The 72,089-nt window shown below is 48.2% G+C and overlaps 1 protein-coding gene and 1 pseudogene across 1 annotated transcript; both read left to right on the forward strand.

Annotated features, from left to right (window-relative positions):
• Nucleotides 1-15,304: 15,304 nt before the first annotated feature.
• Nucleotides 15,305-40,875, forward strand: KDM4A (lysine demethylase 4A). Its single transcript, XM_083157568.1, has 22 exons — nt 15,305-15,537; nt 17,864-18,042; nt 18,438-18,613; nt 21,867-21,981; nt 22,248-22,441; nt 22,528-22,577; nt 25,386-25,489; nt 25,654-25,791; nt 26,206-26,384; nt 26,678-26,850; nt 27,461-27,756; nt 30,366-30,486; nt 30,603-30,784; nt 30,914-31,109; nt 33,009-33,085; nt 33,167-33,222; nt 33,650-33,758; nt 33,845-34,030; nt 34,127-34,294; nt 38,376-38,495; nt 39,122-39,214; nt 39,407-40,875. Exons 2-22 carry the CDS (start codon nt 17,905-17,907, stop codon nt 39,545-39,547), a joined length of 3,012 nt encoding a protein of 1,003 aa, XP_083013694.1. The 5' UTR covers nt 15,305-15,537; nt 17,864-17,904; the 3' UTR covers nt 39,548-40,875.
• Nucleotides 40,876-71,294: 30,419 nt separating this feature from the next.
• LOC146029980 (U2 spliceosomal RNA) lies at nt 71,295-71,384 on the forward strand (annotated as a pseudogene).
• Nucleotides 71,385-72,089: the final 705 nt, after the last annotated feature.

Below are 72,089 nucleotides of genomic sequence, written 5' to 3' on the forward strand. Positions count from 1 at the left end.
TATGCCTCTCTCAACTGCACAACACTTTTGTTGGTAAGCTGCTCAATCAGAGGTCTGTCATTCAGGTGCCAACAGGGAGGGGTAAATCTGGTTAGGAAAACAACATTTTGTATCCCAATTGCACACTGAGTGAGAGATATCTACATAATAATCAGATAACACAGAGATTTTATCTATAGCTACAGATATACGCAACCAAAATCTCTGTGTTATCTGATTATTATGTAGATATCTCTCACTCAGTGTGCAATCGGGATACAAAATGTTGTTTTCCTAACCAGAATTGCCCCTCCCTTCTGGCACCTGAGTGACAGACCTCTGATTGAGCAGCTTACCAACAAAAGTGTTGTGCGTGTTTATTTAACTATTTCTTTTACTGTGGAACTACAAGTGTCAGCGGGCCCTTTAATGCCCTGCAGGCTGGGACTTGTGGTTCTCCAAGTCCCAGCATGCGGGGGAGGCTTGCAGGGAATCATAGTTCCACGGTATAAGAGAATAGTTTTTCATCTATATTTTTACACAGAATCAGCTCGATGCCCACCGCCCAGGGGCATCGAGGACAGCCCCGAGCTTCAGCATGGGCAGGTAAGTTCTGGAGGGGGGGACCCCTTTTTTGGGGGGTTCCCCACTTCCCCAGGACCCCTTCCCATGCTGACCGGTCAGGAGGATGAATGCTTTGGCCAGGGGGACAGAGGCAGAACTCTGGGAGGCAATGGAGTCATCTGCCGCCGGGCTCCTGCTCCCAAGGGGGCACCTCTCCTCCCCTGTAAATTTGAATCAGTTAATTGAATGCCGTCAATATCACTTCTGTGGCTGACACCCCCTCCTAACATCATTTTTGCAAGTGTCACCCTGTATTAGAACCCATTATCTGTCTTACTGGAGACAGACACCTTACTGATTGAACTATTGGGGGGGGACCAATATTTATCTTGCCTCCGGGCAACTGGGACGAACTTACGCCACTGCGGGGGGACTTGTATAAAAAGTCTCCCCCCGGCTGTGGCATTACCCTGCTGGCTGGTTGGGCCCGGTGCTGGTTCTTGAAATGCGGGGGACCCCTAGTCATTTTGTCCCCCGTATTTTGGGAACCAGGACCGGCCCTTGAGCCTGGTGCTGGTTTTGTAAAATCCAGGGGACCTCTATTTGTTCTGCCCCGTGATTTTATTAAACCAGGACCGGCTCTTTGAGCCCGGGGCTGGTTATGCTCTGGAGGGGGGACCCCATGCAGTTTTTTTTTCTCTTTTCTTTTTTTGTTTTATCTCTTTTTTTACACCAGAACCATGGACAGATCTCAATGATCTGTTCATGTTTCTGACAAATTCGCCAGTCAGAACCTGGTCTATTTATTTTGCGATTTTTAATAGCCTTTACTAAAAATCGCATTCCTATTAAATAGCCGATTTGTATACTTTTTAATGGGAAAACATCTGGATGCGATTTTTAGTTTAACTAAAAATTGCACCTTTAAAATGTGCAAAAATCGCAGCATATAAAATATGCGATTTTCGGAAAACGGCCGAAAACTGACATTTTTGTGAAAAAAAATCGCAAAAAAAAAAATCACCCCTATTAAATTTTGCCCAGAATATCAAAGACTAAGCTGACCTCTTCCCACCCTCCTGCATAAAACCCGACCATCTCTCATCCAAACCTTCTGCTAAGCTCACTTCTCCCCCTTCTGTGTTACCCCTGTCTGTCTAACCCTCCCTTTAGAATGTAAGCTCTCACGAGCAGGGCCCTCTCTCCTCATGTGCCTTTCTTAGAATATATAAACCTCTACCACCCTGATGATTGCTTTAGTGTCCTGTCCCCTGATGTAACTATCCATATTTACCATGTACTTATCCTAAACTGTCTTGTGCTTTCATTCGTTGTGTGTTTTTGCTCATAATTATTCTCTGTAAAGCGCTGCGGAATATGTGTTCGCTATATAAGAACCTGTTAATAAATAAATAATAAATAAATATAATATATACACAGTATCTGTGTATAGGGTGAGGGTTATGTATATTATATATACAATATCTGTGCATAGGGGTGAGCATAGTGTATAATATATAATATTATATACAGTATCTGTGTTTAGGGAGAGGGTTATCTCTTATATATTTGGCTACATCTGTCACTCAAAGTGTGTGAGTGTGTCTGTAACGCTGGGTGGAGCCTCTGACTTACATGACTGACTCACATGACAGAGAACCAGCCCAGTGAGCCCACAGTGCCAGACACCCTCTGCCTCCCCATGTTGCCCAGGAACCTACTCCACAGCCACCAGGTGAGCGCCCCCCCGCAATTCACATCCCCCCCACCCACCACCCCTGCGATCCCCCCTCCCGTGATTTGCCGCAAAACACAAACCCCCCCGCGATTTGCGGTACCCCGCACCCCCGCGACCCCCCTACCGCGATTCGTGACACCCCCTCCAACGTGTGTTGACCTTTTGTGGCGATTTTTTCTTGTGGGGATTCGCGACCCCCCTCCAGCGATTCGCGGCACCCCCCCCCCGTAACCTCCCACGATTCGCAGCAACCCCGCCCCCCCTACTGCGATTCGCTGCAACGCACGGCGCCCCCCCTCCTCCCGCGATTCCCGGCACCCCCACCCCACCCCTGTTTTCCTGTGTCGTGACCTCCGCCAGTGGGGAGCCGCTGACTCAAAACACCAAAACAACACGCACACATAGCCCCCCCCCCCCCCCCCACACCCACAAATGTCACTGTACCATCCACACTATCAATGTACATCTTACTCTGGAACCGCTTTTTAATTAAACAAAACAATACACACCCCCTTCCACATCATATGCTCTCTATTTAAGACATTTCACCTATAACTCAAGTTGCAATATAATCTCTTATATAATAGCCCAGAACTCTCAATCTGTGAATGTGTGTATAACGCTGGGTCAGCAAGTGAACTCCGTCCTCAGCCCAGAGTTATATACACAAGGAATACACACACTAACAGATTGACACAGACACCCACAGCACAATGGCGGAAAGCAGGACACTGGCATGCACTCACTGCCATCTCTCTCCCCCATCTCTCCCACCCGGACCAGCAGCCACAGCCAACGGAGTCATACACTGACAGATCAGGACCCTGCCTACAGCACCATACTAACACGTTGACGCCGCAAACTAATCCCGCCTCCCTCCGTCTGTAACCAAGCCTGGCACACACCGAGTGGCTGCCCTTCCTCAGCCCGCCCCAGCCAGGTGAGGTTGTAGCAGATCACGGGAGCTGCTGTTGTGCACAGGCACTCCCTAATGCTGTGAGCACCCTAATGAACCCCTCCCTGTCGCTAGCAATACCAGAAATACCTTTTACCAAAGAATTTTGCTTTTTAGAACTATATTATATTAAAAGAAGCCTCCATCAATCAATTATGTCATATCACTACATACCTGCGTCATCCATATATGTTTTTTTACTTTATTTGCATGCAATGTTACCAGGGGCGGATTGGGGACTAAAAGTGGCCCTGGAATATTTCTGAAAGTGGCCTCATGTGGGCGGCAACAAATCAATAATGGGTGGAGCCAACATAACAGTAGGCGGGATTACCACTATACTTAGATACATTGGGGGGTATTCAATGCTGTGGGCGAGTGGTGACAGCGAGCAGAGCTTCCTGCTTGCTGTCACCACTCACCCTGTCAGTATTCAACGCAGCCAACCTCATACGCCAATTCCCCCTCGCTCCACTTTTTGAGTGAGGGGGAATTGGCGTATGCGGCTCCTGAACCAGCGAGACTCGCGGCTAAATACAGCGGGTTTTCTGCATTAGCCGTGGGTCTCGCTGTTTTGGGGAATTCTCGCCTTCCTGTGACGGCGAGGATTTCCCCAGAACGTTGAATAGAGCGAGCGGCCGGTGCGGGGGTTAAACAGCGAGGATCACTGGTTTTCTGCAATCCTCGCTGTTTAACCCCCTCGCCGGCCGCATTGAATACCTGCCATTGGGCCTTATTTTGGTTCATTCTTTCTGACAAAATCCTTCTTAGATGGGCAAAACCATGTGCACTGCAGGTGGGGCAGGTGTTACTTGTGCAGAGAGAATTAGATTTGGGTGGGGTTTTACTTCAAAGTGAGATCTATATTGCAGTGTAAAAATAAAGCAGTCAGTATTTTCCCTGCACAGAAACAAAATTACTCACCCAAATGTAATTCTCTCTGCACATGTTACATCTGCCCCCCCTGCAGTGCACATGGTTTTGTCCATCTAAGAAGGATTTTGTCAGAAAGAATGAACCAAAATAAGGCCCATTGTTGACAGGTAAAACTAAAGTCTAAAAAGTGTCTGAATATCAGATTCATCAATATTAACTTGTGTCTGTTGGTGAGACTGTAAAATGTGAATGGACCCATGGTTGTCTGGCACTAACCTGACTTTACACAATCTCAACGTCAGGCTGTTGATACTGGACATTGCCTTTCTCTGGAAAGAGCCAAAAAACACTACAGTATATACACAAACCAGGATCACATCACCGTAATGCCCAGTACACAATACAACACACGCCATTATGCCCAGTACACATTACAGCACACACCGTTATGCCCAGTACACATTACAGCACACACCGTTATGCCCAGTACACATTATAGCACACACCTTTATGCCCAGTACACAATACAGCACACACCGTTATGCCCAACACACATTATAGCACACACCGTTATGCCCAGTACACATTATAGCACACACCGTAATGCCCAGTACACAATACAACACACACCATTATGCCGAGTACACATTACAGCACACACCGTTATGCCCAGTACACATTACAGCACACACCGTTATGCCCAACACATTACAGCACACACCGTTATGCCCAACACACATTACAGCACACACCGTTATGCCCAGTACACATTACAGCACACACCGTTATGCCCAGTACACATTACAGCACACACCGTTATGCCCAACACATTACAGCACACACCGTTATGCCCAACACACATTACAGCACACACCGTTATGCCCAGTACACATTACAGCACATGTCGTTATGCCCATACACACTACAGCACACGCCGTTATGCCCATACACACTACAGCAGACGCCGTTATGCCCAATACACATTACAGCACATGTCGTTATGCCCAGTACACATTACAGCACACGTCGTTATGCCCAGTACACATTATAGCACACACCGTAATGCCCAGTACACATTACAGCACGCGCCGTTATGCCCATACACACTACAGCACACACCGTAATGCCCAGTACACATTATAGCACACACCGTAATGCCCAGTACACATTACAGCACACACCGTAATGCCCAGTACACATTACAGCACACACCGTAATGCCCAGTACACATTACAGCACACACCGTTATGCCCAGTACACATTACAGCACACACCGTTATGCCCAGTACACATTACAGCACACGCCGTTATGCCCATACACATTAAAGCACGCGCCGTTATGCCCATACACACTACAGCACACACCGTAATGCCCAGTACACACTACAGCACACACCGTTATGCCCAGTACACACTACAGCACACACCGTTATGCCCATACACATTACAGCACGCGCCGTTATGCCCAGTACACACTACAGCACGCGCCGTTATGCCCAGTACACACTACAGCACGCGCCGTTATGCCCATACACATTACAACACGCAGTTATGCCCAGTACACACTACAGCACGCGCCGTTATGCCCAGTACACACCGTTATGCCCATAAACATTACAGCACACGCCGTTATACCCATAAACATTACAGCACACGCCGTTATGCCCATAAACATTACAGCACATGCCGTTATACCCATAAACATTACAGCACACGCCGTTATGCCCATAAACCAGGGGTACCCAATCTTTTTTGATTCACGGCACCCTAGAGAATCAGAATTTTTTTCACGGCACCCCTAGGTCCCCAAAAAATTAGATTGGGTTTATATGCGATTCTTAGTGGCAGTTATGTGGTAAAGGGCAGTATTTGCTTCTGTTTGTACACATTCTATGATTGGCAGCCACCAGCACTGGTTTTGCTCATAAATAATTAACCATTAATAATTTGAGTTGGTCCTAGACCACCAAGCCGCAGCACCCCTGCTTGTGTCCCGAGGCACCCCGGGGAGCCACGGCACACAGCTTGGGAACCACTGCCATAAACATTACAGCACATGCCGTTATGCTCAGTACACATTATAGAACATGCCGTTATGCCCAGTACACACCTTTATGCCCAGTACACATTTCAGCACACACTGTAATGCCCCGTAAATTTTATAGCACAGAAGTGCTGCTTACCTACATGCTTGTTGCCAGTGGTTAGATGCTCCTTGCAGGGGTTACTTGCTGGTTCTCGTAGGGGGGGGGCTCAGAGTTAGACTGTCACTCCAGAGTCCCCTGCCCTGCCTCCTCCCAGTGCACTCCCCGGCAAACATTGCCCTGCCTGCCCAGAGCCAGATTAAGGTCCATATGGGCCTGGAGCTGAAATTTATAAAGGGCCTATTGTGTGCCGCTGGAAGGGGTGTGACAATTGCTGCGTCGCTATGAATGATGTGGGTTTTGTGGACAGTAATGTGGGTGTGTGGTCTACGGTTTGGCCATTTCTGTGGGTGTGGTTATCTCTATGGAGTGCATAGCTGGTGCATACATTTTAACCTATTTATAATGAAACTATAACCACACAGTTTCATTTTTATTTTGAAAAGGGTGAGAACTGCATTGTCTGCCTTTTCTTAAGTGCTAGAACAGTTAATAAAAAAAGAAATGGATATAGTACAAGGAGGCTGACACACAGAAATATGCTGACACAGAGAGAGATGGATAAGAGGGGCCACAGAGAGAGAGATGGATAAGAGGGGCCACAGAGAGAGATGGATAAGAGGGGCCACAGAGAGATGGATAAGAGGGGCCAGAGAGAGAGAGATGGATGGGAGGGACCACAGAAAGATGGATGGGATGGGGCCACAGAGAGAGAGAGATGGGGCCACAGAGAGAGAGAGATGGGTGGGGCCCAGAGAGAGATGGATGGGGCCACAGAGAGAGAGAGATGGATGGATGGGGAATAGATGAATGCACAGGCAGGACTCTCTAACTAGCGAGGGTGTAGACTGAGGATACAGCAGTTTAGAAAGTCCCCCTCTCACCTGATCAATTTTTTAGTGACCTCTAACTCGGCAGCAGAGAGAAGATGCCCTCCCGAGTTGCTCCCACACAGCCTTGCCACTGGCTCCAGCTACAGCCTCCGTGAGCAGGTTTCAGCTCTGTTTGGCGCCATTCATCGCAGAGTTCTAGGGCAGAGCTTTGATCAGGGGGTGGAGCTTCAAACGACCTCAGGCGGAGGGAGAAGATGGTGACCGTGCAAAGGAGTGGGGTAAGGGGCGGATAATGTATCAAACAAAAAGTTCCCCGGGTCAGCGGCAACGCTACAATATGCGGCCGCGCCTTCTCCCGCCCGCTGTTCTCCGGGACTCGGTCATTCAGAGAACAGCGGGCGGGAGGAGGTGCGGCCGCATACAGAAGTAACTTACAGGCGCTGTGTGCGTCGGAGCCTGAAGGAGGAGGGACAGGCCGCAGAACAGCGTGTGGGAGGACGCGGGGCCTCTCTATCTCTGACGGCAGCCACCCACCCACCAATGACAGACGGAGGAGGCAGGACTGCACACAGGCACGGGCGATGCCTCCTGCCGCTGAGCGGCTGAGCAGCCCCGGCCTCAGCCTGTCACTGTATGTTTTTGTTGTCCTGTCAGTGACTGTGTCAGACTCAGACTGAGTGTGGCTGTGCGCATGCGCAATTTTCGGCGGCGGCCTCTGTAGTGTCGGCCTCCCGGGAAAGTTCCCGGTAGATATAATGGCCAATCCGCCCCTGAATGTTACACAGGGTAATTAGAAGATTCTGGGGCACATTTATCAAGATCGCATTTACAATGCGATCTGGGCGGAATATTACCACCCAGGATCGCATTGTAAAATGCGATCATATCACCGGGATGTATGACCTGTGCAGCTGCTTGCTGCTGCTGATCCCCGCAAACACCAGTTGCGCTTTACAATTGGATATATAATATATACACAGTATCTGTGTATAGGAGTGAGGGTTATGTATATAATATTTATTTATTTACAGTTTATTATATAGCGCAGCATATTCCGTTGAGCGTTACAATCTCTTATATATTTGGCTACATCTGTCACTCAAAGTGTGTCTGAAGCTGTAACGCTGGGTGGAGCCTCTGACTCACATGACTGAATCACATGACAGAGAACCAGCCCACCCTCTGCCTTTCCATGGGACATCGGGACAGGCCCTGACAATCGGGACTGTCCCGATAAAATCGGGACTGTTGGGAGGTATGCGATTAAATGGCACATGTAAAACACTGACATGGCTATGGTCGACAATAAAAAAGGTTTACATGAGTTTTTGAAGATTTATTTTTCACTTTTTCAATGCTTTCATATTCATTCTCATGTGTCGACATGGACACCAATGAAGTGCCACACTTATGTCAACATTTACATGTGTTGACCTTTCTATGTTGATTTTTTCTTGTGGCGATTCGCGGCACCCCCCGGCGACCCCCCTCCCGCGATTCGCAGCACACCCCCCGCAATTCGCGGCCCCACCCCGTGACACCCCGTGACCCCCCCTCCCACGATTTGCGCCAACCCCCCGGGCCCCCCCTCCCGCGGTTCGCGGTACCCCCCACCCCCGCGACCCCCCCTACCGCGATTCCCCCCCTTAACCCCCCATCCTGTCATTGCTGCAAACCCCCCGCCCCCGCGACTCACCCTCCCACGATTCACTGCAACTCCCTGCGTCCCCCCCTCCCACGATTCGCGGCACCCACACCCCCCCGCGACCCCCCCTCCCGCAATTCACGGCATCCACCCACGACCCCTCCTCCCGTGATTCGCGGACACCCCTCACCTCCTCCCTCCCCCCCACCCCTGCTCGCGATTAAGGATTAAATGGTACTTGCAAAACACTGACACGCCTATGGTCGACAATGAAAAAGGTTGACATGAGTTTTTGAAGATTTATTTTTCTTTTTTGAATGTTTTCATATTCATTCTCATGTGTTGACATGGACACCAATGAAGTGCCACACTTATGTCAACATTTACATGTGTTGACCTTTCTGTGTTGATTTTTTCTTGTAGCAATTTTTTCCCAGTGACAACTATGTGCACGTCAACCTACACATCATCAACCAATTCTTTGTATAATATATAACACCTGTTCTGTTTTACTGTAGGTGTTTTAAGTCAGATCTTTTACTGCTACTATTACTGTTTGTGTAAATGCATTCTGAATGACAGCAACATCCTACCATCCTTCTACAAGAATATATAACCAACTAGGTGATTCATCGCGCCCCGTGCCCCCCTCTCCCACAATTCACGGACCCCCCGCGCACCCCCCTCCCACGATTCACGTCACCCCCCGCACACACCCCCTCCCGCAATTCGCAACCCCCCCCTCCCGCAATTCACGCCCCCTCCCACGCTTTGCAGACCCCCGCCCTCTCCCGCGATTCGCGGACACCTGCGCCCCCTCCCTCCCTTGATTCACGGCACCCCCCGCGCCCCTCCCACAATTCACGGCACCCCTAAGCCCCTCTTTAGTCCCCCGTATACTCACACACCCCTATCACTACCCAGCTTCCTGCTCTCCTGAACCGTAACTTCCATCACTGGGGAGTCGCTGACGCTGTTTTGCCCACATGCCCCTATCATGCCTCATAGCCCAGCCTCCTGCTCTCATGGACACTAACTCCCACCCAGTAGGAGGAGACACTGACTCAGGGCCACCATCCTGTACTCCTGTATTGCCACACTGGACCCTCACCCACTGGCAGAAGCTGCACAGTATCTCCCACCCTCCTCTTTAGTCCCCCTTATGCCCACACACCCCTATCACTACCCAGCCTCCTGTTTTCCTGTGTTGTGACCTCTGCCAGTGGGGAGCCGCTGACTCAAAAACACCATACTATACTATTGCACACACACACACCTAAACAACATGCACACACAGCCCCCCACCCCACACCCACAAAATGTCACTGTACCATCCACACTATCAATGTACATCTTACTCTGTAACCGCTTTTTAATTAAACAAAACAATACACACCCCCTTCCACATCATATGCTCTCTATTTAACACATTTCACCTATAACTCAAGTTGCAATACAGGCATCTGTCATACAATTCTAACCATCTTTCTCATATACAAATGTTCACAAATTAAGGGGGCGCAGCCCCTTACGACGGTGTGAAGAGCGCCCGTAGGGCGCGATGAATCACCTAGTTAATATATATACAGTGTCTGTGCATAGGGGTGAGGGTTGTGTATATATTATATATACAGTATTTATTTACATAGGGGTGAGGATTGTGTTGTATATATGATATGTATTTGTGTATATAGAGGTGAGGGTTGTGTATATATTCTATATAAAGTATCTGTGTATAGGGGTGAGGGGTGTGTGTGTGTGTATCTCTTATATATTTGGCTACATCTGTCACTCAAAGTGTGTCTGAAGCTGTAACGCTGGGTGGAGCCTCTGACTCACATGACTGACTCACATGACAGAGAACCAGCCCACCCTCTGCCTTTCCATGTTACACAGCAAAGACACAGCTACTCACCAGACACACCAGGTGAGCGCCCCACACCTCCATACCTCCCAACATGACCCTCTCCAGGAGGGACAGAATGCTCTGTTTGTGGACTTCCATCTTAATATATGATTGTCATCACCTGTTTTAAACAGGGTAATTGATAAGAAAGGTGTTTAAGCACAGGTGATGGTAATCCATAAATTAAGAAGAAAGTCCAGAAACAGAGCAATGTGTCCCTCCTGGAGAGGGTCATGTTGGGTATGCACCTCCCCCCCCCCCCCATTCACGGCAACCCCACGATTAAATGGCACATGCAAAACACTGACATGGCTATGGTCGACAATGAAAAAGGTTGACGATTTATTTTTCACTTTTTCAATGTTTTCATATTCATTCTCATGTGTCGACATGGACACCAATGAAGTGCCACACTTATGTCAACATTTACATGTGTTGACCTTTCTGTGTTGATTTTTTCTTGTAGCAATTTTTTCCCAGTGACAACTATGTGCACGTCAACCTACACATCATCAACCAATTCTTTGTATAATATATAACACCTGTTCTGTTTTACTGTAGGTGTTTTAAGTCAGATCTTTTACTGCTACTATTACTGTTTGTGTAAATGCATTCTGAATGACAGCAACATCCTACCATCCTTCTACAAGAATATATAACCAAATAGGTGATTCATCGCACCCCGTGCCCCCCTCTCCCACAATTCACGGACCCCCCGCGCACCCCCCTCCCACGATTCACGTCACCCCCCGCACACCCCCCCTCCCGCAATTCGCAACCCCCCCCCCCTCCCGCAATTCACGCCCCCTCCCACGCTTTGCAGACCCCCGCCCTCTCCCGCGATTCGCGGACACCTGCGCCCCCTCCCTCCCTTGATTCACGGCACCCCCCGCGCCCCTCCCACAATTCACGGCACCCCTAAGCCCCTCTTTAGTCCCCCGTATACTCACACACCCCTATCACTACCCAGCTTCCTGCTCTCCTGAACCGTAACTTCCATCACTGGGGAGTCGCTGACGCTGTTTTGCCCACATGCCCCTATCATGCCTCATAGCCCAGCCTCCTGCTCTCATGGACACTAAATCCCACCCAGTAGGAGGAGACACTGACTCATGGCCACCATCCTGTACTCCTGTATTGCCACACTGGACCCTCACCCACTGGCAGAAGCTGCACAGTATCTCCCACCCTCCTCTTTAGTCCCCCTTATGCCCACACACCCCTATCACTACCCAGCCTCCTGTTTTCCTGTGTTGTGACCTCTGCCAGTGGGGAGCCGCTGACTCAAAAACACCCTACTATACTATTGCACACACACACACACACCTAAACAACATGCACACACAGCCCCCCACCCCACACCCACAAAATGTCACTGTACCATCCACACTATCAATGTACATCTTACTCTGTAACCGCTTTTTAATTAAACAAAACAATACAATACACACCCCCTTTCACATCATATGCTCTCTATTTAACACATTTCACCTATAACTCAAGTTGCAATACAGGCATCTGTCATATAATTCTAACCATCTTTCTCATATACAAATGTTCACAAATTAAGGGGGCGCAGCCCCTTACGACGGTGTGAAGAGCGCCCGTAGGGCGCGATGAATCACCTAGTATATATATATATATATATATATACTAGGTGATTCATCGCGCCCTACGGGCGCTCTTCACACCGTCGTAAGGGGCTGCGCCCCCTTAATTTGTGAACATTTGTATATGAGAAAGATGGTTAGAATTGTATGACAGATGCCTGTATTGCAACTTGAGTTATAGGTGAAATGTGTTAAATAGAGAGCATATGATGTGAAAGGGGGTGTGTATTGTTTTGTTTAATTAAAAAGCGGTTACAGAGTAAGATGTACATTGATAGTGTGGATGGTACAGTGACATTTTGTGGGTGTGGGGTGGGGGGCTGTGTGTGCATGTTGTTTAGGTGTGTGTGTGTGTGTGCAATAGTATAGTAGGGTGTTTTTGAGTCAGCGGCTCCCCACTGGCAGAGGTCACAACACAGGAAAACAGGAGGCTGGGTAGTGATAGGGGTGTGTGGGCATAAGGGGGACTAAAGAGGAGGGTGGGAGATACTGTGCAGCTTCTGCCAGTGGGTGAGGGTCCAGTGTGGCAATACAGGAGTACAGGATGGTGGCCATGAGTCAGTGTCTCCTCCTACTGGGTGGGAGTTAGTGTCCATGAGAGCAGGAGGCTGGGCTATGAGGCATGATAGGGGCATGTGGGCAAAACAGCGTCAGCGACTCCCCAGTGATGGAAGTTACGGTTCAGGAGAGCAGGAAGCTGGGTAGTGATAGGGGTGTGTGAGTATACGGGGGACTAAAGAGGGGCTTAGGGGTGCCGTGAATTGTGGGAGGGGCGCGGGGGGTGCCGTGAATCAAGGGAGGGAGGGGGCGCAGGTGTCCGCGAATCGCGGGAGAGGGCGGGGGTCTGCAAAGCGTGGGAGGGGGCGTGAATTGCGGGAGGGGGGGGGTTGCGAATTGCGGGAGGGGGGGTGTGCGGGGGTGACGTGAATCGTGGGAGGGGGGTGCGCGGGGGGTCCGTGAATTGTGGGAGAGGGGGGCACGGGGTGCGATGAATCACCTATTTGGTTATATATTCTTGTAGAAGGATGGTAGGATGTTGCTGTCATTCAGAATGCATTTACACAAACAGTAATAGTAGCAGTAAAAGATCTGACTTAAAACACCTACAGTAAAACAGAACAGGTGTTATATATTATACAAAGAATTGGTTGATGATGTGTAGGTTGACGTGCACATAGTTGTCACTGGGAAAAAATTGCTACAAGAAAAAATCAACACAGAAAGGTCAACACATGTAAATGTTGACATAAGTGTGGCACTTCATTGGTGTCCATGTCAACACATGAGAATGAATATGAAAACATTCAAAAAAGAAAAATAAATCTTCAAAAACTCATGTCAACCTTTTTCATTGTCGACCATAGGCGTGTCAGTGTTTTGCAAGTGCCATTTAATCCTTAAGGGGTGGGGGTGAGGGAGGAGGTGAGGGGTGTCCGCGAATCACGGGAGGAGGGAGGGGGGGTCGCGGGGGGGTGTGGGTGCCGCGAATCGTGGGAGGGGGGGACGCAGGGAGTTGCAGTGAATCGTGGGAGGGTGAGTCGCGGGGGCGGGGGGTTTGCAGCAATGACAGGGGGTGGGGGGTACCGCGAACCGCGGGAGGGGGGGCCCGGGGGGGTTGGCGCAAATCGTGGGAGGGGGGGTCAGGGGTGGGGCCGCGAATTGCGGGGGGTGTGCTGCGAATCGCGGGAGGGGGGTCGCCGGGGGGTGCCGCGAATCGCCACAAGAAAAAATCAACACAGAAAGGTCAACACATGTAAATGTTGACATAAGTGTGGCACTTCATTGGTGTCCATGTCGACACATGAGAATGAATATGAAAACATTGAAAAAGTGAAAAATAAATCGTCAACCTTTTTCATTGTCGACCATAGCCATGTCAGTGTTTTACATGTGCCATTTAATCGTGGGGTTGCCGTGAATGGGGGGGGGGGGGGAGGTGCATACCTCCCAACATGACCCTCTCCAGGAGGGATACATTGCTCTGTTTCTGGACTTTCTTCTTAATTTATGGATTACCATCACCTGTGCTTAAACACCTTTCTTATCAATTACCCTGTTTAAAACAGGTAATGACAATCATATATTAAGATGGAAGTCCACAAACAGAGCATTCTGTCCCTCCTGGAGAGGGTCATGTTGGGAGGTATGGAGGTGTGGGGCGCTCACCTGGTGTGTCTGGTGAGTAGCTGTGTCTTTGCTGTGTAACATGGAAAGGCAGAGGGTGGGCTGGTTCTCTGTCATGTGAGTTAGTCATGTGAGTCAGAGGCTCCACCCAGCGTTACAGCTTCAGACACACTTTGAGTGACAGATGTAGCCAAATATATAAGAGATATAGTATCTGTGCATAGGAGTGACGGTTGTGTATATATTATATATACAGTTGTGTATATAGGGGTGATGGTTGTGAATATATTTTATATAAAGTATCTGTGTATAGGGTGAGGGTTGTCTGTATATAGAATATATACACAGTATCTGTGTATAGGGTGAGGGTTATGTATATATTATATATACAGTATTTGTGTATATAGGGGTGAGGGTTGTGTATATATTCTATATAAAGTATCAGTGTATAGGGTGAGGGTTGTGTATATATAGACTATATACACAGTATCTGTGTATAGGGTGAGGGTTATGTATAAATTATATATACAGTATTTGTGTATATAGGGGTGAGGGTTGTTGTACATAGAATATATACAAGGTATCTAGTATAGGGTGAGGGTTGTGTGTGTATATAGAATAAATACACAGTATCTGTGTTTAGGGGTGAGGGTCATTTATATATTACATTACAGTCACTGTATATGCATATACCATAACCACACACAAACTGAGCTGGTTGATCACAGTCAGACACAATAACAAGAACCAGCCGCCACACCCGGCCACCCTATTGGACGTCTCGGCCAAGCAGGCCCGCTGTGATTGGATGAAGCGCGAACGGCTTGTACATTTCAGCCAATCAGGAGCTGGTCCCAGAAGCATCCTGGCCAGTGGCAGCCCCAGAATCGGTAAGAGGCGGGCCCAGGGGACGCACCCATTGGCTGGCGTCAGTGGCTGCGCGCATGCGCACCGGGGAGAAAACGAAAGACGACGAGAGGAAGAAGCTCTGTGTGTTCCCGACATTGCCGAGATCGATCGTGGAGTCCGCAGTCGTAGAGACGCGGCATCGACACACGGGAAGTCCGGGGGGAGCAGTTTCGCCTCAGCGACCGGCCCCATCTGGGTCTGCCGGGCCCCAGCGTTGTGTTTCGCTACCAACCGCCGGGTAGTCATCGCCCCAGGTCAGTCACTGCTGGCCACCACCCACTGCCCTCGCATTCTCCTCTGCCTCGGACTGGGGTGGTGTTAATGGGGGGGTATTTGGATGAGGGGGGGCCATGGGAGTGACTGTCGCCTCAGCCAATGGGAGCTTTCCGCACGTTTCCCCGGTCAACGCTTCCGGTGTGCGACCAATCAGCTGCGTGTTACTGCCAGGTCCCGCCCCCTCAGCGCCACTTCCGGTCTGTGTTCTAAGCGTCATTATGTTACATATTGACTGTCAGGGCTTGCTGGGACTAGTAATCCATCGGGTGTTGGGAGTGCTCCTCTCTATTCCCTATGGGTTCCTTGCGGTATCTAGGCAGTTCAGGCTGCTGATGTCATATACAGGTGCATCCATTACATGTTCTAATTTAGTGTTTAGGCTTTATATTGTATGTATGTGTTGACTATGCTCTTCCCTGTCTTGGGTATCGCTCTCTGATGTGGTGCTTCTAGCACAGTCTTGTCTGCATATCAGTGCTGAAATACAGGCTGGCATGGGCGCATGTTGTGGCTGTCTGCAGATCATGCATGCTAAGTGCATGGATGGATCACTGTGAAATGGGTAATTGTTTAGTGCAGCGATCGCATGCACTCTACTTGTCTCGTGGGTGTGTCGGTCGACTCCTGTGATCCACTTGAGACTAGGGTGCTGATTTGCGAGGGATCCAGGGATCACTCCTAGCATAGGAAAGGTGTATGTGCTGATGTGTCATATCTAATGGGGACAAAAATGACAGTGGGCAGTGATAGTGCATCTGCGTACAGGCAAAAGGTAATTGGCATAGATGGCTGCATACTTACATTACCATAAGGAATTTAGCAGGTGATGTTGAGGAAATGTGGGTACGAACTACGAACCCAACTGACTCACTGTGTCACAGTGATCTGTCAGAGCCAATGTTTTCCATGCGATTGCATGGCATGGGGCTGCACATAGCTATGGAGCAATGTTGGGGTATTTTCTAATAGATCTGGTCAAATGAAGTCCGCTTATAAAATGCCCTGACATCGCCCGATAATTATTCATAATCTCAGCCTACTCCTCTATTACTGAATGTATCTACAATATCTCAGCAACGCTCCTGATGACATTGCAGAAAGAGCGGCACGCATTAGTCCGGTCAGTGTCATTATTATAAGGGGACAAGTCACCCCCATGTGGATATGTAACGTGTTTATCAATTGTCTCTATTCCGTGACTAATGGTCGTGCTGTAATGTGTATAGTTAAGAGCACTGATTCCAAGATGTGGTTCTCAAGGCACTATGAGGCTGAATACATACTATAAGATTTGTCCAGTCTTTCTGTTTGGAGTGAAATTATAGTAATATATCGGAGAAAATTTACAATCAACCATTTGCTCCCAAATGCCAGAACACTGGCCAAAGTGATCGGTCAGATACATTGGTTTAAGTAACCATTTGTCTGACCGTCCGTTGGTTACATTAGCAGATTTTAGTTCCAACCAGAAAGATTAGGCAGATTGTATTCATACCTGCCAGGAGGGATACAATGGTCGGTTTCTGGACTTCGATTGTAATGATTGCCATCACCTATTTTAAACAGGTTAATTGATAAGGAATGTTATGGAAATCAAAAATTAAGAGGGAAGTCCAGGAACAGAGCACTCTGTCCTTCCTGGAGGAGGTTGGCCGGACCCACCAACATCACCAAAAGGAGCGGGCCTGGCCCAGCCGAAATGATTCCCAGGCATCTAAGGTGGTGCTGGGCTTCCCCTTGCTTCCGGCAGGCATAGGCAGTAGGCTGTTTTAGCATGGCGCTGCTAGAGGTCCAGGAAACATTTTTGCCCTTTAAAAATCGGGCAAGCCGCAGCGCCCCGCTAAAACTGCCAAGCATGAACACTACACTATAAGATTATGGCCAATCTAACTGGTTGGAATGAAAATCTGATCCTTTCTGTCCGTTTTCCTGCTTTCGTGAGTTGGAACGGGTATCTGGAAATGTCTAGGAACAGATTGCAATCAACCAACAGCCAGTTTGAAAATCTTGTAATTTACAGTGTGTAACCAGCTTTATAGTCTGTATCTGATAGTAGTCCAGGTTTTCTGGATATTCATGCTTGTACACAGATTGTATAATCAAGTGGACCGAGGTTCTAATTATGCCACACGAGCTTAAGCATAGATATAGTTAAAACCTGGACTGCTTGGGAGCTTTAAACACTGTGTCTGGGAACCACTGATTCAGAGCATTACTTCATTTTTAGGTAAGACGTGTGTGCATGTGTCTAATGTATTACTGTTACGTTACTTTTTTCTTTACACTTCTATGTTTGGATTTTAGTTCTAGGCAGCTGAAAAGCCCGCTGGGTGATAGACCTCAAGATGGCAGGGGAAAACGACAACCCAAATCCAAGCTCCCGGATCATGACGTTCTATCCAACCATGGAAGAGTTCCGCAACTTCAAGCGGTATATAGCGTACATTGAATCCCAGGGGGCGCACAGAGCCGGACTGGCAAAGGTAAGGACATGGATGTGTATTGTTCAGCATATAACCTATGGTGGCTGCTTGTTAAGTAGAGGACTGCAGCTTACAAATGGGATTATCGTGTACTACTTATCGCTCGCATTAGTCCTTTGAGTCAGCATTGGGTACTTATGTATTATCTGGACTCCCATGTTAAATGTACCCCATTTTTTCATACCCCTACTATCCAACTACGCATGGAGTTGATTTTATATAGTGTGGCGAGCGCAGCGAGCCACCGTGCCCGAAGCGTGGTGAGCGCAGCGAGCCCCGCGGTCTCATAAGAAAAACGTGAGTCCAGATATTACATAAGTACCCAGCATTGTTTCCGCAGTGTAGACGGAGAGGTTTCAGTTATTGCTTCTGTTACATCTGTGCACTATTTCTAGGTGGTTCCTCCCAAGGAATGGAAACCACGGACTTCATACGACGACCTGGATGAGCTTGTGATTCCGGCGCCAATTCAACAAGTGGTGACTGGGCAGTCCGGTCTCTTCACCCAATATAATATACAGAAGAAGCCAATGACTGTCAAAGAGTTCAGACGTATTGCAAACAATGACAAGTAAGTGTTGACAGGAGACTGTATCGAAATCCTGTATAATAGCAGTCTAATGCTGCTTGTCACCTCGATGGTGCACTGTCTGCATTCTGTTCAGACACCGACGCCCACACACCTCACCATAGGAGAACTGGGACCCAGCAGTTCCATCATTTTGAGGAGATGGTGACTAGTGTATCTATAATATGACTCCTATGCAAAATAGGAATCGCTCTGTAGGATTAGTGACTGCAAGTCTTCTAGGTATGTGATGTGGTCTCCTACCTGATTAAACTCCTACAACATTGTGCGATTAGCCCTTATAGCTTATATTTAAGTACATAAAACGACTTGGATATGGTGTCCTTGCAAGTGTTCCCACGTACCCTGTGCCACCAGTGGTTGTTTTTTTTTTTTTACACGTATTTATTTTGGTATAATAAAATACTGTCTGAACACACCAGTGGTTCTCAAACTCTGTCCAGAGGACCCCACACCGTTCACTGTTTTTTTTCAGGTCACCCGACAGGTGCACTCATGACTGACTGACCTAGTTTAAAAGATCCAATTCATTCTATGAGGAGACCTGCAATACATGCACTGTGTGGGGCCCCAAGGACCGACTTTGAGAACCCGTGGACTAGAATTACTACCAGAACTCTGCAGATGGAAGGGTTGGCTGCAGGCAGACCTAGAATGAGTGCGCTGTGCGCTTTCATAGGTTTTCAAACAGACCCAACTAAAAATTGAATCTGGTGTTTGCTGAATGGCTGATTCTAAAGCCCTAACTTGGATTATTTATCTTCAGGTCTACCCCCGCACCCATGCACAGAGCACATGCCCAAGATACTGAGGTTTTCTCCACATGTCCGTATAATGAGACTTGTATGGCGTTGGGGTCTTCCCGCAATCTACTTCCATTCATTGTACAGCTGTACTATGAGCAGCAATACTGTATGGGGGGAGTTCAGTGTTTTGTGTTCCTGCGTCCGACAATGACATTCAGTTGTTGCTCTGTTCGGTCACAAATACCACAGGTGCCCATTTATTTCTGCACCCCACTCCCTTTTTTTTCCCAGAGCTGGCAAAATTTTTCAAAAAGTCTGGCTTTTAGGCAGCTAAACCCGCCCTATTTGGGTGTGAGTGACGCAAACAAAAACTTGGTGCAATTATTTACTTAAGCCCGCACAGAAACCATTTAATGGCCCCCTATATATGTAGGGTTAGTTTTTAAGTCTTGTTTTTGCCGTTCAATTTACCAAGCGCTAACGTCTCTAAGGCGTCATAGTTATTTGTTTTACTGCGTTTTGGTTTAGGGGTCATATCGATTCACGACGAAAAGCGCCAGGAGGAAGTTACTCTAATCAGAGTGCTTCTAACACGACCAGTAGATTTTTGGTCGCACCCTTCCTGAGGTGCGTGCAGAAATCTGACCAAACTAGGGTGGGGATGCTGTTTTGTGCCCTAGCGCACAAACCACATCACCGCGGGGCACTTGAGTCAAACAATGCCGGTACTCGTGACTAAACACAGCGAATACCTGCCTTCTCCGAACTATCAACGCACTGATTTAAATAGCTCCCTCCCAGCGCTATTCTCGTGCAGTGTAGAATTGACCCCTTAGTCTGCAATATGTCTGCCCCCTGTCTGTTGACGACTATGGTTTCTATTCTCCCGCTTGCCGTGGGGACCGCAAAAGACTGGGCGGCCGCTGATTGGCTGAGTTCCCAGCCAATCAGCGCCCGCCAGTCTTTTAAATAGGATTTCTTTCTATTCTCCCGCCGCGACCCCGGTCTCTCTGCTCTGAGTCTGCACTGCACAGCCTGCAGGTACATCTCGTGCCGCTCCCCGGACCACTCCCTGCTCCTGCCGCTCCCCGGACAGGTCCCCACTGCCAGCCTGCTCCTGATGCTCCCCACTCCCTGCCGCTCCCTCCCCCCCTCGGACCGGTCCCCGCTCCCACGGACCGCTAGCTTCCCAGCAGCTCCCCGGATTTTTACATGTGATAAATCGCATCTGATTTATCACATGTAAAAAATGGCACATCAAGTGCCAAATCTTATCAAGCTCAGGGGAAATAGTGTATAGGGGGCCTTAAGTCTCTTTATGATCGGGCTGCTCTGTACAGTAGATCTGTGACCAGACTGTGTTTTGGGTTTGTTTGTTAAACAGGCTGTTGTATTGACTTCTCAGACCAGACATCCATTGTTAGCATCCTACAACTAATAGATTTTAAATGCATTAGATGTGGAGAGTTGATAAAATGCCTTTCCAAGATTCTTCCTGTAGTTACAGTGAGTATAGATGATAGGAGAGTCGTACGCTGGGCCTGATTCACAGTTGACCGCTAAGGAGAGCAATCACAATTTGAGCAAATAGTGAATGACGTATGGCTCATCAACTCAAAATGGCTGGAGCTTGACTGACAGGAAGCCGGCATTTAGGGGGGTGGTAACTGGACGTTTTCTGGGAGTGTCAGAAGAAACGCAGGCGTGCCCAAGCCTTTTCGGGGAAAGGATGTGTGACGTCCGCTCCGGCCTTGATCAGCCGGTCTCAGTCGAGGATGACCTGTAGGGTCAGACTCACATTTGTAGACTGGAGAAACCAGTAGATGGTTCGCGAATTTCGGGTAGATAGCGATCCGCGATAACTTCGCGATTCATTCGTAGATTTGAACAGAGCGTTTTCTCTTTCTGTCCGGGTGGCTGTTATCTACTTGCAGTCCTCTGTGGCTCTGCAGACTCCAGCAATCAGGTCTGAATCAGGCCCATAGTAAGGTGAGATGGCATTTATTTAGTACTGATTCTTTTGGGTATTCCTTATGGTCAGATTTAGTGTAAAATGCTATGTGATCAGGGACGTGTGTAGTGTGGTCTTCCCTACACTGGGAGAATCGCACTATTCCCAGTGCCCTGTGGGATGGATTAGGCTTCCTACCTCCTATATTGCACTGACTGTAGTGTTCATCACTTGAAAGTTGTATTCAGCAATTGTGAATGACCTCTCTGGACCCAAAGCCGTCGCTGGGCAGATACAGTGATGTGCACCACAGTGTCTTTGCCCAAAGCGGCCCGCACGGTGGTACCAGAGGAGGTGCTGCAGCACCGGCCAAAATTCAAATAGGGGAGCCCCACCAACTGCCAGTGAGTCGGTTTTGAATGACAGGTGGTGGCAGTTGCTGGGCCTCCTCTATTTGAATTTTGTAACACTGCTCTGGAGCCTCCCCTGCATTTAACCCTTTAATTCTCTGACCAATGATTGTGTGCTGTCTGCGCAGGTACTGTACTCCCCGCTATATCGACTTTGAAGATCTGGAGCGCAAATACTGGAAGAACCTGACTTTCAATGCCCCGATATATGGAGCAGATGTGAATGGGTCTCTGTATGATAAGGTACTGTAGTGGGGGGATCCCTTTCGCTGATCTGTAGATATGTCAGCAATGTGTTTATTTTTTTTATTTTTTTTTTATTTGATTTTTCTTTCAGTCATTGATGTATGACTTCTTTTTTGACATTTTAGAGATTGTACTCTGCAAAACATGTGTTTTTTTTTTTTTTGTTTTTTTTTGTTTTTTGCGTGGTGATTGGTATGAAAAAGCTGAGTGCAGTAACATTGTGCACCCTGCCATTATATAACGTTCCATGTGTTTGCATGCAGCACGTGGAAGACTGGAACATCGGCCACCTGAACACAATCCTGGATGTGGTGGAGCGGGAGGGCGGGATCACCATAGAGGGAGTGAACACACCATACTTGTATTTTGGCATGTGGAAAACCTCCTTCGCTTGGCACACCGAGGACATGGACTTGTACAGCATCAATTACCTGCACTTTGGCGAACCCAAATCATGGTGAGTTGTACAGGCTGATCCCGATGAACAGCTGCCCCGCGTGTGTTGCCCTTCTACCCTTACTGAGCCCTCCTCTGTCTCTGTAGGTACACCATCCCACCGGAGCATGGCAAGAGGCTGGAGAGACTGGCCAAAGGTATGACTGATGCTTGTTCTGCTTTCCAGAACTGTTGGAGATCATTGCAACCACTGCTATAAACTTTAGTCTGCTGCCCGTGGGCTCTTTGTTTTATCAGTCTCCCATGTTTGCTGATCATCTAGATGGGTTGTTGCTTTGTAGCGGGATATTGGAATGTTGACTTTGATATCGTAGGCTTCCTCTGCCTGTGATATATCTTTTGGTTCCTGGGATGCGTCAGACAGGTTCTATGGTCAGCCATGCACCCTGTTGGTACAGAGTTAGTTTTAGGCCTGTGCTGGCAGCAGCGGTGGTGGCACTGGTGCAGTAGTGGAACCCCTCCCACCTCCAGCAGCACATCCGCCTTGTTTTTAATGCTTTGGAGAAAGACAAAGCTTATTATTATTATTATTATTATTATTATTATTATTATCATCATTTTATTTATAAGGCGCCACAAGTGTTTCGCAGCGCCGCACAAAGGAACAATACAGGGAGACAAAACTTGGCATAACATTGAATAAATAACAAAAATACAGTACAAATAAAGAGCACCACAGTTCAATACACATTACAGCTTAAATATAAGTAGTGAGGACTCAATCAACATACAACTAGAGGCTTGAGGCCAATGATGGAGATGAGTATGCAGACAAAGATGGTCACTGAGTGTTGGAGTATAGGAGAGCTGTGAGTGACATGTGAAGAGAAGTGGGCTTTGACAACAGGAGGGAAGAGGGCCCTGCTGGGAGGAGCTTACAATCTAGTAGGAAGGGGAGACAGATTACAAGAGGTGCAAGCGAGGGGGTGGTAGCTAGATAGCCGGATGTAAACAGGCAAGGGGTCGGAGAACCAGCTAAATAAAAATATTCAGATCAAGTTAATAGAACCCATAGGGAATGAATAAAAAGTCAGATTTGCTGGCGTTGCATGCCTACGCTACCATCCGGCAATGCAGCGTTATAGGCGCCTTGTAGCTGTAACTGCACACACCATCAGTGGATTGAGTCTGTGTAACACAGAGATGTGTAATCTTGCAAAGTGTTCTCTAGTGTAGTATTCTCAAAGTCCCAAGTGGATAATGAGTAATACGCAAATGTAAAATCTTGACTGTTAGCGCACAGATCTGTGTATGGGGCAGGTACAAATGTGCCCTGATAGTGATCACTGCTACTAATACCGCTTTCACAGCGCAACAGCTAACTGTGGCTCACAGGGACCCCGCTTACTGGCGGGTCGCTGATGTCTGCGGCGGCGCGTCATTGGTGGGGAAGGGGAGCAGGCAGTGTTTGGAGCTGACGCTGCCTCCTCCCTATGATGTAAACTGATCCCGGGTCGTGATTACACTGCTCAGCAACCCGGGTAAAACCCTTTCGGTACTCTTTACCTAGAAGGGCGGGCATCGCATGTACTAAAAAATCGCATGCGATGACCGCGATTTCCCATAGGGAACAATGTTAAATGTCCCAATTGACCCGATTTTCCATAGGGAACAATGTTAAATGGCCCACAGAGGCCAAATAGGCACCCTGAAGCGTGAAATGGCCCCCCCAATTGTTAACGCCACCCCACGATCAACGTGAACCCGAAGTGTGGCAAGTGGCAGCGGTACGCGTCCTACGACCTTTTCATACCCCCACTATCCACGTCGGCGTGGAGTTGAGAATAGAAAGTGTGGCGAGCGCACGCGGACACCTTCACAGCTGTCCGGGTCCCCTCGCGGGCTTCACAGCTGACCGCGGGGCTCGCTGCGCTCGCCACACTTTCTATTCTCAACTCCACGCCGACGTGGATAGTGGGGGTATGAAAAGGTCGTAGGACGCGTAACGCCGCCCCACGCGGGCTCGCTGCGCTCGCCGTGCTTCGGGTTGACGTTGATCGTGGGGTGGCGTTAACAATTGGGGGGCCATTTCACACTTCAGGGTGCCTATTTGGCCTCTGTGGGTCATTTAACATTGTTGCCTATGGAAAATCGGGTCAATTGGGCCATTTAACATTGTTGCCTATGGAAAATCGGGTCAATTGGGACATTTAACATTGTTCCCTATGGGAAATCGCGGTCATCGCGTCGGTCGCATCGCATGCGATTTTTTTTTTTTTGGTCACATCCGATGCGACCGACACAATATTTTTTTCCTTACGATGCCCACGATCAAAATCGTGGGCGCCCTTCTAGGTAAAGAGTACCACCCTTTCTTTAGTCCGGGTCAAAATACCAGGTTGCTGGACCTGGGTCTTTCCTTCTATCGCTTTCTGGACCCAGGTTATTTGTGGAGTGAAAGGGGTAGAAGTGTTCAGGAGGTGGCCCTGCTGTAGAGATGTGTATATATTTGCCTTGCACAGAGTTGTGCACATTTAGCCCTGCGCCAGAGCAATTACGGCCCACTTATGTTCAGTTCTGTGTGAGGCCATTGGTGGGGACCGTGACTGAATCAGTTCTGTGTGAGGCCATTGGTGGGGACCGTGACTGAATCAGTTCTGTGTGAGGCCATTGGTGGGGACCGTGACTGAATCAGTTCTGCGTGAGGCCATTGGTGGGGACCGTGACTGAATCGGTTCTGCGTGAGGCCATTGGTGGGGACCGTGACTGAATCAGTTCTGCGTGAGGCCGTTGGTGGGGACTGTGACTGAATCAGTTCTGCGTGAGGCCGTTGGTGGGGACCGTGACTGAATCAGTTCTGCTTGAGGCCGTTGGTGGGGACCGTGACTGTATCGGTTCTGTGTGACAGAAGTAGCGAGTCAGAGGCACCAATCAGCCCCCTCCTGTGAGTGTAGGCACTTTGTACATCACTACACCCTAATGAAGCCTCTGTTTGTATGGAACAGGTTTCTTTCCTGGCAGTGCTCAGAGCTGTGAAGCTTTTCTCCGCCACAAGATGACTGTCATTTCTCCCTTCATCCTCAAGAAGTATGGCATCCCCTTCGACAAGGTAAGCCGTAAGCCCAAGGAGGTGATGTGGTGTAGACTCTGAAATTGGAACACCCCTCCTGGGTCTCCTCATTCTGTGTTTGTGACTCTTACACTGGTTATTGTGGGGTTTGGAGGCACGATGGGTGGGTGATGCGCTTTACAATTGTTCTCCTAATGTTTCAGATCACACAGGAAGCTGGGGAGTTCATGATCACTTTCCCCTATGCGTACCATGCTGGCTTCAATCATGGATTCAACTGTGCGGAGTCCACTAATTTTGCCACTTTACGATGGATTGATTATGGCAAGCAGGCCGTTCTGGTAAGTTACGGCGCACCTTCGTATTGGCAGGTTAAAGGCGTTGTCTACTTTAAAAAAAAAAAAAAAAAAAAAAGGATGGCTTTGGTGTCTATACGAGCTGAAGGAAGTGAAGTAACACCCACCTATTACCTCCCCCTGTAACCTCTTGCACCGTTTTATGAAAAACTTACCTTGTGCCCATTTTATGGCTGCAGTTTGTTGCCCGGGTTGCAGAATGTCCTGTCCCTGTGTGTAGATGATTCTTCAAACCATGTACAGAGGGATCGGGACAGCAAATGATGACACCCCCCTCCGCCCCCAACGGCAACAAGTTTCACCACCCTGTGTACTGCCGTCCGGTTGTACTTGTAGATTCATGCAGAGAATCCCCTTTGTGAATCTGTTCAGGAGACTGACTGTCTGTGTTGCCTTCAGTGTTCCTGCAGGAAAGACATGGTGAAAATCTCTATGGAAGTCTTTGTGCACAAGTTTCAGCCTGAACGGTATAAACTCTGGAAAGCTGGAAAGGACACCTCTGCCATTGACCACTCCCAGCCCACCCCGGAGGCTGCAGAATTTGTAGATGAACAAACAGAGTCCGAACAAAAGAAAAGGTCAGAGACTCTTTATACAAACACTTGTCCCAAATGTAGATATAAGGTAGACTAGGCTGAATCTTGGTTTGTACTACTGGTTTCCCAGTGCGGTTAGAAGTTGAATATATTGGACATCTGGTCTGTCTTGAAACCTTTGTTCAAGGACCTCAGCTGGGATCCATACATCTCTGCTTCTGTATCCCCTTACAATAAGATTTTTCGCCAGACTCCTGTAGAGCAGTGATGTCTGACATGGTTATCTCTCTCGCACTGCATTCTGCTGTCTGACTGACGGGACGTTCTCTCCCCAGTGTGACCAAGCATCGCATTGGAACCAAGCGGCACAGGGTGTGTCTGGAGGTTCCTAAAGAACTGGACCATAACGAAGACTTCAAGAATGAACTGTGCCCTGTCCAATGTGATATGGAGACCTCCTGCATAGAGGAAACCAAAGAGTGCGGCGTGGAAGAAGATATGGAACCAGGTACGTGTCATGTCTCGGATAGGGGATATAAGGCAACAAATGGCTTGAAGTCAGATGGGTGACTAGTCCATTTAGGTGTAATAGAGCATTTCTTACAGTTGTTCTACTAAGGGGGGTATACAATCCCCCACCGCTATTTCCGATGGGGGGGCCCTATTCAATGCTGTCTGCCCCGACAGCATTGAACAGGGGTCTCGGCAGAACAGCCCCGTCTTTACAAGCAGTCTGGCTCCCGGCTGCAGCTTGACGATTTCTGCCCGTTTCTCGTGGCCACGCCCCCTGTTCAGCACTCAGCAGTCGGGACATTGAATCCTGTACCCATAGCTGGAAGAGAACATTATGGAGTTTTTGGTTCATTGGGGCAGATGTATTAAGCCTGATAAAGTGGAAGGTGATAATGCACCATCCAATCAACTCCTAACTCCTATTTTTAAACACTGTTGATTGGCTGGTACGTTATCGCCACTTTATCACTTATCAGGCTTATTACATCTGCCCCATAGCACGTTATGACTCCGGAACAAAGCCGCATTTCTCATTTCAGCTGAATGTCAGACCTTTGTTCTCTTCCCCTTTTTGTTAATAATAATTCCGCCCGTTTGCGTCGCAGGTTCGTCTGGTCAGCAGTTTGAAACCTTGAAGAATGTTGAAAGTTTTGCCATATCTGGAAACGACACTCCGCTCTCTGACCCCGGAAGTCCTTCCAGCAGCTCGGACAGCTCTGCGATGTCCTCTACCTCCTCACAAGACAGCTCTGGGTCATCGGACTCTGACTCGGATGGACAGCAGGAATTTAGCCCTGGAAAGTCCCACAGTGTGCACAGCTACGCCAAGGAGAAGTGTAAAGGAGCCGTGTGGAAGAAGAGCAGCGCCATGGGCAGCGTCACTGAACAAGATCTGGAAGTGGTATGTTCTAATGAGGGATTTTGCTGTGCATGCTGGTTACGTTTTCTGGCCAGGATCTGCATCGGTGGAGGCCTCACTAGCAGGCAAGAGACAGTCGTTCTGAGTAGGCTTCAACTTAGATGGCCGATGCTGGAAACATCGGCATTGGTACAACGGGAGGTGACTGCTCTTACTCAGATACCTACAGCAGCATTAGCATATTCGTTGTGTGTGTGGTCCTTCTCTAATGCTCTTTTTAAGCACTTTGTTTACGAAGCGTTGTGTTGTAAGAACTGGTGACACTTGTGCTTAATATTTAAAAGGGCAATGCTATACCTGTCTAGACCAGAGCAAATATTTTACAACTTGACTATAGAAAAACACTCTGGTTCTAAACTAATAATCCAAATAGGCTAAATTATCTGTTATATAGAAGAAGCCGAACGGCTCAGAGACCATTGCTATATAACCCATGCATGGGCTATCTGTGGCACTAGGCCATGTTCAAAAAGTGACTTTCTTCTGGTTGCAACTAGGGGACACTGCAAACTGGGTTTAGTGGGGAGGTTGAGAAATGGACAAGGAACCTTATCTTAAATGCTCCACCTCCTCCCTCAGAAAGGAGACCACCTCAGTGTTCTAGACCCACATCCTGGCCTGCGGAACCTGGGTCTCTGGTGATTAGACTCTGCCGCAGTAAATTCTAAAGGGGTCTTCTTCTCTAGGCTCCAAATTAGCAGCCTAACCTGGACCAATTGACTCCAGAAAAGGAAGGGTAGTAATAGACTTGGCAATGCCCATCTATTACTTGGGTACCACCCTAGTCTTTATTTCAGGCTTCTACTGGTAAGTAGGTGGCACCCTGGTAAGGAACCTCGTCTGCCCATGTCCGAACAGAAGCTGTTAGTAGTTATTGTAAAAATGTTTGTGGAGAGTTACTGAGCACCAACTTTAGCGATAATACTAATTATACCCCTTTTCCGACATAGACAAATATCCTAGGCTTTTGCCAGAGCACGGCGAGTCAAAAGTTAGAACTTGGTTGACCGTTTCGGGTACTCGTCCCGGGTTATCCCTGGGTTGCGCCTCAAAGGAGCCAATTGGCTTTTTGGGGTTGTTACAGATGACTTCACCAACAGAGGAATGCAGAGGTTGGAATGTAGCAGGTCGGACGTGGCTTATGTGTGGATCTGGTCTGCGGTGTAATGTAAAAGGGGTTCTCCGAGCTGGCAAATGGGTTACGCACTTGGGTCGGAGACGTGTATTTACTGGGGCTTTTGTGAGCTTTACACGGCTGTTTATCTATGCCTTACATCAGGGCTTGACAAATTTCTTTAAAATCTGGGAGCCAGGATGAAAGTGTAGGAGCCAGACAAACCAAAGATGGGGACAGTGCGTGGCGAAGGCGCGCAACAAAAATGTACACCGTAATGCCTATTACACATGTACACACACCCATTACAAATTATACTACCTGCCCATTACACGTTATGCCACACCGTAATACCTACTGTATATCATATTATACCATCCGCCATAATACCCATTACATATACCACATGCTATAATGCCCATTAAGCGGTATCGCAAACCCCATAATGCCTATTACATATTATGCCACATAAGTTACACTTACCTACATGCTCGTTGCTATGGGTTTTTATGCTCTTTGCCAGGCGGTTAACATGGTATGCAAGTGATAATGCACATTGTCATGGGGTTATCCTGGTCTGCCAGGGGTTATGCTCGTTGTCATGGGGTTAACCTGGTCTGCCAGGGCTTAATGATCGTTGTCATGGGGTTAACCTGGTCTGCCAGGGCTTAATGATCGTTGTCATGGGGTCAACCTTGTCTGTCAAGGATTAACCTGGTCTGCCAGGGGTTAATGCTTGTTGTCACGTGGTAATCCTGGTCTGCCAGGGGTTAATGCTTGTTGTCAAGGGGTTATCCTTGTCTGCCAGGGGTTAACTGGTCTGCCAGGGCTTAATGCTCATTGTCATGGGGTTAACTGCTCTGCCAGCTAAATGGAAGCCCCTCATCCACTTTGCCGGTACCATTTGCGGTAACGGCAGCGGCCGGGCAGACAGGTTGTCCCAGTCACGCCGTCCTACAAGCACCCCCGCACAAGAGCAGCACCGCCTCCGCTGCAGCGTGGCTTTCTTAAAACTAGCACCAGATCGTGAGCCCGATCCGACAGCCAATCAGGGGTCAAGCTACTACTGCCGCTCCTGATTGGCTGTTGGCTCGCGATGCCGGCTGCTTGAGTAGTTCAGTTTCTGGAAATAGCCTCGTTGCTGCTGCGGCGGACCTGCTCTAGTCCAGTGAGTCTTCTACAGCGGGGAGGAGGCTGACGACCACTCTGCCCGGCTCTCTGGAAGCGCACCTTGGCCAGATTCTGCTTCCTCAAAAAAAATATCTGGTCGCCAGGAGGCAGAATCTGGTCGCCGTGGCGACCTGGCTCCCGGGGTTTGTTGAGCCCTGCCTTACATTGATTAGATCAGGCATGTCCAACGTTGGCCCTCCAGATGTTTCGCAACATCTGGAGGGCCAACGTTGGACATGCCTGGATTAGATCTAATAAATTGTACATAGTTGGTTAAGCTTATTGTCATCTGATTGATTTCCGGTAGGTGGCAAAGAAACACATGACGTGTCTGCAGGAGAACCACAACGCCAAGAGTCGTAGGCAGCCTCTGTCCAAGCTCCCACGTTACCACCCTCTGGTGATGAAGGACAGTGGCAGTGATGATGGTAAGTGCTGGGTACGGTACGCTTTTGGGGGTGTGCCGGTAGCTCAGGCATCACAGGAGGTATTATTGGCTGGCGATAAGCCCTCAGACCAATCTGTATCCTGCTCCATATTACAGACCAGCCAGACCAACTGCTCGTGGATGAGGAATTTGAAGAGACCGAGGCCTGGGCCAAACCTCTTGTCCAGCTCTGGCAGAACAAACCCTCCAATTTCCAGATGGAGAGAGAATACAATCTAGCGATGTCTAAAGTGCCCCCGCATTGCTCGGTCTGCATGCTCTTCCAGACGTACTATCAGGTGAGGAGGCCGCGGCTAAGGGTGCTGGCGATACATTACATGGTCACATGGACCTTGCTGAGGTGTAGTCTTCTGCAATGTACTGACTGACCTATTGTATATTTTGCATGCATTTCTTTTATTCTGAAGTCTGAGGGAGGAGGACAGAAAAAGCCAGAACAGACCCCCATTGGATTCCACATGAAGACCAAGCCCCTTATCCCAGAGATGTGCTTTACAACCACTGGCAGCAATGCCGAGCTCATTATGTCTGCACCATTCCTCGAGGAAGACGGGACCAGCCTGCTGGTGACCTGTAAATCCTGCAACGTCTGTGTACATACCAGTGAGTCTCATGCCTTGTATAAGCAGCATCTGTGTACATACCAGTGAGTCTCATGCCGTGTATAAGCAGGGATAGCAGAGCAGGGGCTGTGTACTTACCAGTGAGTCTCATACCTTGTATAAGCAGGGATAGCTGAGCAGGCCAGTGAGTCTCATACCTTGTATAAGCAGGGTCTGTATATGTACCAGTGAGTCTCATGCCTTGTATTAGCTGGGATCGGGGAGCAGGGGCTGTGTATTTACCAGTGAGTCTCATACCTTGTATAAGCAGGGTTACCGGAGCAGGGGCTGTGTACGTAGCATTGAGTCTCATATCTTTTATAAGCTGGGATAGCGGAGCAGGGTGTGTGTACGTACCACTGAGTCTCATGCCTTGTATTAGCAGGGATAGTGGAGCAGGGGCTGTGTACTTACCAGTGAGTCTCATGCCTTGTATTAGCAGGGATAGTGGAGCAGGGGCTGTGTACTTACCAGTGACTCTCATACCTTGTATAAGCAGGGATAGCTGAGCAGGCCAGTGAGTCTCATACCTTGTATAAGCAGGGTCTGTATATGTACCAGTGAGTCTCATGTCTTGTATAAGCAGGGATAGCCGAGCAGGGCCTGTGTACTTACCAGTGAGTCTCATACCTTGTATTAGCTGGGATCGGGGAGCAGGGGCTGTGTATTTACCAGTGAGTCTCATACCTTGTATAAGCAGGTATAGCTGAGCAGGCCAGTGAGTCTCATACCTTGTATAAGCAGGGTCTGTATATGTACCAGTGAGTCTCATGTCTGCTATAAGCAGAGATAGCCGAGCAGGGGCTGTGTACTTACCAGTGAGACTCATGCCTTGTATTAGCAGGGATAGCGGAGCAGGGGCTGTGTACTTACCAGTGAGTCTCATACCTTTTTATAAGCTGGGATAGCGGAGCAGGGTGTGTGTACGTACCAGTGAGTCTCATGCCTTGTATTAGCAGGGATAGCGGATCAGGGGCTGTGTACGTACCAGTGAGTCTCATGTCTTGTATAAGCAGGGATAGCAGAGCAGGCCAGTGTACCTACCAGTGAGTCTCATACCTTGTATAAGCAGGGTTACCGGAGCAGGGGCTGTGTACATACCAGTGAGTCTCATGCCTTGTATAAGCAGGGTTACCGGAGCAGGGGCTGTGTACATACCAGTGAGTCTCATGCCTTGTATTCACAGGGATAGCGGAGCAGGGGCTGTGTACGTACCAGTGAGTCTCATACCTTGTATAAGCTGGGATAGCGGAGCAGAAGCTGTGTACGTACCAGTGAGTCTCATGTCTTGTATAAGCAGGGATAGCAGAGCAGGCCAGTGTACCTACCAGTGAGTCTCATACCTTGTATAAACCAGGTTCTATGCCTCCTTTGGTCCAACATAGGACACCTTGGACACACCTGAGCAGTGCAGAGGCGAGGAGGTATATTTTCCCAGAATGTCAAAGATCATTGATTTAAATTTGACCTTAATCGATTTATCATTCAGGGCTAAAACACAAATTTACTGACAGATCCATTTAATATTCATGTTTAGATGTTAGAAATTGTGTGTTTTAGCCCTGGAAATCCAACATTGATTTAAGATTAATTTTAAATGGATCAACATCGACCAAAAAAAAAAAGGTTAAGTGATCACTTGTACCTTGGAAGGGCTGTTATCCTGAAGACGGGGTGGTGACAGCGCTTGCTAGTGCTACGCCCTAATACACTTATTTTATTCTAATGCCTTTTGGTAATTATACCTCTAGATGTGAGGCTTATAACAGCCTCCCCTTTGGCTTGGATATAGCAGTACGTATATTGGTGCTCTCACATATAGGACAGTCAATGGGGGTGGATTTGGGGCACCGGCAATCCTGCTTTCTCCTTACTTGGGTGTTCCCATTTCTAACATTAGGTTGCTATGGAGTGCCCAAAGACAAAGCAGTAGACGGCTGGCTCTGTTCCAGGTGCGAGGAGAACGCCATCACGGAGGTAAGACACCTTTTATATAGATTGGGGCGTCAGTCGTCTGTGCCCTACAATCTCTTGCTAACCTATGTGTGTCCTCCCTAGGACTGCTGCCTCTGTTCCCTGCGTGGCGGAGCCCTGCAGAAGGCCAATGATGACAGGTATCTCCTATATGTGTATTCACTTCTCACATTTCGGGTGGAATCTGATGCCGCCCGAGTTTGGTGGCCGTGTAGGATGCCAGCTGAACTTTTTTAATTGACAATCGCTTACAACACATAGTTTTGCCTAAGTGATTACCCCTTTAAAAAAAAAAATATCTGAGGTCAGTCGGCATCCTGCCCAACCGCCAAACTCGCACGGCATTGCGTTCCGCCCTTAGTCGTTTTCTGCTATGTACTGCTGAATTTAGCTCCCTTAGTCCCTTTCTGTTCTCCGATCCGATTCCCTCCATATGTAATGGTTCTGACCTTTTTGTATTGTAGCTTTTCAGGTAAATGTTATGTTTCCTTTATACTGTCCATCTTCGTAGTACGTTATAATACTGTTGACCATAAGGATCGCGTCCTTCTCTCCTGTGCCTCTTAGGTGGGTGCACGTCATGTGCGCCGTGGCAGTCGCTGAAGCTAAATTCGTGAACATCGCTGAGAGGCGTCCCGTGGACATCAGTAAAATCCCATTGATGAGATTCAGGCTGGTAAGTGCTCACTGCGGCTGCTTTGGCCACCAAGCTGCGGCTGACTAGGGTGATACTGAGCATCGCTAATTCTCTATCTATTCTAGAAATGTGCTTTCTGCAAGAAAAGACGGAAGCGGGTGGCCGGGTGTTGCGTCCAGTGCTCCCACGGGCGCTGCCCCACTTCATTCCATGCCACCTGCGCCCAGGCTGCTGGCGTGATGATGCAGCCGGATGACTGGCCCTTTGTGGTGTTCATAACCTGCTTCAGACATAAGCCCTCCAACAGTGAGGTATATTCCAACACCGAGTATGGTTTAAATTACTGGTGTGTGTGTGTCTGACTGTAAATCAGGGTTATCAGTAATACCTCCTCCTCCTAACTTCAGGGCAAGGACTCTCACCGAGACATTGTACTGGGACAGACTGTGATCAGCAAGCACAAGAATGGGCGCTATTACCAGTGCGAGGTGACAAAGCTAACCAAGGAGACCTTCTACGAGGTCAATTTTGATGATGGCTCCTTTAGTGACAACCTTTATCCAGAGGATATTGTGGTAAGGAGACTGTATTCAGTAGCTGTCCTTCTCATCCGTCCCTGTCCTGTGGAACTTGCACTTATATTCCCAACCACCTGTACCCTAGGGCTAATTACTGTAACATACCAGTATGTTTTTATGGTTGTGTGAGGAACGAGAGCATCCGGTAGCAAGCCACGTGCACTGTGAGAACATACAAACTCTACACAGATGGAGCTGCATTGGAAGTCCAACCATAGACCACAGTGCTGTCAGGCATGGGTTGGGTTTGTTTATTTTTCTTGTAGCACACGGACCCCCCAATAAGTGTACCGTGTCCTCCCGCATAGCTTGCCATGCTTCAGGCAAGGTCCTACTCTTCGCTGACGTTTGCCACAGATTACCGTCCACATAGTCTGTAACTGGCAAAGTATGAAAGTTAAAGCTATGGGGGAAAGACTATGAAAAGCTCACGTCGGCAAGTAGTGGTTGACATGTCAACAATTTTGGATACCGTGAGACCACATTACTGGCCACTACCATACGTGCTGCCATGGTTTCAAAGATTTACTCCATTTACATTGATGCTGCCTTCAAAATAAGAAATGGCATTTCCATGCAGGCGACGCTGGTAACTGATCATGAAGAAATTTAGGTGCTAAAGACCAATTTCTGGCAGAATTCCAAATGCAGATGCGTCAGGGACGGCCATGCTGGAAGAGAGGCTTCTTGCCTGATGTAAAGGCCCCCATACACTATGCAATTTGGTCCCGATTTCACCCGATTCAGATGGATCGGGCAGTGAAATCGGGCCAAATCGCAGGTATAAACACCCGGTCCGACCCAATGCGCGGTCCCGTGTGCATCGGGTCAGAGTCGGGAGGTCGGACAGGCTGCACATAAGATTTGCTAAATCTTATGTGCAGCTGGGCAGGGGACACAGGCGGCGGATGCTGGCGAGGGAGATGGGCAGGGGGAGCCGGAGCAGGGAGCTGTCAATGCTCCGTCCGGTGGAGGGGGGGGGGGGGGGCGGGGGACGCTTCTAGTAGCGCAGAGGCAGCGGACGCTGTGGGGGACACAGGCGGCAGTAACGTAGAGGCAGGCAGGGGGAGCCGGGAGCTGTCGGCACTGGAGAAAAAAAAAAAGCCCATACAATGAATGGGCAGACTGTGATTGGCTGAGCGCTCTCTCAGCCAGTCAGCAATTGGCTGAGAGAGCGCTCAGCCAATCACAGGCCGCTCATTCATTGTATGGGCTTTTTTTTTCTCCAGCACTGACAGCTCCCTCTGCCTGCCTCTACGTTACTGCCGCCTGTGTCCCCTGCAGCGTCCGCTGCCTCGTGGCTACTAGCAGCGCCCCCCAGCCACCTCGCAGCGTCCTCCACCCGCCACCTGGATGTCCCCGGCCCCCCTGCTCCCTCCACCTTGTAGCTCCCCGGGAGTTGCAAATGATACATTGCATGTGATGTATCATTTGCAAAACTTGGCACATCAGTGCCTAATCGTGTGTCCCCCTCCCGGGGAGCTGCAGGGGGAAATCAGGTCCGACTTGTCCTTAGGACAAGTCGGACTAAAGGCCCCCATACACTATGTGATTTTTGTCCGATTTCGGCCCTTTGGGCCGATAAATCGGGAGAAATCGGCCGAAAATCGCATGTGCCTGACATCTGATTTGATCTGATGCGCGGTCCCGTGCGCATCAGATCGGATCAGGGCGTCGGACCTGCTGCACATAAGATATATTGGCATCTGACCCATCATGGGCACATCGTGGGTGCTTTTTAGCACCCACGATGTTTCAGATCCGATATATCATTATGTACAGCTCCAGGTACCTCCTTCCGGTGTGACTGTCGCTGTCCTTCAACCCGTGCAGCAGCAGAAACACGTCACTGGGGGCAGGTGCAACAGGAGTCGACTCAGGACAGGAGCCATAGCAGCAGCAGCAGCAGCAGCTGCACTCAGCGAGTCAGCGTGACAGCGTCCCATCCCATCAACACACACAGTGCATACTTCTCTGGAGCTCAGCCTGAGCTCCGTCCTCCCTGCCCGGCAGAGACAGCAGAGGATTCTAGTAGGTAGGAGGGAGGGATCGAGGAAGCAGCAGAATATTTGTGCTTAGAACGGAACTCCCCCTCTCCTCTGCTCAGTGCTGGAGGTGACGGTGTGGCCAGCAGAGCCCGAGCCACCCCCCCCCCCCCCCCCCTTCCCTCTCCCCTGCTGCTGGAGGTCGGTCAGCGTCCGTGCAGGCAGCAGAGCCCGACACCCTCCCCTCTCCCCTGCTGTAATTACACAGGCATATCAGTATTAGCTACCTGACAGGCAGCAGCATGGACTGTACCCAGTGGGATAGGTGGCAGGACAAACACTACCCCAGTTTACCTGTGCCAGTGTCACATTGGGGCAGTGCTGGACTGGCAGTACTACCCAGTGCCAGCCTGCATTGTCTCAGTGTCTCTGGGGCAGATGTATTATAGCAGTGCTTATCGCGCCGCTATGATACTTCCTGCTTTGCCTCATTAGCGAGGCGAAGCAGGAGGGGAGACCGACAAGATGTATTAACATCTTGTCTGCCAAAGCGGGGGAGCACTAACTCCCCCCTCCGGCGGTGTCCCCTCTTGGAGATAGCGCATCAGTTTACACTGATGCGCTGTCCCCCGGCCGGCTGGACTGCGCGTGTGCGGGTTCTCGCTACTTGCAAGATCCCCAGCATAGCACAGAGCCAACAGCAGGGACAGCGCTGTCCCTGCTGTTGAGATAGGGCTTCGCCAGCCTGTTGCTGGTGCAAAACCAGCAGCGGGCTGAATGGTCAGCAGTGCTGACCGTTCATACATTTGGCCTGCTATCATTTAGATAGCAGAACCGATATGGACAGAGGCGCATAGCGCCCCTGTCATTTACTGCATGCTGGCTCCTTAATACATTGGGGAGATGTGGTATCAGTGCACATAACATGCGCTGATACCCCTTCTCCCTCATATCGATCTTTAATACATCTGCCCCTCTGTACCCAGTGTGCTAGGTGCCAGTCTGCATTGTCCCAGGGACGCTTTAAGGCCCCCATACACTATGCGATTTTGGACCGATTCCACGCGATTTCGGCACTTGGGCCGATAAACCACGTGAAATCGGCTCAAAATCGCATGAGCGCATTGGACATGCTCATCGTACCGGATCAGGCAGTCGGACGTGCAGCATGTGTGATCACGTCCGACCTCCTGCAGTGGGCGGGCAGCAGCGGCTTCAGAGGGAGGCCGCTAATTGGCTAAGAGTGCTCTATCTCAGCCAATCAAAAGCTGGACAGTCATTCGACACATTATTTTAAAGTTGTAATAGCCGCCGCTGCGGCGGTGCACACTGATGATCATTTGAGATCCGCCGCAGCCCGCCCCCACTGCTCTTTACAGGAACCGCTGCTGCCCCCTGCCTGCTCCTCACCGGCACCGCTGCTGCCCGCCCCACTGCTCCTCACCGCCCTGCAGCTCCCCGTTTTTTTTTACATGTGATAAATCGCATGCGATTTATCACATGTAAAAAATTGCACATCAAGGGCCAAATTGTTTGTGAGCCTCCCGGGGAGCTGCCGGGAAGCTTGCAGGAGAATTGGGTCCGAATTGTCCTTAGGACAAGTCGGTCTAATGTATGGGGACATTTAGTCAGTTTGCTTGGTGCCAGCCTGCAATGTCCCATAGACGCTTTAGCCAGTGTGCTAGGTGCCAGCCTGCATTGTCTCGGTGGCACATCCAAATTTGCATCCGATAAATCACATGTGATTTATCTGACGCAAATTGGATGTAAAGAATGGCACATCTAGTGTCAAATTGTATGTAGGCCTCCTGGGAAGCAGCCGGGGAAATTCAAGGGAAATCAGATGCAATTTTACAGGTAAGATAAATCTCATAGTGTATGGGGGCCTTAATGTATGGGGGCCTTTACTTAAATCCTTCAGATACACTCTATGTCAGTTATTAACCTCCTGGTGACCTTTATATTGATCCACTCATTAGTAACAAAGGCCAAGTATTTCATCAGCCAATTGGGTGCTTCCTTTTGGTCTTTTGGAGAAGCGCTTTGGCGTCTTTTTTTTTTTTTGCTTATCTGCTTCTTTGACTATCTTACAGAGCCGCGATTGTCTCAGTCTGGGCCCCCCACACGCTGGCGATATTGTCCAGGTCCGTTGGACGGATGGACTTGTCTATGGCGCCAAGTTTGTTGCATCTCACACGATTCAGATGTACCAGGTGAGAATAAGGCTGTGCCCAATGCCGGGGCGCGTCTCTACTAAAATCTATTAGAAGTAAAAGACAACTCTGGATTGTTGTGGGATATTCGGGGTGTCGCTCACAGAATAGAACATAACTGTAGTGAACACCGTGCGCACGTTGTGTCAGATCCGTAGGCGACATGTCTGTATTACAACCTCCGTATGTAGGAATAATGCTGCAGCCCAGACTCCCTCTCCCCGAAGTTGTGGACAGCGGCACCAAACACGTAGCTTATATAAACATGCATGTTCTACATGTGCTGGCTGGTTCCCCCAGTGATTGGTAGTGTTGTGGTGTATCAGGCACCTGGGTATCACAATCCTTCTAGGCAGGCCTCCAGACTCCTGTGAAACTAGCCAATGGGAGTCTGGGGGCGGACTTCTGCGTGTGATGGTTTATTCTGTGCCCTGGATGCCGAATGGCGCCTAGTGAATGCACCTCCACCAATCCCTGTGGGAACCAGCCAGCACCTAAACATGTAATATATGTCCATCAGCAGACACCCTGAATCAGGCTCATAGTGTTTCCAGAACGTATAACGCCGCCCCTTATTACAAATGTACAAGATCATTTTGGAGTCTTTTAACTATTTTTGTGTTAAGGTGGAGTTTGAAGATGGATCACAGCTACCTGCGAAGAGAGATGACGTCTACACTCTCGATGAGGATTTGCCAAAAAGAGTAAAGACCCGCCTGGTAAGTACATATAAAAAAACGTATTACAAGACAGATTTTCTGTTTACAGTCCCCAGCTCCACTATCTGGGTGGGGCGTTTTGTCCCCTTTCCTCTGCCGCCACCCATTAGAAAATGTTAAATGTCCTTTGATAAATTGCAATGATGTCTTTCTGCATCCAATCTGATCCTCTGTTTCCCTTCCCACCTGCAGTCTGTGGCATCCGACATGCGCTTTACAGAAATCTTCACGGAAAAGGAAGTGAAACAAGAAGTGAAGCGACAAAGGGTCATCAACTCGCGGTATCGAGAGGATTACATCGAGCCAGCTCTTTACCGCGCGATCATGGAGTGAGACTGCAGCATGAGCCCCTCTCTGTGGTTCTAGAGGTGGGGGAGGGGCACAAGACCATTGGCCAATCGTCTCCTGACTTTATCTCCATGACTGGACACTTTTCACTTTTGAATAAAATATGAATTTAACGAATCCCTGGCCTCTCTTGTAACGCATGATGGTAACGGACACCTGGGGGGGGAGGGACCTGTCCTGGCCCCAGCAGTCGGATTTCTTGGACTCCCCCAATATTTCTGAGATCGTGTCGGGAGCTTGCAGGCACCTAAACTACCTTCATAACAGTGTTACCCATGATCTCCTCCTTTTCAGAGATGCAGACTCCTCCTTTTGCGCAGGATCGTCTGTATCAAATATGCCAGGGAGCTTTTGAGCCGAAGTTGAACGACCTTAATATATAGAATTGACCCACTTTTGAGAAACTGCAGTCTCCTTTGTGTTTTACTTCCTTCCAGACCCTGGCTTTGTTTTTTGATAAATTTTGCATTAGAAAGCTGGACTTGGGTTTATTTTTTGTTTTTTATTTTTTTTGTCCTATTTAAACCGAACTGTGGACTTGTGATCGCAGATGGAATGAGGTGCCGGTTTCCTGTTAATGCTTCGTTAATTTCTCCTTTTTGAAGACACGGTTACAATGTATTCGCTATGGACGGGGTAAATATTAGGCCTTTTTTAAGAGTCTACCTCTAACAATCAAGTCTGTTGTGAAATGGTCAATATTTTAAAAAGCTCCAGATGTATTCTCCTGCTATATCTACAGAACTCTTCGGCAGTTTGTCTTCGGAGATACTTTGCCCACAGGCTCGTTCTCTCCTAACGCGGAACCTCACTGCCTTTTTTTAATTTACATCATGGAGCTTCAAACAATTTTGTGTGGGATTAAGATCGTACAGACCTAAACCACTAATTCGGAACTTATCAGCACTCCTGCCTACTGTGAAGAACCGTATAGAATTTTCCCCCAAAAAAATCAGACCAAAAAAATGAATTGTTCTGGCCGACATGGTCATCACGTTACTAATTATTCAGCAAACATATTTAATATACTACCATGGAACCAAGCGGCCTGAATAGTCCTATTTTATAAAGAGAAAATCCCTTTCATCTTAAGATGCTCGTCCTGGAAAGAGTATATTTCTAATCATGTTTGTAGGGGTGGTTTGCTTTGATCCCAGAATGATCGAGGTACAGTAGTCGATGGCTGTTTTCGAATGAATAAGCATTGTGAACATGTATAATACTTCGCAGGTCAACTATATTGTAGTGTCGGATATTGTGAACGCCTCGCTGATGGGTTTTTACAGCTGGGATCTGGATAACTCCAAAAGTAGGAGAGGGGATGGGAGGGGCTGTCGCAGACGCAGAACCTCTAACCCGATAGAAGCAAATTTTTTTTTTTTGCGTTTGCTGCCCCCCGTGCGATTTATTTTTTATTTTTTTGTTTGAAGCATTCAGCCCTGTAAACAAACAAAAACATAAAGACTGCTTATTTTTCTTTAAACATTAAGTTATATGGCAAGGTAGAGCATTAATTTTAGCAATAAACTGTGTGGCGTGCCGCTTTTGTGTCTGAATATTATTTGAATATATGTGGTATTTAAATAAAAAAAAAGTTACTCTGCATTCCTGTTGTTCTTTGTAATTGTGTTGTAGGCCTTTTTTGGTTTGATTCATAATGCATATTTATGTGGTTATTAATGTAGCCTATTCCCAAAAAATGTCACTTAGGGTGTGATATAGGTTGGTTTGCTAATGGACAAAACCATGCTGTGCTGCAGGTGGGGCAGATGTAACGTGCAGAGTTAGATTTGGGTGTTTTTGTTTCTGTGCAGAGTAAATACTGGTTGCTTTATTTTACACTGCAATATAGATGGTACACACCGCATATGATGTTGACATAGGCATCAAATAAGTGAAAAACTTGTCGATCTTTTGTCAATGTTGGCCTAGAGCGGTGGTTCTCAACCTCGGGACCCCCCCAACAGTGCACATTTTCCAGGTCGCCCGGCAGGTGCACTCATTATTCACTGACACATTTTAAAAGATCACAGGTGGAGCTAATTATGTCACCTGACCTGTTAGGAGACCTGGAAAACATGCACTGTTGGGGGGGGGGGGGGGGTCCTGAGCACCGAGGTTGAGAACCACTGACCTAGACAACCTTTTTACCTTTCGCCCTAAAAATCCTCACCCAGTCTAGCACCTCTACAGCTGCTATTTTTGTGTCTGCAGTAGCAGAGTTTAGGTCAGACTTTTGGTTTAGGAATTGCCAGAAATCTGAAGGTCATTTTTTTTACTACACTGGAGATAATGTGGAACCAGAGCCTGTGTAATATTCTGTGCTTTATTCATAAAGATAAAATAAAAAGGTTATATTCTTAAATACTGTTTTCCACATAAAACACCTGACCGGATCATACGGTATGTAAGAAAATATGCAGTGGCAGGTTGTCAGGATGTCATACTGGCTTCTGTTACAGACTGGTGTTGCTGCAGACTCCTGGGACAGTTCTGCAGCTCTTGGTGTTTGCTCTTGTTTCAAATCAAATGTTCAAATCTCTGACAACCCCTTCACCGAATACGCCACCACTGATGGGCGCAGTAGACCAATGGATTTATAGGATGTGTGTTTTTAAGGAACATCAGCCTGGTAACATGGACTCATCTCACAGCATCTCAGAGGAATCTACCACCAAATAGGTGGAATAAAATCTAGGATTATAGAATAAGTTGTGGTCTAGGACAGCGGTTCCTAATCTCGGTCCTCAAGTACCACCAACAGTTCACCTATTCCATGTCTCCACACAGAATCACAGGTGAAATAATTTGCCCCACCTGTTGACCTTTTTAAAAAGTGTGGGTAATCTGTGGACCTGCCGAGTGACCTAGATGTGTACTGTTGGGGGGGTACTTGAGGACCGAGGTTAAAAACAACTGCTCTAGGAGATCTACTTAGACAGCCAATTGGTTAACCTCCTATGGTAGAAAAGTAAGGTCGGCAGGTATAAAAGGGGCAGTGTAACTGTCTACACAAATGTTTTGGGTAAAATCTTGACTGTTTTATTATCTGCGCCCACCAATTAGGTCCCTCGGCTTATATTCGGGTTGACTTCTACTCGAGTATATACGGTAAATGCTATTTAAAATGATTTTCACCTACAATGTGAAAGGGGTTACAGTGGTTCAGACACGTTTTCAATACCATTCCGAAATACCAGGTCTTAAACGTTTATGCTGCTGTGCCGTGGCACTCTAGTGTGCGTTGAGCTGTTCTCGTGTGCCCCCAGATCTAGAGATGCCCAAACTAGTTTACAGCCACCACCAGTTCAACTGTTATTTACTGGTCTCTTCTTTTCATTTAAAGAGCCAATGTATTTTATTTTTACCTGTGGGGACCAGTGTGATTGTTTTGTATATGGGGTCCAATAGGTTTATTGTTGTTTTTTTCCTGTTGGGGCCAATGTGTTTTGCCCTGTGGGGATCTCATGATGTGCCTTGGCAATTTTAAAATCTTATTTAGTGCGCCGCAAGGTAAAAAGGTTGAAGATCACTGGTTTAGGCAATGTGAAAGTATAACACTCCCTGTACATGTTACATCTGCCCCACCTGCAGTGCAGCATGTTTTTGCCCATTTTGAGAACAAATTTTGTACTGCGATCGGATCTGAATAAGGGCCTATGTGTATATACATATACAGTATGTGGTTGATCTACAAACACTTGACAAGATCTGTCATTCAGTAATTTTCACATTCTCCAGTTGAGAACCTTCTCGCTGAGAGATCCAGTAAAGGCCCCCATACACTAGGGCGACTTGTCCTTAGGACAAGTCGCCCCGACTTCCCCCTGAGCTTCCCCGGCTGCTCCCCGGGGGAGCTTGATTAGATTGGCACTTGATGTGCCATTTTTTACATGTGATAAATCGTCTCGATTTATCACATGTAAAAAACCCGGGGAGCAGGGGGGGGGCGCTACAGAGGTGGGGGCGGGGGACACGTCTGTGTCCCCCGCTGCGGGGGACAGCGTCGGTGCGAGGCGGTAGAGGCAGCAGGGGGGGCTGGGGACGCTGCGGGGGACACGTCTGTGTCCCCCGCTGCTGGGGACAGCGTCTGTGCGAGGCGGTAGAGGCAGCAGGGGGGGCTGGGGACGCTGCGGGGGACACGTCTGTGTCCCCCGCTGCTGGGGACAGCGTCTGTGCGAGGCGGTAGAGGGAGCAGGGGGGGCTGGGGACGCTGCGGGGGACACAGGCGGCAAAGAGCCGGGCAGGGGGAGCCGGCCGGGAGCTGTCAGTAATGAATAAAAAAAAAAAGCCCATACAATGAATGGGCAGCCTGTGATTGGCTGCTGAGCGCTCTCTCAGCCAATTGCTGACTGGGAGAGCGCTCAGCCAATCACAGGCCGCCCATTCATTGTATGGGCTTTTTTTTTTTTTTTATTCATTACTGACAGCTCCCGGCCGGCTCCCCCTGCCCGGCTCTATGCCGCCTGTGTCCCCCGCAGCGTCCCCTGCTCCCTCCACCGCCGCGCCGCCCCGCCCCACTAGGTCCCAAGTCGGGTGGTCGGACGTGCAGCAGGTCCGACCACCCGACGCAGATCCGATACGCACGGGACCGTGCATCGGATCTGAGGGGACATCAAAACTAGCCGATTTTGGTCCGATTTCGGCCAGATCCGACTGATCTGGCTGAAATCTGACCAAAATCGGCTAGTGTATGGGGGCCTTAACACTACAGTTTAGCTGCCCTGTTACAATACATTTATCAGAGGATAATTATTATCCTGCCTCATCTTCTCTGACGACATATTAGACAGCAGCCGGTTAGAGCCTTGTACAAAGGATTATATATGCTTAGAAGACAATGCCCTGATGCAGCGCCAACATTATCTCTGCCAAATCCTACAGAGGTGCTTTATAGTCCTGCATGGCCGGTGAATGGCCAATATACTCAATAACGATAGATCTGTTGGTTTTTCTTTTTTTTTTCCCAAGATAAAACTGTCAATTAACTTTAACCCTTCGAGTGCCGAGTGAATTTGTCAAAAGTGGTGTGAAAATTGCCAGGCAAACATTTTTATTCCTCCTAATGATCCGTAATGTTTTCCTTTTTATATAGGAAATATTTTATATAGGAAATATCAAACTTTTTTTTTTTTTTTTTTTTACACAACACCTTTTATTTGAATTTATATAACAAATGTGAGCGACGCTGGTATTTTTAGTGGATATTTTGCACATCACTCAAAAGAGATGTTGGCACATCTCTCAAAAGAGGGTTAAGGGTAGCGGGCAAAACAGGGTGACCCTATCCAGCTTTAATGTACGTTATTGCACTGTATAAGTAAGTATAGGACGGTTACGTGTTTGTTTGAAGATATCTTGTACAAGATATTAAAGTGAAATACAAGCATATAATCATTCTGTGAGAATAGTCATTATCTATGCACCCACACAAGGCTTCATGGTACATTTAGCAGACAGAACCTACGTTATTCCTAGCCTGTAGTTGTATAACCAAACTGCTGCTTTCCCCTTTCGGCCTGCATTCCCCAGAGTGTCTGACGCTGTTCTAATGTAGTCATACTGTTCCGCAGTCTCAAAGCACCACAAAGGTGATCTACCGGTTATATGCTTAGAAGTCACATGTTTTACTGACACAGTTTAGCAGAATTGCTAACATGTAATGGTTTAACCCTTTGAGTGTGTGTGTGCAATATTTAACTAAACTTCAATTAATTGGCTTCAGATCATTTGCCGGCTGTAACTACAGTGATTTATATTCCTCGACTACGGTCCTGGGCATTTTAAGCGGATATTTTGCACATCTCTCACCGCAACATTAGCACTCATGGGCGAAACCTCTCCTTTCAGATCTTTCGTGAACATGCCGACTATCTCTTACAGTAGCTTACTGCTCCTGAAATCCTGAAGTGACGGAACATTTCACGGCATCTTTTACTGAATTTTTTTTTTGCCAATTGTGTTTATTTTTGGTTTTCCCCATGGACCCTCCTTTGTTACCAGATGTACACGTCTTCAGTTTCTCTGTGCGGTAATAATCCCGAATATTAGCAAGAACAAAATCAGCCCTGATAGCAAACCTGAAACAGGCTCAGATTTTAAGAGCTCTGTACATGACTAACCAATCACAGCAGCATCTCTCGTATTACCAGGAGCATAAGAAAGCCTGATTGGCTAATTGGCTTGATTGGTATAAACCCGGTACTCTTTACCTAGCACGGCGCCCACAATCTTGATCGTGGGCATCGTGAGGTAAAAAATTGCGTCGTATGCGGGCTAAAGATGCCCGGACGCGACGCGATGTCCACGATTTCCCATTGAAAACCATGTTAAACATGGACATCGTGTCGGTCGCGTCGCGGCCGGCCATAAATGTGCACACGATGGCCGCGACGCGATGTCCACGATTTGCCATAGGAATCAATGTTAAAAGGCCCGATGGACACGATTTTCATGTTAAATGGCTGAATGGACCCGATTTTAGCATAGGAAACAATGTTAAATGGGCCTTAGAGCCCAAATACTTACCCTGAACTCTGAAATGGCCACCCCAATTGTTTACGCCACCCCACGATCAACGTCAACCCGAAGCGTGGCGAGCGGCGGCGGTACGCGTCCTCCGACCTTTTCATACCCCCACTATCCACGTCGGCGTGGAGTTGAGAATAGAATAGTGTGGCGAGCGCAGCGAGGCGAGCGCACGCGGATACCTTCACAGTTATACGCGTCCCCTCGCGGGCTTCACAGGTGTCCGTGGCGACGCGGACACCTGTGAAGCCCGCGAGGGGACGCGTTTACCTGTGAAGGTATCCGCGTCCCCTCGCGGGGCTCGCCACGCTTCGGGCTCGGTGGCTCACTGCGCTCGCCACACTATTCTATTCTCAACTCCACGCCGACGTGGATAGTGGGGGTATGAAAAGGTCGGAGGACGCGTACCGCCGCCCCTCGCGGGCTCGCCACGCTTCGGGTTGACGTTGATCGTGGGGTGGCGTAAACAATTGGGGGGGCCATTTCAGAGTTCAGGGTAAGTATTTGGGCTCTAAGGCCCATTTAACATTGTTTGCTATGGTAAAATCGGGTCCATTCAGCCATTTAACATGAAAATCGTGTCAATCGGGCCTTTTAACATTGATTCCTATGGCAAATCGTGGGCATCGCGTCGCGGTCATCGTGTGCACATTTATGGCCGGCCGCGACGCGACCGACGCGATTTCCATGTTTAACATGGTTTTCAATGGGAAATCGCGGGCATCGCGTCGGTCGCGTCGCGGCCAGACATAAATGTACCCGCGATGCCCGCGATGGGCGCCGTGATAGGTAAAGAGTACCATAAACCCATTTAATGAATAGCTTGGATCCATTTCAAATGTGTTGCTCGGAGGTTTTAAAACTACCCTAAATATATTTACAGGGTTCTCAAACTAGTGCCACCTATAGGAGTAAGTGTGTGTGTTCAAACTATTGAGTGCCATCCAGTGGCCACTGGCAGCACCACAGAGGTGAGGAGCAGCTTCAGCCTTTATTTTTATTTTTTTGTAAAAAGCATGTACAGGTGCATTATATCACAGAAACCACTTACATTATTTTAGGTCACGTAAATGAGCCTTACAATGATCACAAAAGAAAATGACAGTATTAAGAGTGAACTGGTGTTACATTACTGTGCACATTCATTATTGTTTTTTTTTTTTTTTTAAATAACCTGGAAATATGACTTTCTTCCTCTTGTAAATATGAAAACCTAATAACATTCCCAGTAGAATTTTCTCTTGCCAACTCTCAGTTGTGAAAATACTGTAACAGGTCGGCCGTTCAGATAGGCTGCAGCGGGCAGTTTTCGGTATATGTGCATATGTTTAAAGCCACACAAGCCACAGCTCCACTTTACAGCAAAAATGGCTTCATATAAACAATCAAAGAAAGAGATTTGTCTATGCAGTGCTCCGTGCGTGCAGTGCCTCAGTGCCTCTGGGAGCTGCAATACTTAAGACTACTAACTGGCCCCTACCAGGCATCAGCACCATGAACAACAAACCTTGGAAAGCTTAAATCTCTTCTACTGCAATTAGCCCAGTGCCCACCTGTTGCTGTGCAAGTCTGAAAACCTGAACTGGAGCCGTATGCATGAGAGCCCACCTGTCGGAGAGACACCTGTCAAGCACACCTCAAAGACCCATTCCTGGCTTTGCAGTGAACCAGGTTCTGTTACCTGGCTGCAAAGCATTCTCTCTGAGGCTGGAGTGCTCCTTCTTAACCCTTTACAGTTCAGTTGTGACTAGGGTGGCCAATCCCGGGATCTGGCCACTAAAACACTGGGATTGGAGTTTCCAATCCCGGGATTTCGGGATTAGACTGCCCATGTGCAGTCTAACGCCGGGCAGCGTTTGAGTGGGTGCTTAGACACTGCCTGGCTTCTCCCGTCCCCGGCAGTGTGGCTTTGCGCAGCGTGACAACGTCACAGGTCACGCTGCGCATCCCACACAGTGGCCTTGTCCTAGGTGTGCTGCCCTCCCGCCCTGGCTGTCTGAGTCAACAGCCCGGCCGGCTCCAATGTCAGCCCAAAAGCCCGCCCACCCGCCCGGCTCATCGCACAACCGCCCAACCAAAAATATATTGTCTACGAAGTGTAAGCTCATATAGTCTACTTTGTGGTCAAGAGATGTCCAAAATCATGGAACAAATGCAGAGATGTATCAATGTAAGAATGGAGAAGTGAGCCAGGAGAGAAGTTGCCCATGGCAACCGATCAGCTGATAAGCATACTTCGAAAGAATGCATTAGATAAACATTTCTTCAAAGCTTATTGGTTGCCATGGGTGACTTCTCCACTGATACATCATTACCCTATTATTCTCAATCGGTTTATTCATTAACCAAGTTGTGGACGTCTCACAGTCTGCAGAAGAACCCTGCGCATAGAGATATATATCGCTGGCGTCACAGAGTATCCGACAGATAACACTGGGAGCACCGTAGTGCAATGAGCTAGTGAAGTGCTCAGGAGCTGCAGATAATATATATCCAGCAGATAAACGCTATTACACATTAATGCTGCAATCAGTGCAGACATTCTTCAGAAGAAGAGGCTCATTCTATCTACAGATAGTCACTGTTACATTCACGTCAGTGCGGAGAGTCTGAAAAAGTGGTGGAAACACATTAATAAATGTTCCCTGAATTCAACCCCCAGAGTCAAGGAATGTTGTGTCTCTCCCGCATTTGTCTCTTTATACAGAGTAAATGCTACTGAGTCTCCTACTACTGAGTCTCCTGCTACTGAGTCTCCTGCTACTGAGTCTCCTGATTCTGAGTCTCCTGCTACTGAGCCTCCTGCTACTGAGCCTCCTGCTACTGAGCCTCCTACTACTGAGTCTCCTACTACTGCGTCTTCTGCTACTGAGCCTCCTGCTACTGAGCCTCCTGCTACTGAGCCTCCTACTACTGAGTCTCCTACTACTGCGTCTTCTGCTACTGAGTCTCCTGCTACTGAGCCTCCTACTACTGCGTCTCCTACTACTGCGTCTTCTACTACTGAGCCTCCTGCTACTGAGACTCCTACTACTGAGTCTCCTACTACTGAGTCTTCTGCTACTGAGTCTTCTGCTACTGAGCCTCCTGCTACTGAGACTCCTACTACTGAGTCTCCTACTACTGAGTCTTCTGCTACTGAGTCTTCTGCTACTGAGTCTTCTGCTACTGAGTCTCCTGCTACTGAGTCTCCTGCTACTGAGTCTTCTGCTACTGAGTCTCCTGGTACTGAGTCTCCTGCTGCTGCGTCTCCTGCTACTGCGTCTCCTGCTTCTGAGTCTCCTGCTACTGCGTCTCCTGCTACTGCGTCTCCTGCTACTGCGTCTCCTGCTACTGAGTCTCCTGCTACTGAGTCTCCTACTACTGCGTCTCCTACTACTGCGTCTCCTACTACTGCGTCTTCTACTACTGAGACTCCTACTACTGAGTCTCCTACTACTGCGTCTCCTACTACTGCGTCTCCTACTACTGCGTCTCCTGCTACTGAGTCTCCTGCTACTGAGTCTCCTGCTACTGAGTCTCCTACTACTGCGTCTCCTACTACTGCGTCTCCTACTACTGCGTCTCCTACTACTGAGTCTTCTACTACTGAGTCTCCTGCTACTGAGTCTCCTGCTACTGAGTCTCCTGCTGCTGCTGTTGCAGTGCTTATCTGCATACCCCACATTGTACGGGTACGGGTATGGGTCATAGGGTCGACAGTCAATAAATCATTTGGTTGACATTCAAAAGGTCAACTCATGAAAAAGGTCGACAAGCATTAGGTTGACATGGTCAAAAGGTCGACACAAGCAATAGGTAGACATGGAAAATGTCCACATGAAAAAAAGTCGACATGAGTTTTTCACATTTGTTTCGGTGTCTATGTCGACATAAGTTGACATGAACCCCTTATAAGTGCACCGCATCCCCTCGCATAGCTCGCTTGGCTTGCCATGCTTCGGGCACGGTGCCTTACTACGCTCGCCACACTATTATAATCCCACGCTGATCCTACTCGGAGAGCAAAGTATAAAAAAAACACCTTTAAAAAATTTTTTGGGGAAAAACTCATGTCAACTTTTTGCTAGTGTCGACCTAATGCGTGACAACCTTTTTCATGTGTTGACCGTTTTGCCTGTCAACCAATAGTGGTTGACTTGTTGACTGTCAACCTATCAAACCAAATCCCCATTGTACTCCCCACTAGAATGGCCAATGAGTAACAAGATCATTGGATATTACGGAAGCAAGTTTTACACTTCAGCGCTCCCCCCCTCCCCCCTCGCCTTCGCAACCCAATTCTATTTTTGGGCGTTTCACTAGTTGCCACGGTGGTTCTCAAATGCGGTCCTCAGGGCACCCTAATAGCGATGGTTTAAACATATCCATGCTAATGTTCAGGTGACTTCATTCATACCTCAGTTTAATTCTACCATCTTTAAACTAGGGATAGCCATCGGTGCGACTGCCATCGATGGTGAGAGTGCAAACTGTCATTGAAGGCAGCATACCTTGTAATGGATGTTCATCGATGATTTAATTATTGATGGCCATCTCTTTTGTTTGACTTACTGTCCGTGGGCCAATCAGAATTTTAGGGCGGGTGTCACCCTCCTCTACGCAGGTGAGTATAATAGGTGAGTTTAGGTTTTCTTGCAGGTACAATCACGTGAATGCGGAATAAATAACTTTTGGTTTATTAACGTTTGTTAGCAGGATAATGAATATCAGAGAACCATAAACAATAAGCTGGCCTGCAAGCCAATATTAGATTTTCACAACAAAGGCAACAAGGTTTTTATTATGCCGGAACGTGATCTGCTGCTCCAGGCCTCCGCTTCCTCTCTAACTTCGGGATTCACCAGCAATCAACCTTACTTTAGTTGCTCACAAACAAAACATAAACAACACGTTTACTTAACTAATTTCCTTAAGAAGTGATAGGCCTTTCACTAATATCACTCTAAAATGTTACAATTATTATTGCGCAATAATGAGCAGATTATCTTACTAACACATAAACTCTACTTTGGTTACTATAGATTCCTTATCTACTCTTCATTTAACTACAATACATTTCTTGGTAAGTGTACACAATGTATCAGCATAGTCTATCACTGTATAAATGTCAGCATCGCCGTCTAATGTACTGTACTTCTGCTTAGGGTTATCAGTTAACAACTTTCTGTCTCTGTTAATATAATCCTTCCTTGATGACACCGATATAAAATCCTCCCAGCTGATTCCAATGTCACCCAAATCTATCTCCTTTTATACACAGTCTACGGTTAACTCTGAACTCCCTGATGCTGCTGATGGATCTATATCAGTCTCTGTTCTTGCCTTTACACCTCTGCCAATGACCCTGTAGCTGGTGATATTGGATTAGTACTTTCTCTGTGGACGTCCCCTGGCTCTGAGCCGGGTTTAGTCCTTCTTCTTCTATCAGTGGTGACAGGGTTAATAGTGACACTTCTGCACTGTATGGTTACGAATCTAGCGTCTCTTCTAAATTGGCGCTGATAACTAGTGGGTGTCCCCTGACATTTTACATCGGATTTAGCCCTGTGCTTCTGGCTGAGTTCTCTGACTCCACAAGCCTCTGTGACAGTGCTTAAGTTGCGGCTTGAAGATACCCTCCTTTAAGGCCTCCCCTGACCAGATAGGCCGGGTTTCGCCCTCCCCCTTGCACAGTCACTCTGAGTGACAGGGAATGGTAGGGAACGGTATCAACATATAGGCTGGCTGGGGCGGGGTTTGCACTCACCACTTCCCCGGGCGCTTCAAATGCAGGCGGCTCTGCTTGATACGGCCTTCGCAATGACACAGCGCCTCACTCATCCAGTCCATCGGGTCTGCGTCACTGCCGGAACCCCGCCTCGGATGCTGCGTCACTACCAAGTCACAGGCCTACTTGCCTGCCGCCTCCGTGCAGGAATACACCGCACTGTTGCCGACCTCCGTGCGCACCGTCCAGCGCTCCTTCCTCTCTCCCCGTTCTCGGTCAGGATCTCCCTGTCAATGCCATCAGTTACTGCCGGTACCCGGGCCAGAGGATATTTACTAGGCTGATCTCCGGTGAGTAGCTCAGTACCTCACAGCAACGCTTTCCCCTCCATCAGCTGTGTAGCACTGCTGTTTTTTTCTGTCCTGACGGCAACTGACCTCCAGCCGTTAACGGCTGTTAATTTATCAGTTCCCCGTGCCTCACGCACAGTACCCTTCTCACGCCGGGAAACTTTATTGGCAGCCTTCCATCCTTGACAAACAGCACTCTCTGTTGTTTTAGCAGTAATGCTTCATGGGTGCCTAACGTATGTGTAAACAGTCTATGCAGCCCATATAAGCATCCCATAAGAGCTGATAAAACACCCAGCAGTCTCAATCTTCCCCTGTATATACATATGTACAATTTGCTCTATTAGGGGCTGCCACATTCTTCCTCTCGTAAGATTTGCATGTCCTCATGCATTTAAAAACCATCTCTTCGTATCTCATACACCCCAGTGTCTGCAGCCGAGATGTGGGCAATCACATAAGGTTCAGGTTCCCAGACAGGATATACCTAATGACTCCGTTGGCCATCTATCTTCCAAACTCGGTCCCCCACTTGGAATGATGCAGCATTCGTGACTTGACCATAACTTAGCCCTGTTCGGTGGTGAGCTGTCTTCGTCCTTTCTTTCACTACATTCTCGGCCAGTTCAATCCGATACTCATGCTTGTTCACACCGTCGGTCTGCACCACTTCTGTTCTCTCGGGAAGGGTGTTACGTTCCTGTTTTGCGGCTCTATTTTTCATACCAGAAGATCGTCTATGGAAGAAGGGCGGTGGACTTCTGCATGGAACAGGTATCTGCTGAGGGAGCGTTTCCTCCACTCTTTCTCCTTCACACGCTTGGTCCATACTTAGGCCCTCTCCCCTTACTTCGGCAGCATCCTTCACCTTTATATGGTAATACCGCCTGCGAAACCGACGTCGGTTGGGAGCAAACCGGCTTCCTTGAACCGGTATACCGCCAGGGCCAGTCACGCTGGCTGCTTCAGCTCCCTTTTCTCCTTCTACCACATCAAATTCCACCACCTCACCCTCTCCGTCACTGCGCAGCAACTTCCGGGGGTTGTTTCTTATTATGGCCATCTGATGGACGAAGACATCAACTTTTGTGTCATTCTGGTTGATGAAACCATACCTCTTCCGGACATTAAACCACGTGACAGTTCCTTGTACCTGAGTAGCCAGCACTCGCTTCCCTGCCTGGCTTCTCCGGCCATAAATAGTGTGCTGCATAATTCGGTTCGAAGTCTGAGGTTGGCTGTACGATTTTTGTGTCAATGTCGAGGTTAGTTCTTCAGGGCAATTCCTTAGGACATTCATGCCTACGATGATTGCAGGAACTAACGGGTCATTCACATCGGTGATCAAGCATCCTTAATTGGGCATTATCGCTTGTCCCACTTGTAGGTCCAAGTCACAGTGGCCCACACATGTGATATATTGTCCATTACTGGCCAGTAACTTTAACCACGCAGGAGGAGCTGATAGAGGGCCTTTAGATGTCCAAGGATGGTAAAACAATCCCTGCTGAATGGTGGTAACCGGTGACCCCGTATCTAATAAGGCAGGTACTTCTTGCCCCTCGATCTTGATATTTATAACAGCGCAGTGTCCTATATACTGTGAGGACCATTCCTCGGGAGCCGGACCTTGGTTACTCAGTTCCCCCTGGGGATCAGTCTCCATCCTCGGGGGTCGCTGGTTTAACGTCTCCTCACTTCTGCAGAATCTTTCAATGTGACCACACTGCCCACATCTCCGACAGATAGGATGTCCCTGTGGATCACATCGATCAGTTAGGCGACGTCCTCGTCCTGACGGACCATCCCACCACTCGCTCCGTCCCTGCCGATCATTCATTCTTCGCCCATTTCCACTAGAGGGTGATGAACTCCTCTGAGCCAACTTCTGCAAATCTCGTCTAATCTGATTCACACTGACAGCCAGATCTTCCACCTGTCCTTTCAAAGTGTAATTGAAATCAGCAGCAGGCATTTGTACACTCTGTGCAATTGCCGGCCTTGGTTTTATATCTTCTCCTGCCACGGCTCCATCCATTTCACCGCTGCTCCCCTCCAGGTACCCGGTGCAGTCTGCGAAGGTTACTTCCTTTGTCTTTACAGTTCCCAAAACTTTAATTGCGGTTTCTTTGAACTCTGCAAACGTTTTTGGGCCATTTTGTAATTTCAACATTTTCAGCTGAATCTTTATTCCCTCATTGTTGGCTCCCTCAACAAACTGGGTGATTAACGTATCATCATCCTCTTCTCTGCCCTCCACGTGGCCTTCTCCGTTGATGTCACGCAACGCCTCCTGCAATCCCAACGCAAAGTCTCTGAGCATTTCTCCTGCCTTTTGTTTCCGGCTATAGAAGCGACTTTTTTTTTTTATAAATTCTTTATTTATAGTTTATTAAACAAAACAGAACATTGTCCACATGCATCACAATAATATATAAACATGTTTCCATTATGTCATGACGGCAGAAAGCATTTAGATAGACACCGGGGGGGGGGGGGGGAGTAGTATGCTGGAAAGAAATAGCAGTTAGGTACTAAATGGAAGTCCTTGGGTAAGTGTTTCAGAGTAATGTGATGCATTATTAGGCTAAAGTGTGTGCACGAGGTGCAAAGGCTGAGTAGGTATCGGAGGTCTTAAATTCTATCCAGTTGAGCCAGGTGGAAGTATATTCTGAGTGCCTCTCCAGTGCCGCATAGTAAATGTCTTCCATACACATGTAAAAATCTATGCGCTGGAACCATTCCCAAACTGTTGGTGGGTCTGTGGAGCGCCAGTGTACTGGGATGACAGCACGCGCGGCATTATTGAGGTGTTTCAGAAGAGACTTTTTGTATCTTGCCAGAGGAATATTGGAAGAAGAGAGCAGCCAAAAATCTGGTCCCTGTGGGACTGAGACTCCTAAGATATTTGCTGACAGGTTTATGACCTTATTCCAGAAAGGTGTGATCAGTGGGCAGTCCCACCAGATGTGCATTAGTGTACCTTTATCTTTACCACATCTCCAGCATAGGGGTGAGACCGAAGGGTAGAATTTGTTCAGCAAAGGCGGGCACCTATACCAGCGCGTCAGTAGTTTGTATTGTGTCTCCACTACATCAAGGCTAGTGGAACAATGAGCCATCGTTTCGCAGTGATTTTCCCAGTTAATTTTAATACCTTTCTGCTCAAGGTCCTTGTCCCATGCATCACAAAAGGAGGGTCTCTCGGGGAAGTATCCATGTATCAGGATTTTGTAGATGCCTGATAGAGTGTGGGAGGGCGGTAAAACCTGGTTGCACATGGACTCATAGGGAGTAAGATCATTGTGGAGATTAATCCACTCTCTTTGGGAGGAAATGAAGTGTCTTACTTGTAGGTAAAACCAATAATCGTTGGGGTATATATTTACATTCTTTTGAATTTCTGGGAAAGGCTTGATCTTACCACCAGTGGTCAAGTGACTTACTCTAGTTATGCTAGCTTTTTTCCATCTCGCTGCTAATTCCCCCTTAAGCCCGGGTACAAATAGTTGGTTGTCGAATATAGGTCTAAAGGGTGTAAGCCTCGAGGATATCCCTGGTCTGTGACGGAGAGTTTTTCATAAAGCTATAGAAGCGACTTTTACGCTCTGGCAGCGTACTTGTATCAAAGGTCGTGCCCAATTTTTGAAGAATCTGTTCTGCCGTCCGCTTCTGTTTTGATGGCCAAGATGCCACCTCCCGGGCAGCTGCTCCTTTGAGTTGACCCAGAAAGATTTCTATTTGCTGTTCACTTCCTGGCTTATATAATTTAAACGTTGACCTGATCCTTTTTCTGAATGCCTTGAACACGCTTCCATCTCCGTCTATTTCTTCCCCCGAATACATGGGAAGCCATGGTGCTTCGAAGTAATAGGGCAGAGTGATGGGATTCGTGCCCGTGTCCATAGGCTCCGTTTGCGCACTAGATGACACACCATTTCCCTGGTCTCCCATCACTGCATCCTGTTCTTCCGAAGACATGTTATAGCTTTGTCCTGATCCTGTTCGTAACGCCAAATGTCACCCTCCTCTACGCGGGTGAGTATAATAGGTGAGTTTAGGTTTTCTTGCAGGTACAATCACGTGAATGCGGAATAAATAACTTTTGGTTTATTAACGTTTGTTAGCAGGATAATGAATATCAGAGAACCATAAACAATAAGCTGGCCTGCAAGCCAATATTGGATTTTCACAACAAAAGCAACAAGGTTTTTATTATGCCGGAACGTGATCTGCTACTCCAGGCCTCCGCTTCCTCTCTAACTTCGGGATTCACCAGCAATCAACCTTACTTTAGTTGCTCACAAACAAAACATAAACAACACGTTTACTTAACTAATTTCCTTAAGAAGTGATAGGCCTTTCACTAATATCACTCTAAAATGTTACAATTAATATTGCGCAATAATGAGCAGATTATCTTACTAACACATAAACTCTACTTTGGTTACTATAGATTCCTTATCTACTCTTCATTTAACTACAATACATTTCTTGGTAAGTGTACACAATGTATCAGCATAGTCTATCACTGTATAAATGTCAGCATCGCCGTCTAATGTACTGTACTTCTGCTTAGGGTTATCAGTTAACAACTTTCTGTCTCTGTTAATATAATCCTTCCTTGATGACACCGATATAAAATCCTCCCAGCTGATTCCAATGTCACCCAAATCTATCTCCTTTTATACACAGTCTACTGTTAACTCTGAACTCCCTGATGCTGCTGATGGATCTATATCAGTCTCTGTTCTTGCCTTTACACCTCTGCCAATGACCCTGTAGCTGATGATATTGGATTAGTACTTTCTCTGTGGACGTCCCCTGGCTCTGAGCCGGGTTTAGTCCTTCTTCTTCTATCAGTGGTGACAGGGTTAATAGTGACACTTCTGCACTGTATGGTTACGAATCTAGCGTCTCTTCTAAATTGGCGCTGATAACTAGTGGGTGTCCCCTGACATTTTACATCGGATTTAGCCCTGTGCTTCTGGCTGAGTTCTCTGACTCCACAAGCCTCTGTGATAGTGCTTAAGTTGCGGCTTGAAGATACCATCCTTTAAGGCCTCCCCTGACCAGATAGGCCGGGTTTCGCCCTCCCCCTTGCACAGTCACTCTGAGTGCGGGTGGGTGGGGGTTTTGGAGGGTGTGGGGGTGTTGGGAGCACCCACTGAAAAACGGTAGGGAACGGTATCAACATATAGGCTGGCTGGGGTGGGGTTTGCACTCAGTACTTCCCCGGGCGCTTCAAATGCGCACCGTCCAGCGCTCCTTCCTCTCTCCCCGTTCTCGGTCAGGATCTCCCTGTCAATGCCATCAGTTACTGCCGGTACCCGGGCCGGAGGATATTTACTAGGCTGATCTCCGGTGAGTAGCTCAGTACCTCACAGCAACGCTTTCCCCTCCATCAGCTGCGTAGCTCTGCTGTTTTTTTCTGTCCTGACGGCAACTGACCTCCAGCCGTTAACGGCCGTTAATTTATCAGTTCCCCGTGCCTCACGCACAGTACCCTTCTCACGCCGAGAAACTTTATTGGCAGCCTTCCATCCTTGACAAACAGCACTCTCTGTTGTTTTAGCAGTAATGCTTCATGGGTGCCTAACGTATGTGTAAACAGTCTATGCAGCCCATATAAGCATCCCATAAGAGCTGATAAAACACCCAGCCGTCTCAATCTTCCCCTGTATATACATATGTACAATTTGCTCTATTAGGGGCTGCCACATTCTTCCTCTCGTAAGATTTGCATGTCCTCATGCATTTAAAAACCATCTCTTCGTATCTCATACACCCCAGTGTCTGCAGCCGAGATGTGGGCAATCACATAAGGTTCAGGTTCCCAGACAGGATATACCTCATGACTCCGTTGGCCGTCTATCTTCCAAACTCGGTTCCCCACTTGGAATGATGCAGCATTCGTGACTTGACCATAACTTAGCCCTGTTCGGTAGTGAGCTGTCTTCATCCTTTCTTTCACTACATTCTCGGCCAGTTCAATCCGATACTCATGCTTGTTCACACCGTCGGTCTGCACCACTTCTGTTCTCTCGGGAAGGGTGTTACGTTCCTGTTTTGCGGCTCTGTTTTTCATACCAGAAGATCGTCTATGGAAGAAGGGCGGTGGACTTCTGCATGGAACAGGTATCTGCTGAGGGAGCGTTTCCTCCACTCTTTCCCCTTCACTCGCTTGGTCCATACTTAGGCCCTCTCCCCTTACTTCGGCAGCATCCTTTACCTTTATATGGTAATACCGCCTGCGAAACCGACGTTGGTTGGGAGCAAACCGGCTTCCTTGAACCGGTATACCGCCAGGGCCAGTCACGCTGGCTGCTTTAGCTCCCTTTTCTCCTTCTACCACATCAAATCCCACCACCTCACCCTCTCCGACACTGCGCAGCAACTTCCGGGGGTTGTTTCTTATTATGGCCGTCTGATGGACGAAGACATCAACTTTTGTGTCATTCTGGTTGATGAAACCATACCTCTTCCGGACATGAAACCACGTGACAGTTCCTTGTACATGAGTAGCCAGCACTCGCTTCCCTGCCTGGCTTCTCCGGCCATAAATAGTGTGCTGCATAATTCGGTTCGAAGTCTGAGGTTGGCTGTACGATTTTTGTGTCAATGTCGAGGTTAGTTCTTCAGGGCAATTCCTTAGGACATTCATGCCTACGATGATTGCAGGAACTAACGGGTCATTCACATCGGTGATCAAGCATCCTTAATTGGGCATTATCGCTTGTCCCACTTGTAGGTCCAAGTCACAGTGGCCCACACATGTGATATATTGTCCATTACTGGCCAGTAACTTTTACCACGCAGGAGGAGCCGATAGAGGGCCTTTAGATGTCCAATGACGGTAAAACAATCCCTGCTGGATGGTGGTAACCGGTGACCCCGTATCTAATAAGGCAGGTACTTCTTGCCCCTTGATCTTGATATTTATAACAGGGCAGTGTCCTATATACTGCGAGGACCATTCCTCGGGAGCCGGACCTTGGTTACTCAGTTCCCACGGGGATCAGTCTCCGTCCTCGGGGGTCGCTGGTTTAACGTCTCCTCACTTCTGCAGAATCTTTCAATGTGACCACACTGCCCACATCTCCGACAGATAGGATGTCCCTGTGGATCAAATCGATCAGTTAGGCGACATCCTCGTACTGAGGGACCATCCCACCACTCGCTCCGTCCCTGCCGATCATTCATTCTTCGCCCATTTCCACTAAAGGGTGATGAACTCCTCTGAGCCAACTTCTGCAAATCTCGTCTAATCTGATTCACACTGACAGCCAGATCTTCCACCTGTCCTTTCAAAGTGTAATTGAAATCAGCAGCAGGCATTTGTACACTCTGTGCAAGTGCCGGCCTTGGGTTTTATATGTTCTCCTGCCACGGCTCCATCCATTTCACCGCTGCTCCCCTCCGGGTACCCGGTGCAGTCTGCGAAGGTTACTTCCTTTGTCTTTACAGTTCCCAAAACTTTAATTGCGGTTTCTTTGAACTCTGCAAACGTTTTTGGGCCATTTTGTAATTTCAACATTTTCAGCTGAATCTTTATTCCCTCATTGTTGGCTCCCTCAACAAACTGGGTGATTAACGTATCATCATCCTCTTCTCTGCCCTCCACGTGGCCTTCTCCGTTGATGTCAGGCAACGCCTCCTGCAATCCCAACGCAATGTCTCTGAGCGTTTCTCCTGCCTTTTGTTTCTGGCTATAGAAGCGACTTTTACGCTCTGGCAGCGTACTTGCATCAAAGGTCGTGCCCAATTTTTGAAGAATCTGTTCTGCCGTTCGCTTCTGTTTTGATGGCCAAGATGCCACCTCCCGAGCAGCTGCTCCTTTGAGTTGACCCAGAAAGATTTCTATTTGCTGTTTACTTCCTGGCTTATATAATTTAAACGTTGACCTGATCCTTTTTCTGAATGCCTTGAACACGCTTCCATCTCCGTCTATTTCTTCCCCCGAATACATGGGAAGCCATGGTGCTCCGAAGTAATAGGGCAGAGTGATGGGATTCGTGCCCGTGTCCATAGGCTCCGTTTGCGCACTAGATGACACACCATTTCCCTGGTCTCCCATCACTGCATCCTGTTCTTCCGAAGACATGTTATAGCTTTGTCCTGATCCTGTTCGTGACGCCAAATGTCACCCTCCTCTACGCAGGTGAGTATAATAGGTGAGTTTAGGTTTTCTTGCAGGTACAATCACGTGAATGCGGAATAAATAACTTTTGGTTTATTAACGTTTGTTAGCAGGATAATGAATATCAGAGAACCATAAACAATAAGCTGGCCTGCAAGCCAATATTAGATTTTCACAACAAAGGCAACAAGGTTTTTATTATGCCGGAACATGATCTGCTACTCCAGGCCTCCGCTTCCTCTCTAACTTCGGGATTCACCAGCAATCAACCTTACTTTAGTTGCTCACAAACAAAACATAAACAACACGTTTAATTAACTAATTTCCTTAAGAATTGATAGGCCTTTCACTAATATCACTCTAAAATGTTACAATTATTATTGCACAATAATGAGCAGATTATCTTACATTCACATAAACTCTACTTTGGTTACTATAGATTCCTTATCTACTCTTCATTTAACTACAATACATTTCTTGGTAAGTGTACACAATGTATCAGCATAGTCTATCACTGTATAAATGTCAGCATCGCCATCTAATGTACTGTACTTCTGCTTAGGGTTATCAGTTAACAACTTTCTGTCTCTGTTAATATAATCCTTCCTTGATGACACCGATATAAAATCCTCCCAGCTGATTCCAATGTCACCCAAATCTATCTCCTTTTATACACAGTCTACTGTTAACTCTGAACTCCCTGATGCTGCTGATGGATCTATAGCAGTCTCTGTTCTTGCCTTTACACCTCTGCCAATGACCCTGTAGCTGATGATATTGGATTAGTACTTTCTCTGTGGACGTCCCCTGGCTCTGAGCCGGGTTTAGTTCTTCTTCTTCTATCAGTGGTGACAGGGTTAATAGTGACACTTCTGCACTGTATGGTTACGAATCTAGCGTCTCTTCTAAATTGGCGCTGATAACTAGTGGGTGTCCCCTGACATTTTACATCGGATTTAGCCCTGTGCTTCTGGCTGAGTTCTCTGACTCCACAAGCCTCTGTGACAGTGCTTAAGTTGCGGCTTGAAGATACCCTCCTTTAATGCCTCCCCTGACCAGATAGTCCGGGTTTCGCCCTCCCCCTTGCACAGTCACTCTGAGTGACAGGGAATGGTAGGGAACGGTATCAACATATAGGCTGGCTGGGGCGGGGTTTGCACTCACCACTTCCCCGGGCGCTTCAAATGCAGGCGGCTCTGCTTGATACGGCCTTCGCAATGACACAGCGCCTCACTCATCCAGTCCATCGGGTCTGCGTCACTGCCGGAACCCCGCCTCGGATGCTGCGTCACTACCAAGTCACAGGTCTCTTCCGGCCTACTTGCCTGCCGCCTCCGTGCAGGAATACACCGCACTGTTGCCGACCTCCGTGCGCACCGTCCAGCGCTCCTTCCTCTCTCCCCGTTCTCGGTCAGGATCTCCCTGTCAATGCCATAAGTTACTGCCGGTACCCGGGCCGGAGGATATTTACTAGGCTGATCTCCGGTGAGTAGCTCAGTACCTCACAGCAACGCTTTCCCCTCCATCAGCTGCGTAGCACTGCTGTTTTTTTCTGTCCTGACGGCAACTGACCTCCAGCCGTTAACGGCTGTTAATTTATCAGTTCCCCGTGCCTCACGCACAGTACCCTTCTCACGCCGGGAAACTTTATTGGCAGCCTTCCATCCTTGACAAACCGCACTCTCTGTTGTTTTAGCAGTAATGCTTCATGGGTGCCTAACGTATGTGTAAACAGTCTATGCAGCCCATATAAGCATCCCATAAGAGCTGATAAAACACCCAGCCGTCTCAATCTTCCCCTGTATATACACATGTACAATTTGCTCTATTAGGGGCTGCCACACGGGGCTATGCTCCATGTCCCAGCACCTTGGGGGGAAAAAGTATTCAGTTACGCTGTGCCATCGATGGAGGGAAACCACCTGGTAGCCATCCACCAATCATATGCTGACAGACAATTACCTTCTGGCTGCAGGCAGCAAATACTGCTAGCCATCCACCAATCAGCACTAGAGAGAGGGAGAGAGATCGAGATGAATCTTCACAAGAAGATATCAATTTATGTTTTTCTTATCAAAGGCCAATGTGCCACACAGCTTACAGCCAGCAGAGGGCGCCCTACATTTATGGAGTAGGGTTATCAGCAATGACCTGCCAATGCGCAGGGCTCTTGCAGAGAAACAACAGACCAGCAGGCACATGGAAAAGCAAATGTATGTTCACCTTACTATGTGTGTATATTGAGTTATACATCAGTATTATGTGTGCTAGGTTTATTTATATCAGGATTAATTTATACCAATAGCATAGATAGAGTGTTATTGATATGTAACTTTGGTTTAGGGTTGCAACATAATGTGTGGCTCCAGCATTATGTGCAAAAAGGAAGACGCTTACAGAGTGCTCTGATTTGTGCTGGACACGTGGTGCACCCACAAGCCACCTCAGTGCCACCTGTGCCTGAACAAGAGCCAATTGTGCAACAGAGGGTCTGATCAGCGCCTAATGATGTGTATGCCCTGACCATCCTTGGTCCATCTTTGTTGGGGTGTTGTGTGCACAGGGGCAGGGCCGCCTGGATGGGGAGTGGCGGTTATAAATTACCAGGGCAGTACAGGAGTGATCGCAGCAGGGATAGGAGATTGCCTCCTACATGCATGGGGGGGGGGTGACATAGGTGCCGAAACCGTGGGTGGTCCAGGGCCCGAGCACCCACGGAAGGTGAGGAGCACCCACGGCATGGGCCACGGCAGTGGGGGTCCCTGTGGCGGATGGGAACTAGTAGCGGTATTAATACCGCTGCTAGTTCCCATCTTCCGCAGGGACCCTGCTGCTGACGGCATATCCGCTGCTGCTGGGACCCCGCTGCTGCTGCTCTCGGACCCCGACAGCGAGCAGCGGGTGGGTGGGGGTTTTGGAGGGTGTGAGGGTGTTGGGAGCACCCACTGAAAAAAAACAGGAAGTTGGCGCCCCTGGGGGGGTGATACTTAATATTTGCGGCTAACCCCCCCGTTTTTTTTCGGGCAATTAACTGCAAATATTGAATGATAAATGGGACCCTAAGTCTATGGGCCGTATTCAATGAACCTAATCGCAATGTGCAGCGAATCCTGTGTTCCGGAGGACTGGAGCCCTCGCTGACACCGTATTCAATGAGGCAGGGGCTCGCTGCCCCTGACGGCGAATGTGAACCCCTTCGGGAGCCTGAGGACGGCGGCAGGCAGGGAGATGGAAGTCTCCCTGTCTGCCCCAGAACATATGTGGGGGGGAGGTGGGCTCCCCGGGAGCCAGGCAGCACAAGCTGCCCCCCCGGGAGAGCCAGCAGAGGACCGGGTATGCACTGCAGTAGCGCACGCAGGGGGGGTTTCTGAGTACCCAGAAACCCCCCTAGGAGTCTAAGGGCCCTAGTCTGAAAGCTAAGGGTCCCCTCTTTCCATAGGTATAAGAATTTTAAAAATCGGCCCTTGGGAACCGGAGATATCTGACTTCAAAGCAGTGGTCCCCATCCAAGCCTGTTATGCTGCTTTCAGACCGCATATCTGGCTTTGACCCTGTATTTGGAAACGTTTCCAAAAACGGGTCTGCCAGATAAAACCCCTTTCACACCGCAGCACTTAAACGGTATATTACCGTTTAAGTGCCGATTTTTTGACACTGGCAGACCCGTTTTTGGAAACTTTCCAAATACAGGGTCAAAGCCAGTGCAGCCTTCAGCCCTCCCCTCCGTGCAGCTCCCCCCCCCTCGCGCGTGTCGACCGAGAGCGTGTCGACGGCCCCCCGCGCATGTCGACGCCCCCGCGCATGTCGACGCCCCCCGCGCATGTCGACCCCCGCGCGTCGCCCCCCCCCGCGTGTCGGCGCCCCCCCCCCGTGTCGACTTACCCCGTGCCGGTACCTCCGTTGTGGATCCCGGCACTGCAGCTCAGTATGCTCGGAAAGCACTTATGAAAAAAGTGTCTTCCAGAAAATGGCTGCCCCATAGGAAACCCAGTTTAAAAAAACTGTCTTTCGTATGGGGGCAGCCATTTTCTGAAAGACAAAGTGCTTTCCGAGCATACTGAGCTGCTGTGCCGGGAACCACAACGGAGATACCGACACGGGGGGGCGCCGACACGCGGGGGGGGCGTCGACACGCGCGGGGGGCGTCGACACGCGCGCGGGGGGGGGCTAAAGTGCTGTGAATACTTAATGAGCGCTCATTAAGTATTCACTGTGCTGAATTTAGGACCCAGCTCATTGGCTGGGTCCTAAATACCGTTTCAGAACCGATTTTGAGCCTAAAATACCGGTTCTGAAACGGGTAGGACCCTGCATTTTAACCGGTTAGAAAAAACGTTTTTTTCTAACCGGTTAAGTGGTCCTGCACCTTTCAGACCGCACACATTACCGTTTTAAAACGGTAAAAAAACGGCAATATACCGTTTTTAAAGTGCGGTCTGAAAGGGGCATTAATTGCTCTTCCCAGTCAGATATTTCAGGTTCAGTCTGACTTAGAGTTTTTCTGAGGGTGTATTCCAAAATCTGGGACTCTCCCCCTTTGATGGATACTAGTATCTTGTCTCTCCTGTTCCCAGAACCAGAGATATCAGCCTTCCAGCAGCTGGTTACTGCTCCAGCTCCACACACCTGATATGTAGTTTTATATTCTCGTTGGCAGATTGCTCTGGCTCCTGAACTCTGATCCCCTAGTCCCCAATACCATTTGGTAGGTGAGATTCTCTAGTCTTTAATTCCATTAAAATCTAAGAAATCTATTTCTGGGAACTGGAGATATCTGCAGTCAAGCAAGCTGTCCTCCCACCAGAAAATTATGAATAATAAGCCCACTCCACTATATATATTTATTATTATTTATATACATTTGGTCTATCTAGAACAGGGTTGCCGACCCTCCCGGAATTCCCGGGAGTCTCCCGAAAATCGGGTCCCCCTCCCGGCCCCCCGGAAGGGTGGGCAACCCTCCCTGAATTTGGGGGACCCCCCTGAACCCACCGAATCACGGCATGTAAATGCCGCAATCCGTGGGTCTCAGAGGAGGGGGCGGAGCTAAAATGGCACAATCGTGTCATTTTAGCCCCGCCCCTCCATGGATAACAGTAATTTTTACTATTTCCTGTAGTGGGGCGGGGCTTAATGACGTCACCGTCAAGCCCCGCCCCCCGATCGGGTAAGCAAAGTCTCCTCTCCGGGCTTCTCCCGGAGAGGAGTATTAAAAAGTCGGCAACCCTGATCTAGAATACTTTAACTGACCCGGCTTTGCTCCGCCCCTCTGGAAACCCCCCTCTGAAAATCCTGCGTTTGCCCCTGACTGCTCCCAAACGTCCATATGTAATGATCGGTTGCAGTGAATATATGAAAATCTAATAAGCTGCTCTCTGCTCCCGGCCCCCTGCTGGCTGCTCTGTGTAAAAAAAAAATATATTTTTTTTTTATTAAATATATATTCATGTGCTGTAAGCACATGAAAAAAAATAGCATGCCCCTTTACAGAATAAAATTCCTGATTTTTTGACACCAAACTTAAAAAAACAACAACATTATTTTAAAAGTTCACATTCCACTTCACCATGAAAAGATGGCGATTGCTACACGGTGACACACGGCGAAAATCACTTAGAAAGCAATTCGCCATCTTCTCATTGAATACACTCACGACGAATCACATTGAAAAACCCGTTGAAAAACCACAGCGAGTGTCGGAGACTATCAGACGGCGAATTGTCCGTCATTCACTGTTCACCATCGGCGAAAAGTGCACGTTGAATAGGGTGATTCACTTTCTGACACAAAAAATCACCTTCCAAAGTGAAAATAGCACAAATTCGCCGTGAAACATGGCGAATTTGCCTCATTGAATACTGCCCTATGATGTATGGTCAGATCCAATCAGATCGGCCCCAGTGGCAAACTCAGTCTTGCAGTGCATTGGAGTAAGTACTGGAGTCTGGGGGGACGATAACAGCCCTGAAAATTGGTCTTTTTATACACTGGATATATAATGAGTGCACCTGTCAGGTCACCTGGAAAATACGAACTGTATGGGGTCCTGAGGACCGAGTTTGGTCTATAGAATCGGCCAGTTGTAGCCAACTACGGTCCTCGAGAGCTACCAACAGTTCACATTTTCCAGACAACCTAGCTGCTGCACAGGTGCACTCATTACTAGCTGAAACATTTTCAAAGATCCACAGGTGGAGCTAATTACTTCACTTGTGATTCTGTGAGGAGATCTGGAAAACATGCACTGTTGGTAGCTCTCGAGGACTGGAGTTGGCTACCCCAGGTAAAGGCTGTTTCAAACATTTAAATAAGTGGTCAGGAACAGGTTAAACATATAATAAATAAATACACATAAATAAATACACAAACATAATAGAACCAGTACTGCACTTTATAAGCTCACAATCTCCCACTTCATGGTAAGGCTCCTGTCTCTTCCTCCTGGCAGCTGCTTTCTGGTCCATTGAGATGTTTGAGGGCTCAGATCCACACATACAGTAATGTGGTAGAAGAAGCTGGTACTCTGGGCATGTGCAGCAGCTCTGCGCTGTCCCATACACTGCATGATGTGGTGGCAGCTCTACTGATCATATTATATACCAGCTCCTCTTGCCAAGTGGAGGGGGGTTTCCAGGCAACCAGAAACCCCCCTGCATTTGCCTATGTGTGCTTCCTTCCTTTAAAAAAAAATAAATAAAGAAAATCCCCACATTAAAGGTATTTGCGTGAAGTTATTGTAAGCTTGCGAGCAGGGCCCTCCTACCTTTTGACTGTCTGTAAATACTGTTTGTTGTATCACTGTCTCCTTTGTAAAGGGCAACGGAATATGCTGCGCTATATAAGAAACTGTTAATAAATAAATAAAAATAAGTTTACAGCAGTACAAAACATTTCCCCTATGTTACAGAGCTGGCAGCTGGTGCCCTCTTCCCAGTTCTTGTGTGTCCAGGAATTGTGTGGGTACTTGTGTATTATCACGGTGGCTGTTACCTAGTTATTGTAGTGTCCCTGTCAGTATAAGCATTGTGTTCCCGCAGCCAGCGTAGTCAGTACGTTCGCGGCTAGCCGGAGCTTACGTAGTTAGCGTAGTCAGTCAGCACTTATTACATTTTGTGGGAACCATTGACCATTTTAACCTGCCTGACATGACAGGTGTGAATGTGTTCCTAAAACACACCCACTATCCACGCCAGCCCGAAGCGTGGCGAGCGGGCGCAGTACACGTCCTCCCGACCTGTTCATACCCCCACTATCCACGTCGGCGTGGAGTTAATTTTATAAAGGGTTGCGAGCGCAGCAAGCCCTGCGATTGGACGTGGATTACTTGACGTGTAATCTGCGTCCCCTCCCAGGGGTCGCTGTGCTTCTGGCTCGGTGCCTCGCTACACTCGGCACATTATTATATTCTCCTTCGACCTTTTGACTAGGTCTACCTTCACAAATGTCGACCTAATGCCTGTGTTAACTTAATGACCCTGTCGACCTAAAGCCATGTCGACCTTTACAGGTGTCGTCCTAAAATAACAGGTAGGAGCTGATTGGCTGGTTGTTTATCACTCTCCACTTTATCACTGTTTGAAGCTTGATACATCTTATACATCTGGGCCCATGGACTCTAGTACCCGGACTTTACATTATTATATTACTTTAATTATCATATTATTATATATTTTGAGTCAGTGACTGGTCACATTATATATGTAGGAATAAAAGGATTGTTTATTAGAAACTGCTTTCATCTGTGATTGGAATTATCATCTGTAATCCCCCTTTATCTGATCAGCGTTCCATAGCCTTCCATTACCTCTGGGATCTAATTAAATGTGCAACAAGTGGCAGCAATCACGCATGAGCCTAGTATGTGGATGGTGAATTCCACGGAATGTCAGCGAATCCGTCTGTCAGAGAGAGGAGGAATAGGCCGTCCGCCATGAGGCTGCCTCGCTCTGTCGCTGTGAGGAGCCGTCTGACTGGCACAGGGTTAATCCTGGCAGTCAGAGCTGTATTAGGCCGACAGACCTCTAATGAAACTCACTGTCAATAAGCTTCTTTGTGTCTCTGGCTCTGACAGTAACTGGTGTGTCTCCTCAGTCCCAGGATTAGGGGGTGGGCCGCAGTGTGCAGGATCCACGTTAACCGCTTCCATACTGGGCCTGCGGCACCTTGCACCCAGCCTCTAGGTGACAGAAGTAAAACCAGTGGATACCAGTGTGTAATTCCATGCAGCACATAGGCCCGGCCATGGTAGTCTTCGCCAGTCTCCCTCACTCTAATCGCATTCGGAAAACCCAGGCTGTGTTTGAGAAATGACGAATAGGTTCGTAGTTTATGTCTCGCCAACGCTTGGTACATCTGCTCCAGGATATCGGTTACTACGGATCATGACAAAGTCTCATCCCATTGATCACTGCTGTCCCAGCTCTTGTGCCAAACACAGATAACATTATAGTTTGCACAGGGAATGGCTGTGTATTTTAACTAATATATATATATTGTTGCTGTAATACAATTAAGCTCATGGGGATGTGGCCTGTGTCCCAATTTTTTTATTTTTTTTTATCACTGATGCCGACAGCAGGCGAAATACTATGGGCATGATTCAGACCTGCATGCTGTTCTGCAAATTTGCAGCTTCAGTGATTATCGAAGGGCTGCCGCATGTGCACATGTGCGCAAGACCAGCCGTCTGACTGAAAGCAGCGAGCGAAGGCTAGCCTTCGCTCGCTGCTCACAGGGTGATTGACACCCTGCAGGCCCTTGGGGGAGTGCCACCAGCGTTTTCCAGGCATCCCCCAGAAAACTGAGGCGTTCCCCAGTAGTTGAGGGGGAGGGACGCTGATGTCACCAGCGGGTCTCCTTCTCCCTGCGGCCTTTGCATCACTGAGTGAGTCCTGGCTTAAAGGCTTAATCAGCGCTGTGAGCTGGGGGTGGGGAAATCATTCCACACTCTCATGGGCCCTTATTCTGGTTCACCCGCAAAGGCAAATTCCTTCTCAAATGGACAAAACCTTGTGCACTGCAGGTGGGGCAGATGTTACTTGTGCAGAGAGAATTAGATTTGGGTGGGGTGTTACTTCAAAGTGAGATCTATATTGCGGTGCAAAAAAAAAGCAGACAGTATTTACCCTGCACAGAAACAAAATAACTCACCCAAATCTAATTCTCTCTGCACACGTTACATCTGCCCCACCTGCAGTTCACATGGTTTTGTCCATTTGAGAAGGAGTTTGCCTTTGCGAGTGAACCAGAAAAAGGGCCATGGTTCTCTTAACTCGCCATGTTGATCTAGTGCATGTTGACTTTTTGGTGTCCAGCTATTTACTGTCGACATAGACACTGTCCACCTATCATCCGGATACCAATGACTAGTATGTAATATATCCCCTGACAGAATGGGGTAGATGTATGAAGCAGTGATAAGGGAGAAGGAGTTAGCCAGAGGAGAAGTGCCCCATGGCAACCAATCAGCTGCTCTGTATAATTTTATAGTATGCAAATGATACATGTTACTTCAGTGCTGATTGGTTGCCATGTGCCACTTCTACACTGGCTTACTTCCCCTCCCTTATCACTGCTTTATACATCTGCCCCTGTTGTGTGCATACCTCCCAACTTTCTCAATATTAAAATAGTGCCCGAAAAGGGGGCGTGGCGTATGTAAATGAGGTTGCGCCCCCATTTTCGGCCACGGATAGACGTTGTGCGCACGCGCACAGGGTCTATTCTGTCAGATTGGGGGGCCTCCCAACTGTCCCCCGTAGCGGGACACTGCCGGACGCGGGAGGGACGCGGGAACGTCCCCAAAAACTGTGACGTTAGGAGGTATGTGTGTGAGATATGTACTTTGTTCAATATTTTATATAAATACGATTTATACTATATATATATATATACTATTTCTGGCTGCACACATCTGTATTAGGATGATAGGAAGCGCAGTGAGGGGATATTGGTCAACCAGTATCTGATTTTGTAGGACCAGGTCACTATGGGGCACATTAGATGCACAGAGACCCAGCGCCACTCTGTCATTCATTATATCTACCACTAAGTGACACAGTGCTCTTATATACAGCATACTCTCCAACATGACCCATTCCATTAGGTACAAAATGCTCTGTTCCTGGACTTCCCTGCCAGTGGCAGTTACAGAGGTGGGACTCCAGCACAGTCCAATATTCAAAGAGGGGGGTCACATCAACTGCCAGTGAGTCCAGGACAGAGATGGTTGGAGTGGCATTACGTATGGCTCACCTTTTTGAATATTGGACTGTGCTGCAGCCAGAACCTCTGCTACTGCCACTGTTAAAGAAGTCCAGCATTTTGTACCTAATGGAATGGGCCATGTTGGAGGGTGTGGTACAGTAACCGGGGTGACTGTTAATAAGGCTGTGTGGCACATCAAGCGCCAAACCAGGAAATTACCTGCACATGTGTAAAACGGGTCCTGCACATTAGCAGTGCTCACATCACTGGAGGCATCCTGGGGTAAAAGGTCCCTGTGATCCACTGCTGCTGCCCAATTGTGCTGGGTACAAATCTACTGGCAGAAAATGGGTCCAACATGCTCCCATTTTCTGGGACACTTCCTGTTGCCGCCACAAAACGCCAGCAGCCTGGCAATTCTGCTGTGGTGTTTTGGGGCATTAAGATGGATGTCGCAGCCATTTCTGAACTGGGCCTACAGAACACACATATTACCCAGAATATTTCCTTCATTCACATCAGTCCCTTAGCCAGTGGAGCTTACAATCTAATACATATCCTGTGGACACACTAGCTTTAGTTTTTTATTTTGTCAGAAGCTGCTGCGGATCCAAACTTGGGGTGTTTTGACCCCTAATTCCACACCTGCCAGGAGGAGACATGGAGGTTTGGGTAGGGTATTAAACACGGAGAGAACATAACATCTTGTGGTGGTTTAGAGGTTTGGGTAGGGAATTAAGGTTAGTTGGAATTGGGTTTGGATATTAGGGTTGGTTTGGCAGATTGGGTTAGGGAGTGGTGGTTTCTCAGCCTTTTGGCCAAGATCAAGTGTAGTATCTGTTCTTATCAGTGGGTGCAGACCGACCCCCAGGGCCGGCTCTACCATTAGGCAGCTGCCTAGGGTGCCGGGATTTGGGGGGGCGCCACCAAGTCTGTCTTTCAAAAAATCAAGTGTATGAAGATCCTTGTTGTACTTAATACAGGTGGCGGCTGTGGAACTTCTAAGACCTCACCTTTATAATTTCCCTTGAGGCATACTTCCCTACGTTGCTTCCCCCTCCTCCTTTTACTCTGTTGTGAGTAGCACAGGAAGGCCTCCCATGGCAGGGGTTGAAAAACACCCTAGGTATCAGCTGAGAACCAGGTTGGAAGGCGATTAGCTGGCTGCTTAGAGCCCGAGGTGTAGTGTGCATCCGGGGAAACTTGGAGGTGCCATAAACCTAAACCGTGTCCCCACCAGCACGCATTGGCACTAGCACTGCGCACTTTCCCTTTAAGTATGCATTGCATGTACTTGCCCTGGGCCTTTTGGCTGGGGCATGCCAATTTTTCACACCCCCACCTAGCCTTCTGGCTAAGGTCTCTTTATTTATCTATTTCTCTTTACTCCTCTATTTTGTCACTTTTTTCACGTTTTCTGTTTTTTCATTAGTTTGGTCCTGTTTCTGGGCTGTGTGCGCGACCCTTATGGGCTATCCGCTCTCCATGTTCCAAAGCTCTCTCTCTTTGGGGGAGAGCTGTGGTCCCCGAGGGTGACACAGAGCCATAAGGCGGAGGGAAGCCTACCGAGGGTCTCTCCAAGCTTCAGCGAGA

This window comes from Crinia signifera, chromosome 8, assembly GCF_055691185.1.
Source record: "Crinia signifera chromosome 8, ASM5569118v1, whole genome shotgun sequence".
Taxonomy (NCBI): Eukaryota; Metazoa; Chordata; class Amphibia; order Anura; family Myobatrachidae; genus Crinia; species Crinia signifera.

What these genes read in the sequence shown, in the direction of transcription:
- KDM4A (XM_083157568.1), top strand. Translation starts at nt 17,905, where the DNA reads ATGGCAGGGGAAAACGACAACCCAAATCCAAGCTCCCGGATCATGACG. An exon ending in ACAGAGCCGGACTGGCAAAG is followed by an intron (nt 18,043 to 18,437) that starts GTAAGGACATGG and finishes CACTATTTCTAG; the next exon opens with GTGGTTCCTCCCAAGGAATG. An exon ending in TTTATCCAGAGGATATTGTG is followed by an intron (nt 34,295 to 38,375) that starts GTAAGGAGACTG and finishes ACTATCTTACAG; the next exon opens with AGCCGCGATTGTCTCAGTCT.